This window comes from Vombatus ursinus, unplaced genomic scaffold, assembly GCF_900497805.2.
Source record: "Vombatus ursinus unplaced genomic scaffold, bare-nosed wombat genome assembly UNPS02014598.1, whole genome shotgun sequence".
In the NCBI taxonomy this organism is placed as follows: domain Eukaryota; kingdom Metazoa; phylum Chordata; class Mammalia; order Diprotodontia; family Vombatidae; genus Vombatus; species Vombatus ursinus.
The window spans coordinates 134,472-206,560 of NW_020954376.1; the positions used below are offsets into that span (position 1 = coordinate 134,472).

The 72,089-nt window shown below is 39.9% G+C and overlaps 2 protein-coding genes and 1 pseudogene across 2 annotated transcripts in view; 2 read left to right on the top strand and 1 right to left on the bottom strand.

Annotated features, from left to right (window-relative positions):
* Positions 1-2,056, top strand: part of LOC114042546 — a 13,990-nt pseudogene extending 11,934 nt beyond the window's left edge.
* A 36,155-nt stretch (positions 2,057-38,211) lies between these two features.
* LOC114042543 (zinc-alpha-2-glycoprotein-like) lies at positions 38,212-59,632 on the bottom strand. Its single transcript, XM_027861231.1, has 7 exons — positions 59,468-59,632; positions 49,370-49,630; positions 46,141-46,407; positions 41,340-41,618; positions 41,021-41,137; positions 38,666-38,698; positions 38,212-38,311 (listed from the first exon to the last, which is right to left on the bottom strand). Exons 1-7 carry the CDS (start codon positions 59,586-59,588, stop codon positions 38,280-38,282), a joined length of 1,110 nt encoding a protein of 369 aa, XP_027717032.1. The 5' UTR covers positions 59,589-59,632; the 3' UTR covers positions 38,212-38,279.
* A 10,916-nt stretch (positions 59,633-70,548) lies between these two features.
* Positions 70,549-72,089, top strand: part of LOC114042548 (zinc-alpha-2-glycoprotein-like) — a 4,449-nt gene continuing 2,908 nt past the window's right edge. The window contains exon 1 of the mRNA XM_027861235.1: positions 70,549-70,645. Within this exon, the coding sequence (XP_027717036.1) occupies positions 70,561-70,645 (85 nt within the window). The 5' untranslated portion in view covers positions 70,549-70,560. The remainder of the gene's footprint in view (positions 70,646-72,089) is intronic.

The following is a 72,089-nucleotide window of genomic DNA, read 5'->3' on the forward strand; positions in this document are numbered from 1 at the left end:
TCCTATCAGGGCAGTTAGGTGGTGCAGTGGGTAAAGCTCTGGCCTTGGAGTCAGGAGGACCTGAGTTCAAATCCGGCCTCAGACACTGGACACTTACTACCTGTGTGACCTTGGGCAAGTCACTTAACCCTGACTGCCTCACATAAAAAATAAATAAAAACAATTATTCCTGTTCAATTTGATTTTATTACAATCAGCATGGTTACAGTGGAAGGAAAGTTGTACATAGATTCAGAAGACACTTGAGTTTCAATCTTTCCCACCCTGTCTCAAATGCTTTTAAGCATTCTGACCACAAATAAGTAGATTAACCTATCTGAACTTTAGGTTCCTCATTTGCAAACTAAAAATGATAAAAATGACACACAAGGGTATGTCAGAAAATCATGAAACTTGAGTTGGAAAGGACCCCATTGGCCATGTAGCAAAACATGCATGTGAAAAGGATCCCCAGTAGAACATACCTGAGAAGTAGTTTCCAGACTCTATCTGAAGACCTGCAAAGAAGGAAAATCAACAATCTCTTGAAGCAAACCAGTTGACTTTCAGATAGACATCAGACATCAAGCTTAAATTTGCTTCTTTGTAATTTCCATACCCTGCCCTTGCTTCTGGGTCTCTTTGGGGTCACAGATCACATCAAATTGCTTCTCCAGTTCATAGTCCTTCAAACACTTGAGGATGGTTATCATGCCTCTTTTGTCCCCTAGAGTCTTCTGTTTTCTAAGCTTAACATTGTTACTTCTTTCAATGGATGCTCATATGACATTTACTCAATACTTTTCATCATTCTGGTCCTCCTTTTCTCAATGCTCTCCCCATGATCAATGTCCTTCTTAAAATTGTGATAATCAGAACTGAACACAATCCTCCATCAGAGATCTGAGGAAGTGGTGGGCCTATCATCTCTCTATTGCTAGAAGCCATGGCCCTCATAATGTAGTCCACGATTGGCTGCTACATCACTTTGCCAAATCAGATTGAACTTGTAACCCACTAAAGCCCCAGGATCTTTTATTCTCCCCAGAACAGCTGTTGTCTTGCTATGCTTCCCACATCTTGTACTTGGGAAGTTGGTGTTTTAGACCCAAGTATAAGACTTTATATTTATCTCTATTGAATTTCACCTTATATTCACCCAATATATTAGTCTATTGTATCCTGCCTCCATCATGCGGTTTATTAGCTAGCCTCCTTACATTGTGACCCCAAAATTGAAAAGTGTGCCTTTGTCCAGGTCACAAAATGCTAAACAGTATAGGAACAAGTATGGATTTCTGTTGGTATGAAGGTCCAAAAGGTTATATATGTAAGTACTTTGTAAAGTTTAAGATGATACTTCTCAGGTATTATGAAGTGAGGGGCAGAATGGAACACATCACTATGTTCTATTGAGTCCTTTTTGGTCCTGGGCTTTCCTTCCTACATATTAATGATCCTTCTGAGCTTTGTGGAACTTGCCAGTAGACATGACATCTATATCGCTGGATAATTAGATTTAATAGTACAGAGCTCATAGCATCATAAATTTAGAGCTTTTAGGGACCTTAAAGGTGCTTGAACCCTGTTTCACTATTTTACAGATTGGGAAACTGAAGGGAGGAAAGGGAAAGAAATAAGCATTTATTAAACATCTTCTGTGTGCCAAGCACTTGCTAAGCACTTTACAAATATTGTCTCATTTGATCTCATTTGACTTGGTTGGTTAGGTAACTTGCTCAGGGCCACAAACATAGTGTCTGAGGTGGTGTTTGAACCCCAGATCTTCCTAACTAACTGACAGATAACTCCAATGTACACAGGAGGATGAGTTTTTATCCTTGTAAACTCTCAGGTCTGATAGGAGACACAATCCTTACATTCTAATTGGGAAGATGCACAGCTGTCTTTGGGAAGCCCAGGTTAATATAAGATCTGCTGCCTGGAGATAGAAGGCTGAATGAGCTATAGATTCAAGTGCTTCCCTGTCTGTGGGCCTTCTAAATTTACCTCTATTTCTCTTTCAGGTCACAGGACCCCTGAGGAAGTCACAGTGGATGGTGAAGGGGCCCTATAAGGGGAGTTGAGATTTGCCCAATGAAGGAAGCCATCCATGGAGGACAGTACTGAAGAGGGTCCATGGGCATATACATAAATTCTAGCACCCTGATCTCTCTCTTAATCTGTAATCAGGATAGGTCTTCCAAAAGAAAGTGGAACATGGGCATGAAATCTGTTATTAGTCTTCCTCTGGGTGTAGATTTTTATGTCTATAGAGCAAGTAAAAATATTTTTAGATCTTCATCTGGGATAATAATATTTATAAAGTTCTTTGCACACCTTAAAGCACTATATAAAACCTTTTTTTGTTGTTGCTGCTGATGCCGCTGCAGTGGAAAAAAGAGCTGGGCTGGACATCAAGGTCAATGGGTTTTAATCCTAGATCTGACAGTTCTTATTCTAATGACTGCAAACAACCCATTTAACCTCTCTGAGCCTCAGTTTCCTCATGTATAAAATGTTGAAAATAATATGGCACTACCTATTTCACATGGTTCTGGTGAGGAAGATGCTTTGTAAACCTTAGAGCTTTACACAAATGTGATTTATGACTATATTTAGAGAGATGGCATGGTGATGTGGATAGAAATCTGGGCTCAAAGCTAAGAAGACCTCGGTTCAAATACCACCTCTGACACATCCTGGCTGTGTGACCTGGGGCAAGTCACTTCCCCTCAGTGACCTATGCAATCTTCTAATTCGATAAGCCACAGAGAAGATGCTGAGATTTATTGATAGAGAGAATGTTCATTCCCAGAGATTCCTATAATGTAATCACAGTAGCAATCCCAGTCCCTGTTCCTATTCCTATCAAGTCTTTGCTCAAATCCACCTTCTCTGTGGTTCTTTAATCCAGAGGATCCATGATGTCATGGGTGTAGGCAGTCTCTCCAAGTCACAAGATAGCTACATCCTCCTATTCTTGATCATTCTTGCCCATGTTTTTCCTTAAGTCTTCTACAGAGGTTCCACGCTAACATTTTCATTATGATAATAACAATTAATGTTTATATAAAGTCTTGCAGTTTACAAAGTACTTTCTTTCTAGAACCTTTTAATGTTGATAATGCAAGCTTTAACCCCATTTGGCAAATGAGGAAACTGAGGCTTGGTGTAGTGATGGGTCTTCTTAAAGATTGAATCACTAGTAAGAGGGCACGGATAGGAGGACTTCAGGCCAGGTCTTCTGATCTCTCCCTGCTGCCTTTCCCTGTACTCCAGGGGAATGTCAGTACTTTCTATTAACAGGATGCCCAGTATGGTTTAGTTAAAAGAGCCTTGTACTGGGAGATGAAGTTAACAATTACAGGAGGATAACATTGTCAATCTAGGAGTGGAGGGGAATTCAGAGGTATCTATATCAACCCCTTCACTTTACAGATGAAGAAAATGATGCACAGGGAGCTGAAATGACTTGTCCAAGGTCAATAAGTAGAATTTGAACCCAGTTTTCTAATTCAAACAGCAGTGCCCTTTCCCTTGGGCTATGTTGTTGATTATTAGTTAGGTGTGTAAATTTAACCTCCTTCCTTTGCTACTCAATTTCCTTATCTGTGAAATGATGGGAGTTCCCAAGACCAATGAAATCACAGGTTTGAACTTTGTTTTTAGCTCACTTGATATTCCTGCCAGACCTTGAGTGTATGTGCTATTGGTCTTATTAGCTTCATTCTACATAAAATGAACCTGAGACTCGAGAGGTTACTGTAACTGCCCAGGATCATATAGCATCATTAGGAGGTGGAGACCTCCACTATTTCAATCTCTAGCTTTGCTTGATGTTGTTTCACTTTTCTCTATCCCAAGATGTAAGAATAGTTGTCTTCCATAGATCATCATACCTGCTGTATTCAGTTTCACTTTGTAACTGAATTTCTTGGCCTGTTCTTTCATTGTTCTGTTTGTCTCAGTCTTGATTATCCTCCTCCCCTAAGGATTCTAAGTTCCATAAGGGCAAAGACTACACATTCTCTGGTGTCCCTGTACTCCAAGAACACGGTTAGGCACAAAATAAAGGTTTGATGAAGTTCAAAAGAAAAGAACTGAGAATGAAATCCACGTCTCCTAAGTCCAGCACTGCACAGTCTTTCCATTCAATAAGGGAGCTCAACCAGTTGCTTTTATTGACAGGGCCACTGGAGGTCACAGAGGTGATAAAAAACAGTGCTAGGGATAGGATCTCCCAAGGCCAGCTCAGTACTCTTTCCATTTTATTTTCATATCTCAAATTCCCAATAGAATGTAAATTTCTTGAGGACAGGGCTCTGTGTGTGTGTGTGTGTGTGTGTGTGTGTGTTTAATTTTTTATTTTTATATGCCTAATATCTGGCAGGACAGTTAGGTGGCACAGTGGATGGAGCTCTGGGCCTGGAGTCAGGAAAACTCATTTTCCTGAGTTCAAATCTGGCCTCAGACACTTACTGTGTGACCCTAGGCAAGTCTCTTAACCCTGTTTGCCTCAGTTTCCTCATCTGTAAAATGAGCTGCAGGAGGACTTGGCAAACCACTCCAGTATCTTTGCCAAGAAAACCCCAAATAGGTCACAAAAAGTCAGACATGATTGAAAAATGGCTGAACAACAGCAATATCTGGCAACTAGAAGTCAATAAATTATTGTTAAATTGAATTTCACTGAAAAGAACTGAAATGAATTGGGATGCCCTTAGTGCTGAAGAGAGGAAGAATTAGTCATCTCTATATTTTTCTTCTTTTTTTTTAGAGAGAACTAAGCACTTTCCTTCTTCAGATTCTGGTAGGAGTTTCAAAGTGATAATGCTTAGAAGTGAGGGTGATAAATGGAAGGGGAAAGACAAATGGAAGGGGAAGGGTAGGGAGTTACACAAGGACAGGACATCCACAATGAATCTGAGAAAATCTATATTCTTAAAGATAGAGGAAGACTCACTCCTCTCATCCTTGATGAAGGATGAAGAAAAAGGAAGCCCCGAATTTTGGGACAGAGGCAGGAGCCTCTGTCCCTGGGAATTCTGGAAATTCAGGAATTTTGGTTGGGGATGGCTTGGGTAGAAAGAACAGGGAGGCCTAGATGTGTGAAAAGAGATCCATGAAGAATATTTTCAGAATTGAAGACCTGTTGTCAACTTTTATCAACAGCAGAGAAGTGTTGCTTTGTGGGATTCCAATGAGGGGTGGGGCATTTGGATTAAAGTTTATTATTCCTTCTTCTTTCTTAGCACACTATTTTCCTTCTCTTTTTCTTCTATCTAAAACTATAACAGCCAATATGCTTCCACTTGAAGTGAATATTCACATCTGAATGCTTGAACAACTAGGCATGCCACTTGTTGCAAAATATAATCTTCAGTCATCATGTTCTTCCTCTCTCCTTCCACTGAGCACCTTCCTAGACTCTGGTATCTGGTAACTGAACCTGAAAACTTCTCCCCAGGGACCCATTGAGAGGATCAAAGTATCTAAAGAGTTCTTGAGAAGGACCTGAAAGGTCTCCTCTGGAAGATACCAGACCTCTTGTTGGCCAACTTGTAGCGAAGATGTCCTTTCAAGTATAAATTGAACTTGATGGTCCCTGTGGTCCAAAATTGAGATTCTGTGGTTCTGTGAGCAGAAATAACCAACATCCTTGACAAGTGCTTTCAGTCACTTTGTAAAGACCTCTAGAAAAATAAGCTACTGCCTCCCCAGGCAGCCCACTCAAATTTAGAGCAGCTCTGATAATAATTAGAAAGGCCTTCTTAACCACCACTTTACATTGCCCTCTCTCCAGCTTTCGCTCATTACTCTTAATTCTGCCCACTGGAATCAAGGAGAAGCAAGTTTAATTCCCCTTTGACATGAAAGACCTTCCCACACTTGAGCACAAGTATGTGCCCCTCATACCTCCAAGACCAATACTCCCACTTTCTATAATAAATACTCATATGGTATAGTGCTTATTTCTTAAACCATCCTGGTTGTCCTCTTTTGCAAACATTCTATCAGTGGGGTAACCAGAACTGAATATAGTATTGTTTTATTTTATTTGGGGATATACTTTTCTAATAATGCAGCCTAGAGTGACCTTGGATTTGCTGACCAACATGTTGCACTGTTGAATCATATAGAGCTTGTAGTCCACTGAAACCCTAAATCTCTTTCTTAAAATATTTTGTTTAATTGAGGCTCCCCTGTATTGTTCTCAAGTTGATTTTTTGAATCCAAACATAAACCCTCATATTCAGGGGTATGCTGAACTCAGCTTGTATGGGCTCCATAGATTGTGAAATTTTCAGTGTGAGCATTTACATCTCAGAAATAAGCAAGTACTATTAATTATCACTTGATTTATAGGTTGATTGATTTTCTAGACTTCAAAAACTGACAAAAATATTAATAATTCAGATTAAGCCTAAAAGCGGATCCCTTGCTTTCAGAGAGCTTGTTGTTAAGGATTTACCAGCACACTACAGTTTAAATTTATCACTATTAAATTCAATCTTATTTGATTCTGCTATTGTTCTAGCCTATGAAGATCCTGGTCTAAACATTATATGTTCCTTGAGGGCAGGGACTCTTTTTTGTTTCTTTTTCTATCCACAGTACTTTTCAAAGTGCCTGGTCCATAATAGGTGATTAGCAAAGGGTTATTGAGGGGATGAATGAATGAAGGCTTTCCAGCCTGTCAACATATTTTTCTCCTTCATATGTTCTTCAGGCCATTTTGATAGATGATGTTTGCTGCTGATAATCTGCAACAATCCAAACAGGGGACTTTTGGAAATTTTTAAAAACCAACTTTCTGGGGGAAAATATACAGGAGAAATCCTTCTGACTCTAGGTGTAGCACTCCATCTTTTGGGCCACCCAGCTGTCCTTAGATGTTAAAAGACTTGTCCCAGAACACACAACTAGTATGTGTCAGAGATAGGATCTATACATGTTGATATATTGCCTTCCCTTATAAAATATAAACCACTTAAGGGAATTATCACTTAACTTTTGTCTCAGTGTCCCCAAATTTTAATAGTCAATCAGTCAACAAGCATTTATTAAGGCCTTACTATGTGCCAGGCATTGTGCTAAGCACAAGGAATATTAAGAAAGGCAAAAACCCTGACTCTACCCTGAAGAAAGTCATATTATGGGATACACAGATGGTACTTAATGAATGCTAATTATTGACTGATTTGTGGATGCTGACTCATTCAAAGAGTTAGTTATCTCCCGCAGCTTTGCATCATCTACAAATTCCACCAGCATGATGTTGAAGAGCCCAGACCCAAGCACAGCTTCCCGGACCTCTTCACTGGACATGTCCTTTCAAGTTCACACTGAAATCTTTGGGTCTAATTATTTAGCCAGTTCCAAATCCCCCTACATTTATAATCATCTCACCCACACTTCTCCACTTTGTGCACAAGAATAACATGAGAACTTCTGATAAGTGATTTGTCTCATAAGTTACAAATATCATCTTTCCCTTCAGGAATGTAAACAGCTCAACCTTAATAAGTCTCTTATGATTTCTCTTGCCTGTTTATGTCTTCCATGTTTCACTTGAGTCTTGTATTTGAAAGTCAAATTTTCAAATTTTCTATTCAGCTCTGGTCTTTTCCTCAGGAATGCTTGAAAGTCCCCTATTTCATTGAATGATCATTTTTTACCCTGAAGGATTATGCTCAGTTTTGCTGGGTAGGTGATTCTTGGTTGTAGTCCTATCTCCTTTGCCCTCTGGAATGTCATACTCCATGCTCTCTGAACCTTTAATGTAGAAGCTGCTAAATCTTGTGTTTTCCTGATTGTGTTTCCATAATACTTGAATTGTTTCTTTCAGGCTGCCTGCAATATTTTCTCCTTGACCTGGGAACTCTGAAATTTGGCTACAATATTCCTAGGAGTTTTCCTTTGGGGATCTCTTTCAGGAGGTGATTGGTGGATTCTTTCAATTTCTATTTTGCCCTCTGGTTCTAAAATATCAGGGCAGTTTTCCTTGATAATTTCTTCAAAGATAATGTAAAGGCTCTTTTTTTGATCATGACTTTCAGATAGTCCAATAGTTTTTAAGTTCTCTCTCCTGGATCTATTTTCCAGGTCAGTTGTTTTTCCAATGAGATATTTCACATTCTCTTCTATTTTTTCAGTCTTTTGGATTAGTGTTACAGTGCCTTGATTTCTCAAATTGTCACTAGCTTCCAATTGCTCCATTCTAATTTTTGAGGAAGTATTTTCTTCAGTAAGCTTTTGGACTTCCTTTTCCATTTGGCCAATTTTGCTTTTTAGAGCATTCTTCTCCTCATTGGCTTTTTGGACCTCTTTTGCCATTTGGGTTAGGCTATTTTTTAAAGTGTTGTGTTCTTCAGTATTTTTCTTTTGGGTCTCCTTTAGCATCACTCTCAGTTTTTCCTCTACTTCTCTTACTTGCTTCTCAAAATCCTTTTTGAGCTCTTCCATTGCCTGGGACCAATTCATATTTTTCTTGGAGGCTTTGGATGTATAAGCTTCGGCTTCGTTGTCTTCTTCTGGTTGTGTGTTTGGATCTTCTTTGTCACCAAAGTAAGATAATAGTCTGATTCCTTTTGCTCTGCTTGCTCATGATCCGGCCAATTGCTTGAGTTATAAACTCTTTGTTAAGATAGGGGTCTGTTTCTAGTGTGGAGAATGTACTGTCCCAAGCTTCAGGGGTTTTGTGCAGCTGTTTTTAGACATACTTCTAGGGACCTGTAAATTTTCAGTTCTTCCAAGGTGCTATGATCAAGGGTGAGGTGTTTACTCCTTTCCCAGCCTGTACTATGGTCTATGAGTGACCACAAGTACTCTTTTCTGTCTTGGAACTTTGAGGATTTCCTTTCCACAGCCACTACAAGCTCCACCACACCAGTGCTCCTCTTCACCCCTGGACCACAACCCAGAACTGTGACCCAGATCCAAGCACGGGCAAAGCAAGAGAATCCTGCACCATTAGAGAGATCCCTGCAATCCCCCTCTGATAAGCCACTTGATTCCCCCTCAGTCTGTAGGACAGAAGCTCAGGAGGCAGCTGCCACCCTGGGGCCAAGCTCAGGGAATGGGGCTGGGACCCCACCATGCTTCTCTCTCACCACCGAAGAAACAGAGTTTTCCCACTGACTTTCTAAGGTGTCTTTGGAGTTCATGGGTTGAGAAGTCTGGAAACTGCCACAGCTGCCCACAATTTAGTCATCTGAGCCCTGCTCCCAGTTCACTATGGCCTGTGTGCCCACACCATACTGTGCTCCTCTCCCCACTCGGCACTGTATACCTTTCCAATCAACCATTCAGGCTGCCTTGGGTTGTAAATTTGTTTCACTCTGTCTTTTTGTGGGTTCTGCTGCTTTAGAACTTGTTTAGAGCCATTTTCATAGGTATTTAAAGGGGTTTAGGGGAGCTCAAGCAAGTCACTGCTTTTACTCTGCCATCTTGGCTCCCTAGAACACTTTTTTTTAGAAAAGATCAATGACATCATGATGAGTGATACCTTGCCTTGAGCATGAAATAGATTTTAGTGGGACAGAGTTGGGCAATATCAGCCTCACCTCTCTTCCAGAGTCATCTAAGTTCAGTGGTAAGACAAAAATAAGGAAGACTGATGACAGCCCAGGATGCAGTGGATGACCTTGGCATCTTTTGTGTCTTACTTTCTAAGTGTTTCACAACACTTGTTTTAGCTGCCTTCATGGCTGTTGGAACAAATTCTTATCTGAGCATTCCACTGGGAGAAATCTTCACATGCTTGGAGTAGCCATCTCCTTAGAGCACCAACAGGTTCTAAGCCTGTAGGCTGCCTTCAACCTGGTTTAGCCTAGCTGATGAGATGGTTTTAACAGGGTGTGGCCCTGGTACAGCTACAGCTTCTTCACAGGTGAGAGTTGGGTGATAGATGGATGTCAAAGGTGGATGGATGAGTAGCTCTGAAAATGGCTCAGTAGCCTTCACACCAGAGGTATTAGTCCTCCCTGAACACTCCACCTCCCCCAAAATAGGGGTAAGGATACAAAAAGATAATATTTGTGAGGTGCTTTGTAAAGACCTTAAAAGAACTATATGTGCTAACTATTCTTACATAAAGGTGAAAGATTGGAAGATGCAGAAATTCTTCTATCATTCAAGGAAAACTAAAAGGAAGAAAGAGATATGATGGAGACATGCTCTTAGGGAAGGAGTTCAAAATTTCATTCATCATTTAGTCAAGTAAATAGAGCGCAACTCCCTTGGAAGAGTGAAATATAATTTCCACCCAAAATATCAGGTCATACTTTCTTCTTGTCTCACAGTACTGAGCCAAAGATTTGAGTTTCAAGCAGATGCATTTGCCAAGAAACTTGAGAAGGCTAAAGACTTATACTCAGCCCTGATCAAACTAAACAAAAACAACTTGGGATAAATAAAAGTGGTATAAAAACAGTGACTGCATAAAACCTTCCAGAAGCAAAATGTGATTTGTCATCTACAAGAAAACTCACATATTAAAGGAATTGATGATCTCAGGGTCAGTAAGGGTGTTAGAATCTAGATATCTCTATATGCCCACAGTTTCTATGATATCAGCAAATGATCATCCATCCTTTGCTTGAAGACCTCCAATAAGGAGGAATCCACTACCTCTCAAGGGAGCCACTTCTGGACAACGTTCATGATTAAGAACCTTTTCTTTAATTGAAGACAAACCTACCTTTCTCTGATTTCCACCCAGCATTCTGGGATTGTTCCTCTGGAGCCAAGTAGAACAAGTCTAATCCCTTCTTCATGAAAACCTTTTAAATACTTCAAAGGAGTTCCTCCCAAGTCTGCTCTTCACAAGGATATGTATCCCCATTTGATTTCTGTGTACTACAAGCATGTAAATCAAACCTCCTCATTTCTCTCTGCATTGTGACATTACCCAACTGAACTAAGACTAGCAAGGCAGAGTAAGTTTCAGAGATGGCAGTTACCACTATAACTCACTCTCTCAGGGTTTTAAAGTAACTCTAATCTAGGTAAGCTACTCTTATTGTTACTATTATTCCTGAGCCCCCACTAGTGTGCTTCCCATTTAATAGATAAACTAATTGAGCTCAGCTCTTAATTTAAAATATTTACTAAGCAAGAGACAGATCAAGAATGTCAATAATTTAACATTCTATCAGTAAACTGGGGGTGTTCTGTACCACCAATGCACACTGTCCATGGGAGAGAGTGGGTACAGTGAACCATAGCAGAGAGACATGTGCCTAGGAAATATATATGCCCCAGTCAACTCACAGCTATATATTATAGGCCTTGATGTCTTTTGTCTGCTTCAGGGAGAGACTATTGACGGGCAGGGGTGTTTCTCTACTAGCTACTTCAGTTGAACTACTTTTCTGAGTCTCTCCATTTTTATTCTGGGCAGGGCCAATTCTCTGCTAGTTACTCTGCTCAGGCTCCTGCTCTGCTGGCATATAGAGGCACTGTTACCTATAGTTCAGGAAAAACAAAAACCACTAATCTGGGATCTAAAAACTTCAAGTAGCAAAATCTTGCTCCAGTTTGCTCTTCCAAGCTACAGATGTCAATGCAAGCAGGATTTCTTCATTGAGGCGAGTCACCTCTTTCTTATGATGATGAACCAAAATCTATAATTCTGCAAACTATATCATAAACATATATGTATTTGTCCCATAGTCATTAAGTAATTCTAGGAATCAGGGTTTTCTACCTATTACCTTAAAAGTCTTCAAGTCATTTTCAAGCAAGGATGTGCTGGAGCCAGTGCATGAGCTTACAAGAGCTAACTGCTAAATTTTTAGTTTGAACATCATGCCTCACAAATCAGGAAACACTAAAAATTAGGGCTTGATTTATTGTTTTGTTGATTTCTAGACCTTTAAAGGGGATGCAGAAAATAGTAGTAACACAGATTAAAATTAAAAATAAATTGTGTGATTTCAGAGTTGGTTCTTAAACTTTTACCCAGTCATGCCTGATTGTATGCAAATTAGATGGTGGGGCATAGAATGCTTCTGCCATCTTCACCTAGAACAAGTTGCTTTTCTCTTTGCAGCTGCTTTTTCAGTATTTCTCTCAAAATTGCTCTTCTTTCATCAGCCACTCTGCCCACATGTGAAAGGATTGCCTTCTTATTCTTGTATGACGCAATCTCCAAATGTATTACCATCATGAATGTTCTTGGCTAGATGACCTGCAGCTCATATAACTTGGTCAGACTAAGTCCTATGGGACTACTTTCTTTCTTTCTTTCTTTCTTTCTTTCTTTCTTTCTTTCTTTCTTTCTTTCTTTCTTTCTTCTTTCTTTCTTTCTTTCTTTCTATCTGTCTGTCTTTCCTTCTTTCTTTCCTTCTTCCTTCCCTCCTTCCTTCCTTCCTTCCTTCTTTTCTTCCAATAACTAGACAATGTAAGGTTGAAATATCGCCATGGTGTAGGAAGTGATGAGTTGGAGGACTTAAAAAAATATAGAAAGACTTGGACTTGTGAAGGAAGATGTTATCTACCCTCAGAGAAATAGAGGACAAACAAGTATAGTACAGTCTTACATAGATGTATATGAATGTACATGTCTATATATGAGTATTATTGTAGATATCTAAGTGTATATATGTATATGTAAGTATACATATGTATGTATATTATATATGTTTGTGTGTAAATATATAGAAATATAAATATATCTATGCTTAATTGTAGTCTTCTTAGGTGAAAGAAGGAGAGAAAGTGGGAAAAAAAGAACAAAGTAAAAAGTACACAGCAGAAAACAAAAGAAAACTTACAAGGAAGCAAAGAAAAATGGACAGCTCAGAACACAAAGTGTAGTATTTATTACAAAGGCTTTGTTGAAATGGAAATGTATTAATGTATATTTTGAAACCTCTCTTATATACTGCTGTGTACCTGGCAATGCTTTTTTTTTTCTCTTTTCTTATTTTGTATTTAAGTTTATAATGTTTCTTTTTTATTGTGCACTAAGGTTTAGTATTTGAATTTTAAAAAATAAAAAGGTAAAAAAAGATTTTGTATCTCTTTTTCCAGTTGGTTAATTTTCTTGGATTGCTTTTGTTTTTTTCCCCTAATTTTGCCTCAGTTTCTCTTATTTGATTTTTTTATTCTTTTTTAAGTTCTTCCAAGAGTTCCTTTGGGGCTTGTGACCTGTTGATATTACTCTTTGGGGTAGGAGTGTTTTTTTTTTAAACTCACTATCTTCCTCTGAATATGAACTCATATCTTCATAGTTATCTATGGTTGGGTTCTTTTTTCCTTTGCTTTCTCATTTTTATTTTTTATTTGTTTTATTTTATTTCTAGCAGCTTGTTATTATTATCAACTTTTAATCCCAAGGTGTGAGTAATGTTGCCCTAGGTCTCAGGTTCTCCTTGCTATTGTTTTCTAGATTCTGTCCAGGGGCTCAATATCAGGGAATCCTCTCCTCTCCAAAATCACAGTTAGGTCCCCTAGTCATTCTGTTGGGAAAATGTTCTTGCTCCTTGCCATACCACACTCACCGGGTAAGTGTTTGCCCCTTCTTGCCACAGTCACAGCTTAGATCACCTCTGGTCAGCACCACTAGGCCCAGCTTGCAGAAACAGCTGGGATCCTTCAATCTTCCCCATTTCAGCATTCCCCAGATGAAAGTTTGTGTGGTAAAAGTTCCTGAGGTGAAATTTCCTAAACCCCTAAGTGAGGTGAAAGTTGAAGTGAAATTTCTTGAGGCCTAACCCTCCTCTCTCAGGAGCTGCCCCAGGGCCTGCTGTTTGTTGATTCAATGGAGTTGGCCTGGAGGTGTTTGCATTTCATTCAGGCCGAATCTCAGCCCCTTCAAGCCCTGTCTTTTCTGAGATCCTTTCAAGTTGTCTTAGGAGGACAACTGCTTTACCCCTTTATTTTTCCTGCTCTACATTCATTCTGTGGTGGTTTTCTGTCTGTGGAGGAAATCTGGAGAGCCTGGAAATTTCTGACCTACTCCACCATCTTCCTAGAATACATCCACAATGATAACTTTTTGAAAATCCTCTGAGTGGATAAAGAACTGAACCTGGAGTCAAGAAGACCTGAATTCAAATCCAGCCTCAAACACTTACTAGTTGTGTTACCCTGGGCAAGTCACTTAACCTCTGTCTACCTTATTTTCCTCAACTGTGTGATAACAGCATTGCTCTTGCAGGGTTGTTATGAGGATCCAATTATTGTAATAATTGTAATAATATTTATCAAAGCACTTAACATAGTGCCTGGCGTATAGTAGGTGCCATCTAAATGCTTTGCCCTTTCATTCCTCTCTCTGTTCCCCAGTTAGGAGCCGATTGTAATAATACAAATGAGAAATAATCATGGCCCAAACTTTGACGCTTGTTGTATGAGTGGAAAGCATAGGACAAATCTGAATGCAACCTGGAGTTTCTAGCCAAGTTGGAGGCACTTGGCATGGGAATCTGCTTGTTGGTGGAGAGAATGCTGACTTGAACCTACAGGCCTAGATGGAAGCTGGAGTTGGTAGGAAAACTTTGGAGACAAAAGAGGTTCTTCTCATTTCTGTGTTGAAGAGGACATGTGTGAGACTAGATCCTCCTAGGGCCCACATTAGTCATATGGAGACAGAGACTTTGGATGTTGAAGATGTAAGAGGAGCCAGCTCCCCATGTTTTCTAGCTCTCCTCCCTACAAGCTTTAGGGATTTTCCCCTTGGGTGAGATTGGAGCTTTTCATCTGGTTTGAGCTATCCCTATCCTAGTGGAAACATGAATTCACTCTGTGTATTTTCTAATATATTCTGATCTGTATAACCTTCTATTTCTGTTTGCTATTTCCTCAGATAAATGGATTTATTCGGTAGCCACTATTTGTGATAGTCTAGTTCAAGGAGCAGTTGATGGAAAAGAACCAGCCTAGTAAGAGAACCTTAAAGGGATACTCCCTCTTCCCCCCTCCCTCCCTCTCCCTGCCTTTAATGTTGTTATCCAGGGAAATGGGGGAGGGGGGGAGTAGTTTGTTCTGAACCAATGGCGCTTTTAGACCAGCAATATTTAGGAAGGCAGATAGTTATAATTTTAGTTCAGAGAGGACAGTGTAGTCAATCTCATAGCCCCCTTTCCTGCTCATCTCAAGATTAGAATCACAAACTCCTTTGAAGAGAGTCAGGCAAGATGCTGAAGATACTTATCAAGGCATCCTCCCACCTGCTTGTCTATGAATTGAGACATCCCATGTAAATATACACAACTTACACAACTTGCAGGGACATGTTTCTATATTACAAGTGGAGGCCCATCCGTAGGCTTTATTTTTTAAATTTTTCTAATTTTTAAAAATAATGGAATTTGCCTCAAGGATAACCCATTGTTTTTTCTATTGCAAAATCTAAAGAGCTTTTAATCTAACTAGGCCTGGGCAAGGCAGACTTTTTATAAGGTTCGTTGGAGTTGGAATTGATAGAACTGGCCAGTGATTGGATATATGGGATAAGGGAGAGGGAAACATTGAGGATTACTCTAAGATGACAAAACTAGGTGACTGGAAGGCAGTGGGAAATTTCTACAGAAAAAGGGAAGTTTGGTGGAATTGTGGGTCTAGAGAGAAAGATAATGAGTTTTGTTTAGTCATGAGTTTGTTTGGAAAGATAATGAGTTTGATGTTGTTGAGTTCGAGATGCCCAAGGGCTACCCAAATGAAGATGTCCAGCAGGCATTTAGTGATGTTGAGACTATACCACAGGAGAGGTGAAAGCTCTAATGATTCTCCCGAGGCTGGAAGCAGCAGGCTCCCTTGTGAATGACAAAACAAATCAACCTATCACACAGGTAACCCTCACACTTTCTCAAAGAAAATACTTATTCCTTCTGGGACTTGTCCAAGGTCAAACAGATAGTGTCAGAGGTCAGACTTGAACTCAGATCTTCCTGACTCCAGGCTCAGTGCTTTCTCCACCGAGCCATCTAGTTGCCTCATTGCCTATTCCTGCAGTGATAGATTGCTATAAATAACTAGGTCTGCATCTGAGTAGGAAAGTAATGATGGTATCCAGCAAATACGAAATAAGATTGTTTATAGTCACAACCCACAGCTGCTGGCAGCCCACATGCCCACATCTATCATACTGCAGGGTACAACAAGCCAACTAAAGGTTGCCACATGGCATAGTGGATAAAGTGTTGGGCCTGGAGTCAGGAAGACTCATATTCCTGAGTTCAAATATGGCCTCAGACACTTACTACCTGTGAGACTCTGTGAAAGTCACTTGATCCCTATTTGCCACTGCTCCTTTTATCCCAGCAATAGTGGCCTGATTTGGGATGGGTAGAGATGAAACGAATTGACCATGGAATAAGAAGAGCTGCCTGCTTAGTCAACTTAAAGAGAAACAACTTCCCCTTTGCCCTCTGTCTCTGTCTCTCTCTGTCTCTGTCTCTGTCTCTCTCTCTCTCTTCTGTCTTTTCTCTCTTCTTTTTGGAGTGTGTCATATGGGAAAGAAGCAGCCTCCACTTCAGACTTCTTGTGATGGGAGAAGAAGATCTCTCCCCACTCTCTTCTCTGGAAGCAATGGTGACTGAAAGTACATAATAGTGTGAATATGTACTGCTTGCCTCATGGAGGCATCTTAAATCCAAGGCTGCCCTTTCTGCTCTGTGTTTTGCTACTGGCCTTTCAATAGGTCTTTGAATAGCAGTCAAAGAGGTAGGTGGCTCCAGCCTGGTGCCACCTTCTCATGAATTTGACAGTTCAGAGTGCCTGGGGGCTAACTCTGAGGTGCTTTATTCAATGATCACTTTCTCTGAGAGGAAGATAATACCTACCTAAAGGATGAGAGCTGCTTACTACCCTGACCACAGGACACAGAACTTGAATGTATCACTCAGATCAGAGGTCAAAGGACATGTCTGTTCATGAAGTATCTGATGTTTTGATTACCAACCTCTCAAAAAGTACATAATAAAAGTTAGGTGCTGCTTCATCTTTCAAGGATTTGTCAATCACATGCTTATAAGTCTTTTGTATTTTAAGCATTTCTTTGCAGTGGAGGAAATAAATAGCTGTCTCAATACCTGATCTACTTGGTACATTGAGCACTTTTCTAGATGGGACCCAGTTTATTCCTTCTAGAGACAACCTAAACATGAGCCCACCTCAACTTTAGTTTAGAGTTCCTGTGACTGTTTGGGCTCCTCAATATCACCCCACTTATGGGAGCTACTATTCTCCAAGCCCCATCTGCCTTACAGTGTGTTATAAAGATGACCCCAGACTCAGTTCCAAAGACTGGTGTCTCAAAGACTTTTTATTAAAGAGGTTGAAGTGCACCATTTTGATTCTCGTGAGAAGCGGGTGCACTTCCTTGGGAGGAGAGAAAATGCACCCAGTAAAAGAAGCCAGGGCAAGCTTTACAGTAAGTAATTGCCTAACTCCTCCCTTCTGGATCAGGATTGGTCCTAATCCTTCTGGGTTACAATCTTCCTTATATGCCTCACCCCTAACATACATTATATGCCCAGAATTGTGTTATCATTCCCCCCTGGACAGAGAAGTTAGCCTGTCTGTACTGATTTCTTATCCACTTATGTGGAAACTTAACTCTTTCATTTCTCACACAGTGCTTAAGTTAAAATAAAGCTTCTTTATACCCAAGGGCTTCCTCCTCCTGGTGCTGGATCCTCCAAGACCCAGCACTCCTATTATTTCCAGTGAAGATATCTGTCACCAGGCAGAACCTTACCTTTCCTGGCTTGAGCGGAAGTGAAACAGAATCTGTGGTGAGGACAGGAAACTCTTGAGTGTTATCATATTCAGGTGTCATTGGGGAGCTCCAGAATGGGGTATGGCACCGTGTCATGGGCACAGCTGGCATTTGTAACTGTTGGTTGAATTAAAGAAACCCTAGCTCTGATCAGGGAGATCCACCCTCAGGGAGGTAGTCCCCAGTCAAGTGGGAGAGATAGTCCTGTCCTTAGGGAGTCTGATCTAAGGAGGAAATGTAGGAGAACAAAACCCCTGCCTTTCTTGATCTCCTAATCTGATTAGTTAGACACTTACTGCCTTCAGGGAGTCCCCACTGAAAGTATAAATAATTCTGGATAACAATGTTGTAACTAAGTCAACTTTGATTCCTCCTTCTCCCTCAATCTACCACTCTATCAGTTGCTCAGTGGTGTTGACTTGACCTATCTTTTGATACCACACTGCCCACAGGATCTGGGGAGGAACACTGGGCATAAAGTGCTAGGGAACAATATTAAGTTTCACAACTGAAGAAGTGGTTGTCAAAGATCTCAGGGTTTGGATACTGTCATGTCCCATTACTCACCCTCTTCATCCCCATAAAAATGGGTGAAGTAGGGAAGGGGAATGAGACAGTAGTTCTCATATTTCTCAGACATACCCATTCAACTAAGTGACCTCTGGTCAGTATTCTTTTCCACACTCCTTGTATGGTCCCCACCCCCGTCCCTTTATTAGGACTGTTGTAGCTTTCCCTGCAATGTATTTGTGATCTATACATTCTCCCAAACCAATGTGAAAGTTTCAGGGTGTACTTCACAGATGTTGACAATTATAAAGGATCATCTCATTCAGCCTGGGGCCTCTGCTTAGGACCACTCCAACTCTTCAACCCTTCCTTCCCCATCAAGCCAATAATATGTTTCAGCCCCAGACTCACTTGCTCATTGTTTGGGTTTTGATGACTCAAAGTGACTGTAAATATCAATTGTTTCTGTTCTAGTCAGAAACTTTAAGGGCCTTCTGCTCCCATATTGATTCTATTGTGAAGGCAAACTGGTCCCTCTTTTGTTTCAATTCTTGCCTAACTTTTAATCACTGAATAGGTGTTGTCTCAGACAAACTGAGACCTGAGAAAGACCTTACCTTAAAAAGGCTAAGGCATCCCACTCCATCCGGGGCCATTACCAGTCATCCTGACCTGACTCTAGCCACTGGACTCCTGATGACTCTGAAGGACAGAGTGAGGCTGATGACTTTGTACAGCACTGCCTCACTTAAATCCAATTTAATTGCAAGTCAAGACATCACCTTCCTGACATCATTTGTCCTCTTAGAAAATAAAGAATCAACAACAACAACAATCCTCACTAGACTGAAAAATCCCTGAAGGCCATAACCTTGTTTCCCTATGTAATGCCCCTTCAAGGCTCATTCACCTACCTAACATTGCCATTGGTTACTTGGACGCCTCTAAGTGGTGGCATTAACAACTACCAGAGGTCTGGGGGCAATCTTATGGTTGACTACTCTCTCACATATTTTACGCTTCTCATTATCAATTGGCCAGTAGATTCAGTTAAATCTTGAGCAGAAACATTTATCCAAATAGCATAGTAAGAACTGGATTTTCCTGTTGTACAGCAGTCCTTTCAGATGGAGGATTACTGTTGAGGTCTAGGGTTGCTGGGAACCCTGAAATTCAAGGTCAGAAGATGCAGGTCCTGCCTGGAAGTAATTCAACTCAAGCCTTCCTTCAGTCAGAGACAAGGTTATTAAAACACCAATTGAGGTGGACAAGATTTAAGAATCCGAGCAATTGTGACACTTGTACTGACAGATGGGTCAGACTCTTAAGAAATCTGAGCCTTTGTGATGAGAATACAACCAGGCTAGTCTCTTAAGGGATCTGAGCAATTTAATGTGGGGCAAGATGGACCTTATACATAGAAAGACTGTGAGAAGGATCTAGGAGTGGTCAAGTAGTCTGGGGTAACTGCGAGGCAACAGAAAAGGACTGGAAAGGCTAGGTGTCCCAGTCAGGGACCTGAGCCATGTAGAAGGAGTCTAGATGGAATTCAGGGTGAGAAGTGGCCAGGGGTGATCCAGAGGTAACAGACCACGGAGGAGTGGGCTAGGTTAGAGGTAACAGTGAATTGGAGATTGGGGCAGGGTCAAAGCCACAATGCAAGGACAGTTGAAAGTATTATACTGAGATGAGCCTCAGGTGAATGCAAGGGGGAAAGTCCAAGGCCTTTTAGGGGTCCATCATGAGCACCCCATCATTACCATGCTGGATGGCTACAAAAGTTCTTTAAGCTAGACTAAAGATGCTTAGCTTAGGGAGATGCTTCTTCCTTTGACCCCATTCAGAGCCTCAGCTTTGAGGTTGTTTGTTATCTCCAAGAAGGAATTGAAAAATCTCTTTTTAAACAAATTCTTCCTGTTCAAAAGCCCCTACTCTCCACAAACAACTCCATATTCCCTTAGGGTCCAATCAATATTTTTCACCTCCCATACTCCTTTGGAACTCTTTTGTAGATAAGGAGCTAGAAAGACAACTGTGTGAATGGTCTATGATCCTGGAGGCAAAGTTCATTATGTTGCTGCCCTCTTCATATACAATTAAGTTATTCAAGCCATCCACCCTCACTGGTAGAGAATGATGGCTCAGTACTCTGTGCCTATGTCAGGACTGGAGTTGATGAGAGCTGGAAAGAAGAACCTGGGCTTCTGGCTTCTAGCTTTGAGAGAGAAGAGTCTCCATTTCTGGCTCTCTTTGAGTCCCTGGGGGGAGAAAGAATCTGGAAGGATGGCATTTAGGGAAGCCATTATTTCAATCATGTAGATAGTCTCAGTTTGCTACACTAGAAACTTCAGGGAATTTCCCTTCAGATGATATCTGATCTGAGTTATCTCATTCTCAATGAAAGAGTTCATTTACTCTTGGTATTGTCTAGTCTTTGTTCTCCTATGCATACTTGCTCTGATTTCTGTTTTCCTATTAACTTGGATAAATAGATTTACTCATTGTCTGCTACATGTGTTCATTATGGAACTGTCATTTGGTGAGAACGGCATCAAGCCATGTGTATATAGCTTGGGTTTCTCCCTTCCCAGTAAGGAAGAGCAAACAGGAGTGCAGCTTAAACTTAAAATTTATTTCCCCTAGACTAATAATATTTAAGGGAACAGATAGATATAATTCTAGCCCAGTTTCCCCAATCTCTGAGGAGAAGAGAGTGGCCAGCCTCTGGTTCCAGTCTCTGGGTGGCAATGAAAGGTTCCTTAGAAAACAGTGGAAGAGAAAAGATTCTAGAGATGTCTATTCTTGTCTCTGTACAAGCCACATCTAGACAGATCCATGAGCACACACATGACTTACGTGGGCAAAACAACACAGCACAAATCCACACCCACCACTTACATAAAGAAAAATTTTAGGAAGCATTTATAAAGATCTGGCAAATACAGAATATTCTGGAAAGACTTACCTGCAATGATTGAATAGAGGGTAGAAGGAAAGAACTTACCTAACATTTCTTGAGAGATTGAACTTGCAGTTTGGTAGAGTAGACAGAGAATAAACCTCAACACCAAGAAGACCTACATTAGAGTCCTGGCTTTGACACATACTGGCTCTGTGACCCTAGACAAGTCATTTAAATTCTCAGAGGTCTTGGCCTTCAAGACTAAAGTTTCAGAGAAGGTACAAATCTGAATTTGTAGAAGTTTCCCTACCTGGGAGTTCTACACATCAATTAGATCACAGTTTCAGGACACCTCCTATCAGATCAGTGCCTCAACTGAGCTAAAGAGTAGATTCAACTCAAACTGAAGAGAAATTTTTGGCATATTGAACATGTGAAATGACTTTGGCTGTGAACTATTTTGAACCAATATATTATGAATAAATATATATCTATACATATGAATATCTTTGTTTTATTATTAGTTTCATTGCATTTGAATAATTAATATTGGGAAAGGAGGCTTCTCCAGGTAATAAAATAAATAACATTTGATGAACTGAGGTTGAGGTTTGAGGATTGAGTCAATTCATTAATTAATGAAAAAGAGGATGAATTTTATTAATTAATAAGAAATTATACAATTATAACCCTCCTTTAGGGTTCTGAATGCTAAAAATTGCATATAATGCATAAAAAGGAGTCAAATTACAGATAGAAAAATGGTACAAGAGCCAGTGTGGTTAAAGAGACATATTAAGACATATACAGATATGTGTATATATATAGAGAGAGAGACATATACAAACATATGTATACACACATAGAGAGGTACACACATATTTATTTGTAAGTTATATACATGTTCCATAGTACTAATGCATCACACACATTATAAAAATAACATGAAAATTTAGAAGATGAAAAAATAAATATCTTAAATTTTTGTTTTATTAATAGTACAAAAACAGTTTGTACCATTATAATTAAGTATAATTAAATATGTTTCATTATTTTTAAAATTTTTGATTTAATACTTTGTAATACGGAAAGTCAAAGGTAGGTCTAGTTTTCAGTTCATTGCTGAGAAATCTAAGTTACATGGGAAGGGCCTCTAAGCCAGTGAGGAGTAGGTCCTTCTCTGTTAGGACATTGGTAACATTTCTTTTTCCCAACATTCAGGTATTTCTTTTTAAATTAAATTAAAATTTGTTTACACTTCAAGTTTCAAATGGTCTCCTTCCCTCTATAACCACCCCACACTAGAGAAGGCCACCATTTGACACAGATAAATTTTGTATTTACATATATATGTAAGTATGTATGTATATAATATATGTGTGTAAACACATATACACACATACATTGTGTATGTATGTAAAACCATACTACATATACTTCTATTTCTCAGTTCTTTCTCTAGAGGTAGATAGAATCTTCCTTCATAGGTCCTTTGCAGTTGATTTGAGTATTTATAATATTCAGAATAACTTAGTTGTTCAAAATTGTTCTTTAAACAATTTTTTACTATATACAATGCTCTGTTGTTTCTTCTCCTTTCATTCTTCATTATTTCATGCAAGCCTTTCCATGTTTTTTCTAAAATTAACCAGCTCATCATTTCTTACAGTTCAGTAGTACTCCATCACAATCATATACCACAACTCGTTCAGCCATTCCCCAATTGATGGGCATCTCCTCAATTTCAGTTCTTTGCCACCACAAAGAGAGCCACTACAAGTATTGTAGAACATGTATGTTCTTTTCCTTTTTCCTTGATGACCTTGGGAAAGAGACCTAATAATGATATCGATGGGTCAAAGGGTATACACTTTTATAACTCTTTAGATATAATTCCAAAATGGTTGGATCAGTTCACACTTTCACTAAGAGTGTATTAGTGTCCCAACCTATTTTTCTCATTGTCTGTCTTTGACTTATATTCATACTTTTTTTTAATTCCTCACTCTGACTAATTGGCTCACAATTGAAACATAAGTCAACCAGGATAGATTCCTTCCCTGACTTCTTTTCTGAATATATTGCAAGAGGGCATGGACTGAGCAATTCCAACAATCATTTGCATTGAACCAATCCAATTGCTGTAGGTATCCCTTCCTTCTTGGCCTCCACTACTAGAAGAGCATGGCACACAAGTAGAGCAGGCTAGCTATTTCGTGGAGTATGTGGAGGGGAGTGAGTTATAACAAGGCTCAAAAGGTAGGAAAAGGCCAATTTGTGAAGAGCTTCAAATGCCAGCATACTTTATATTTAATTCTGGAAGTAAAAGGGAACTATTGGAGCTTGCTGAATGGAAAAGTAAAATGGTCAGACCTGCACTTTAGAAAAACCACTTTGACAGCTGAGTGGGGGATGGGAAGACACTTGAGGCAAGGAGACCAAAAAGGAGGCTATAATGGTCCAATAGATTAGATTAGCAGCTTTAAGTAGAGAGAAGGTGCTCTCTGTGAAAGATGTCCTGAAGGTAGAAGGTTTAGCAGTGGATTTAGATGGAGGCGGGGTTAAGTGAGTGTGATAAATCAAGGATGGCTTTAGATTCATTTGGGACATACATGACTTAAAAGTCTGAAGAGTTAGAGAGAGTTAACTTGCCCTGTGACAGCATTAAGTTCTCACCTCTTTTTGTCTAAATGACTTGTTCCTCCTTTGGAGTCCTAGTTTCATATTGATTCCCAACCTGTGGTCTGGATCTCCCCCAGAAATCCCCAGATAAGTGGTTTTCTTTTTTCCCCTGACTGTGGCTGGCAGTTGACAGATCACAGGCAGTGGAACATTGGGGAATCCCACAGCTCAGTCTCCAGCTATCTTTCTAGCCAAAGAGGTGAGCAAGGTTCCAGAGACCATAGAGACCACTGTGCTATAAATGGAAGACAAGACCACAAATGTCTGGAGATAGTCTTCTGTTCTTTTTGCTAGTTTTCAGGGATTTTCTATTGGAGAAACTTTCATGTTCCCTGTTCTCCTCATATCTTGGGAAAACTTTGCCTTGTTATACATTGAGTTCTCCAGGCTTCTGGCATTTGCTATCTCATCTCAGTCTCTGATACCATGAGCTGTCCACGTTTCAAACTGTAGCTGCCAACAAGGAACTGCCTTGTCTATGGACTGCAACAGTCACTAACAGGAGAACACCTGGGGTAGCTTCTCTAGGAGAGCTCACTCTTGCTAGTTCACATTGTCCAGGGTAGGTGATCATATGGGGATCTAATGTCTAAAAATGCAAAGGACAGCATGGGATGTAACCCTGAGGGAGACAATCCAGGACTCCACTGAAAGACATTAAAGTGGGCCATGCTAGTCAAAGAGCTAATCTTCTGAAAAGGGAAGTGTAGGCTAAAATGCATGAAATGTCCATTCTGTGGGAGCTCCATGGCCTGTACATCTGTCTGACATGACCCAGATTAGGAGAACATAGGCTGAATAGGAGCCCCAAAGCAGGAGCTTGGTGGTCTAAAGATCTCCATAGATTTATCATTGGAAGTTTTGTCTCATTTCTTGTTTCCATTTGTTTATGATCCCTCTGAGTCTTAGACCAACTTTGAAGTTTCCTGAATGATAATTTCTACTTTACTCTTCTTGTCAACCCCTTCTCTATTGTAGAAGCTGTCTAAGTGGTCTCCTTAGCATCTGGCTTTTCCTCTGCACAGTCCATTCTTCACAATTGCCAAAGTAATAGCTCTAAAATCCAGCTCTAACTATTTCACTCCACTACTCAAGAGTTTTATGAGTTCTGTCTTGTCTCTAGGATAACATACCACTCTGGCATTCAAATTCCTCCCAACTCTTACTCCAGTCTACTTTTCTAGGCTTATAACAGATCTAGTCTCTAACAAGTTTAGAGAAAACAAAATCAAAGCCAGAGACAATGTCAGGGCCGGGGGTGGGGGTGAAGTTTGAAATCCAGAATCAATTCTGGCCAGTGATAAAAGCCAAGGACTAGAAAGCTTCTCAGCCAGAGTCAAGTAATAGGGAACAAGCAATAGGCAGCTGGAGTAATTGTTTCATCAAGGTCCACACAGTCTCTTTCCAGTATGGGAGGGATCACTTATGGGTATCAATTATATTTAAAGGAACTTCACAAGGAGAGCTGCCCATGTCCTAAGAGTGAGGTCAGTATGACCCCATATCCTCAGAGAGAAGTAGGGGCATGAAGAACATAGAGGGTTTAGATAGAAGTCAATTTCTGCAGCTTTGTCCCTATTCTAAGATCCCATCTTCACTTCAGAGATGAAAGAGCAGCTGGACACAGTCTTCCCCTCTCAGTGTTGTCCTGGGCTCTTTAGTTCTTCAGTTATCAGTCCCACCCACCATTGTCACCTAGGGGCTCCAAGGGCCCATTCTGGAGCTAGGAGTGATTGTAGTGGCTCCTAATTCTTTATCACTTTTCAGCTTATAAAAGATAGAGTGAGGAATAGTGGATAAAGTCCTGGAGGTATCTGCATTTGAATCTTAGCTCCCATACTTACTAGCTACATTATCATTGGCAAGTCCCTTACCTTTTCTGTCTCCCAGCTTCTTCATCTGTTAAATGGAGATAAAGTGAAGGAAGGAGTTCCCCTCTCCACTTCAACTGTTATAGTCACAGAAGACCCAGAGTGCAGTCACAGAGTATTAATGGTTTTTAAACTGACCACAGAGATCTATCTACGTCCTGATGCTTTTATCTAGTGCCAACATTTCTTTGATTGAGTTGAGAAGGAAATAATTAATTTGGCTGCTCAAACAGGTTAGCCATACCTCTAGGAGCATTTTAAAATGTCTAAACCCTTGAGGACTTTTAGATTTCAAGAGAATGGGACATTGAAAATCACACACTGCCAATAGTAACAAATTCAGAGAGATTGTTATGTAAGGGAGGAAGAAATTTCAAGAAGGATTCATTTCAGTCAAGAGTCAACCAGAGCAAAGGCAGACACTGAAGTCAGCATGAGAACTCAACAAAGAGACATGGGACTTCCAACAGTTGTGAGTTGACTTCCAACACATGAATCGTACTTTCATCCTTCCCATTGAACTTTAGGTTGGTGCCCACTCTTCTCTTTTTATTTGTATTCTCTGTGTCTATTTGTAGGAGAATATATTCCAGGTTTATGGGAGGAATGTTTTGTAGCAAGTGTTCTTATGACTCCAGCTTAGTAAATGCCTCGGCTAAGATCTAGTTGCATCAAATGGATAACTGTTAATGGAAAGCACACTGGTAGGGGCTCAAAAAATATACTACAACCTGAAGTATCAGCCACTGTCTGGGGACCCAATCTTTGAGTGTGAGTGAAAGTTGGAGGAAAATTCCAGTTAGCTTGTTACAATAATATTATCTCTACTACCCATTTCACAAGGTTGTGAGATTTGAATGAGAGAACATGTAAGCACTTTGAAAAACTTAAACTTATATATTGAAGGCAGCAATTGTTATAATTACTATATGTTTTTCTTATAACTATCCCCCAGCAGTTAGATAGTGTGCTATATACTTTTTTTAACCAACAAATAAGTAATACATTTAATGATGTTATAAATCTCAATATATGCGTGTCTATTACTACCACATTATTATTGTACCACTGTCTGGTATAAATCCTGCTTCTAGCTGTGTTAACGTGTTTCTTTTCAGATCACATGAATCCTTTGCTCAAGATGCACCATGCCTTACTATTGCCTTTCAACTAAGTTCAAAGTCCTTTGCCTAGAATTTAAGGTCCCACACAATCTTTCACCACCCTGTTTCTAGCCTTAGCTTGTACTATTGCCTCCACATAATCTACACTCAAATTTAATCAATCAGTTAATCTAGATAGACAAATGGTGCAGAATTCAAAAAGGCAAAGAATGTAGATTTCTCTACCTAAAGATAGTTCTAGAAGCTTAACTTTGCTTTCTTGAAAATGTCTAGAATGAATTACTAAAGGGTAAGTACTGATCATGCTAATGCAGCATATATTTTTTTAAAATAAATCATTCCAGGGGTGTGGAGCCACGATGGTGGAGTAAAAGCAGTGACTTGTTTGAGTTCTCCCCCAAACCCCTCCAAATACCTGTTAAAAATGGCTCTAAACAAATTCTAAAGCAGCAGAACCCACAAAAAGACAGAGTGAAACAAATTTCCAGCCCAAGACAACCTGAATCACTGATCAGAAAGGTATGTCGCCCCAGGCTGGGAGAGGAGCACAGTTTGGCGTTGGTACACAGGCTGCTGCAAACCTGGAGCAGGCCTCAGAGGACTGAATCACAGGCAGCTGTGGCAGTTTCCAGACTTCTCAACCCACAAACACCAAAGACAACTTAGAAGATCAGTGGGAAAAGTCTGTTTCTGTGGTAAGAGAGAAGATAGGTCTCAGCCCCAGTTCCCAAGCACAGCCCTGGGGTGGCAGCTGCCTCCTGAGCTTCCAGCCCACAGACTGAGGGGGAATTGGGTGAATGATTGGGGGGGATTGCAGGGATCTCTTTACCAGTGCTGAGGCAAGAATCTCTTGCTTTGCTCATGCTTGGATCTGGGTCACAGTTCTGAGGGGCGGTCCTGGGGCCAGGAGGAGTGCTGGCCTGGTGGAGCTTGTAGTGGCAGCAGAAAGGAAATCCTCCTCACAGTTTCAAGACAGAAAAGAGTGCTTGTGGTCACTCATAGACCAGAGCATAGGCCAGGAAAGGAGCAAACACCTCACCCCTTATCATACCACCTCCAAAGAACTGAAAATTTACAGGTCCTTAGAAGTATCTCTGAAAACAGCTGTACAAACCCCTGAAGCTTGGGACAGTACATTCTTCACATTGGAGAATCTACCTTAATAAAGATTTTATAACTCAAGTAATTGACTGGGATCATGAGCAAACCTCGCAAGAAGTGTCAGACCATAGAATCTTTTTTTGGTAACAAAGGAGAATAAAACATACAAACAGAAGAAGACAACAAAGTCAAAGCTCCTATGTCCAAAGCCTCCAAGAAAAATATGAATCAGTCCCAGGCCTTGGAAGAGCTCAAAAAGGATTTTGAGAAGCAAGTGAGAGAAGTAGAGGAAAAACTGGGAAGAGAAATGAGAATGATGCAAGAAAATCATGAAAAACAAGTCAACAATTTGCTAAAGGAGACCCAAAAAAATACTGAAGAAAATAACACTTTAAAAATAGCTTAACCCAAATGGCAAAAGAGGTCCAAAAAGCCAATGAGGAGAAGAATGCCCTAAAAAGCAAAATTGGCCAAATGGAAAAGGAAGTCCAAAAGCTTACTGAAGAAAATACTTCCTTAAAAATGAGAGTAGAGCAATTGCAAGTTAGTGAATTTATGAGAAATCAAGACACTGTAAAACAAATTCAAAAGAATGAAAAATTAGAAAACAATGTGAAATATCCCATTGGAAAAACAACTGACCTGGAAAATAGATCCAGGAGAGAGAACTTAAAAATTATTAGACTATCTGAAAGCCATGATAAAAAAAAGAGCCTAGACATCATCTTTCAAGAAATTATTAAGGAAAACTGCCCTGATATTTTAGAACCAGAGGGCAAAATAGAAATTGAAAGAATCCACCAATCTCCTACTGAAAGAGATCTCCAAAGGAAAACTCCTAGAAATATTTTAGCCAAATCCAGAGTTCCCAGGTCAAGGAGAAAATATTGCAGGCAGCCTGAAAGAAACAATTCAAGTATTGTGGAAACACAATCAGGATAACACAAGATTTAGCAGCTTCTACATTAAGGGACCAGAGGGCATGGAATATAATATTCCAGAGGGCAAAGGAGATAGGATTACAACCAAGAGTCACCTACCCAGCAAAACTGAGTATAATCCTTCAGGGTAAAAAATGGTCATTCAATGAAATAGGGGACTTTCAAGCATTCCTGAGGAAAAGATCAGAGCTGAATAGAAAATTTGACTTTCAAATACAAGACTCAAGTGAAACATGGAAGAGATAAACAAGAAAGAGAAATCTTAAGAGACTTATTAAGGTTGAACTGTTTACATTCCTGCATGGAAGGATGATATTTGTAACTCATGAGGGCTTTGTCAGTATTAGGGTAGTTGGAGGAAAAAATTATATGTATGTATATAGATAGATAGAGGGCACAGGGTGAGTTGAAGATGAAGGGTTGATATCTGGAGAATAAAATTAAGGGGTGAGAGAGGATTATATTGGGAGAAGGAGAAAGGGAGAGGTAGAATGGAGTAAATTATCTCACAAAAACACAGAAAATAAAAGATTCTTACAGTGGTGGGGAAATGAGGGAAAGTAACAGGGAATGAGTGAATCTTATTCTCATCAGATTTGGCTTAAGGAGGGAATAACATACACACTCAATTGGGTATGGAAATCTATCTTACTCTACAGGAAAATGGGGGGAAAGGGAACAAGAGAGCAAGGAGATGGTAGAGGGGAGGGCAGATTGGGAGAGGGGGTAATCAGAAGCAAACATTTCTGAGCAGGGGCAGGGTCAAAAGAAAGAATAGAATAAGTGGGGGGTGGAATAGGGCTAAGGGAAGTATACTTAGTTTTTCACAGCATGACTACTATGGAAATGTTTTGCATAACAGCACACGTATAACCTGTATTGAATTGCTTGCCTTTTCAAGAAGGGTGGGTAGGGAGGGAGGAAGGGAGAAAATTTGGAACCCAAAGTTTTAAAAACACATTTTTAAAAAAATGTTTTCACATGCAACTGGAAAATAAGAAATACAGAAAATGGGGTACAGAGATCTATCCTGCCCTACAGGAAAATATAAGAGGAAGGGGATAAGAGAAGGGGGGGAGAGATAGAAAAGAGGGCAGACTAGAGGAAGGGGTATTCAGAATGCATGCCATCTTGAGGTGGGGGAGGGGCGAGATGGGGTGAAAATTTGGAACTCAAAATCTTATGGAAGTGAATGTTGAAAACTAAAAATAAATAATTTTTTTGAAAAATTTTAAAAAAAAGAATAAATCATTCCAAAATAATCTCATTTATTTTATCCATAGGCTTACTAGCCTGGTAGATCAGAAGGATGCCATGATACATCTATTTTTCAGTGAGGCTTTTGACAAAGACTCTAATGCTGTGCGAGTCTACAAGATGGGCGATGTCAGCTGGATTATAGTCAAGTGGATTTAGAAGGTGTCTAATTATCAAACCCAAAGAATTAATGATAGTGAAAATATGCAGAAACTTGTGTAGTAAAAAGGCCTAAGATTTTGATATTAGACCTATTCTATTCAGTGTTTTTTTTTAATCAATGTCTTTGAAAGAGATGTAGAGGGCATGCTTACCAAGTCTTCAAATAAAACTCAAAGGGTTAGCAAATATGCTGAATGAAATGAGTAAGATTCAAAGTGATCTTAACAAGCTCTGACAGTAAAATGATAATAATAAGATGAAATTTTGTGAGAATAAACAGAAACTCATGTGTTTTAATTTTAAAAAATGTACAAAACAGGATGTGGGAGTCATAGGCACACTCCAGGTGGTATGTGAAAGATTAGGGGTTTTAAGCATAATCCTGAATGAAAAAAGGGACATGTAATGAACTGTCAGAACTTTCAGGATTTTGGTTTTTTTTTTAAGTGAACTTAATAGAAGATTTTACATATAAGAGCCAAGAGAAATATAAGATACATACCAAAGACTAATTACAAAGGATTCACCAAGTACAAACTGTTTATCTTTTATGTATATAAAATGTAAAATGTATGTCTAAGATTGTTATTAGTAAATGGGTAGTTCATAAGAAAGATTGGGATAGATTTGAGAATGATATGACTTTAAAAAGTAAAATTATTTGGAGTAAGAACCAACACAGAAGAATTAGATGGAAGTGGAGAGCTATTAGTTCTGGAAACCTACTTTCATCAGGAATGGGCTCAAAAGGGAACAACATATATGTTATCTAGAAGAGTATAAAAGTTCTCTAAATTCAGAAAGAAATAAAATGCCAAGGGGATAGGGAAGGAGGAGAGGATAAGGTAGAGACCTCTAGAGGGAATGGTGAGTGAATGTCTTAAAGGGGGGTATAGAAGGGTGTTTAGATAAATAGGAATGGCAGGATAAGGGAGGGGGCTAGGTTAAGTAATAGGAGGAAAAGGTAGTGGGTAAAAGTAAAGTAGAGGAGTCAGGAGGGATAGGAAATAAAGGATATGCACAAACATAAAAACAAAGACCAGGAGTAGAATTTGTTAGGAAAAGTGTATGTCTATGTATGTATGTATGTATGTGTGTGTGTGTGTGTGTGTATATATGTATGAATATATCTATCTATATATAAATATATCTGTGCTTAATTGTAGCCTTCTGGGGTGGAGGGGAGGAAGGGGGGAAAAGAACAAAGTAAAAAGTGCGCAGCAGAGAACAAAAGAAAACTTACAAGGAAGCAAAGAAAAGATTGACAGTTCTCAACACAATGCATAGTATTTATAAGATAAGCTTTCTTGAAATGGAAATTTATTGCTATATATTTTGAACCTTCTCTTATGTTCTGCTGTGCACATAACATGCTTTTCCCCCTTTTCTTATTTTGCATTTAAGTTTCAATATTTAAGTTTATAATTTGTTTCTTTTTCTTTTCTCTATTGTGTATTTAACTTTTAGTATTTAAGTCTGAAATAAAATTTATAAAAAGAAAGATCAGGACTTTTTAGAAGATGATAAACTCAAGGTGAGTCATCGGTGTGCTGTGACAGCCAAAAGAGTTGATGCCACCTTGTACAGCATTGAGGGAAGCTTAATGTACAGCAAGAGATAGGTGCCAGGCCTTCTACATTTGTTTTGTTAAGGCTGCATTCAGAGTCATGATCAGCCTATGGCGCCCTATATTGAGAAGGCCACTGAACAGTTGACCCTTGTTTTAGAGGATGGAATTATGCCCAAAGAGCTATTAAACTGCTTTTACCCTTTGACCCAACAATACCATTAGTAGGTCTATTTCCAAAGATGATTAGGAAAAAGGGAAAAGAACTTATCTGTTTTAAAATGTTTATGGCAGCTCGCTTTGTGATGGTAAAGAACTGGAAATTTCAGAGATACCCATCAATTGTGGAATGGCTGAATAAGTTGTAGTATATGATTGTGATGGAATACTACTGTGCTATAAAAATGGTGACCTCAGGGCAGCTAGGTGGTGCAGTGGATAGAGCACCCACCCTGGAGTCAGGAGGACCTAAGTTCAAATCTGGCCTCAGACACATAACACTTACTAGCTTTCTGCCCCTGGGCAAGTCACTTAACCCCATTGCCTAGCCAAAAAAAAAAAAAAAGAAAAAGAAAAAAAAAAGGAAAGGTGATCTCAATGATCTTAGAAAAACATGGAAAGACTTGCATGAAATGAAGAGTAAAATGAGCAGAACCAAGAAAACATTGTATACACTAACAGTAATATTGTTTGAAGAATGACTTTGAGAGAATAACTCATTTTGACCATTATAAATTCTCAAATTAACTATAAAGGACATATGAAGAAATATGTTATCTGCATCCAAAGAAAGAACTCATAAATAGAAGTATGTAGAGAATAATTTTATATATATATACGTCTATTTGTGTCTAATGCTGACCATCTCTAGGATATGGCAGGGGAGAGGAAAAAAAGAAATTTACATAATAACTTTGTTGTATATTTAAAAGTAATAGCAAGTTATAGATAGTGAATTTGTGGTTTCATGCACAATCATCTTTTTATTTATTTATTTTTATTCATACTGTTACAGAAATGCTTGTTTTATTCTACATTTTAAAAATAAAAAAATTTAAAAAAACAATGTGACTAATGTGGAAATACATTTTGCATCACTTCAATGTATAACATATCAAATTGCTTGCCACCTCAGGGAAGGGATAGGGGAAAGATGGAGGGAGAAAATTTGGATCTCAAAATTTTAAAAATGAATGCTTAAAAAATGTACATATAATTGGAGGAAATGAAATATTAAATAAGAATATTAAAGTATATTTTAAAAGAATCATTGGGCTACCTAAAAGTCATGACCCAACTAAGTGCTTAGATATCATATTTTAAGAAATCATGAAATAAAACTGCTCAGACACATTAGTCAATCAATAAACATTTATTAATCACCTGTTAATGTCAAGTACTGTGCTAAGCTGTGGGGGATGTAAACAAAGGTCAAAGATCATCCTTGCTCTCAGAGCTCACAGTCTAATGGAGGAGACAAGATGTAAATGACTTTGTACAAACTATATACAAAGTAAATTGGAGATAATCACCAGAAACGATTAAGAGGGAGGAGGAAAGGCCTTCTTTAGAAGGTAGGATTTTAGCTAGGATTTGAAGGAAGTGGGTAATGGGGGGAGGAGGCAGAGATGAGGAGAGCAATTAAGACAAGAGCACAAAGTGAAAACAGAAAATATCCAAAGGACTGAGATTCAGTGTTATTTCCCACTATGCCATCCTCCCTGCCTAGGGTGGTACTGTGTAAAAGTAGCTGAATTTAGAATTGGAGCAACTGGGTTCAAAACTCAGTTTTGCCACTTACTACCTGTATGACCTTGGGCAATTCTCCAGGCTTCAATTTCTTCATCTATAAAATAAAAAAGTAGGACTAGGCTTTTAGAATCCCTTCTAGCTTTAAATCTAAATCTTATTTTTAAAACCAAATGATCTATGTGATTATAAACCACCAGTGTCTACTTAATCAAAGCCAGGTGTTTGGATGATTTGCAATGGACAGAACACTAGACCTGTAGTCATAGAATATGGGTTTGAATCATTCAGTCTTCTACCTCATAGATCCTAGGATCCTAGGATCCTAGATTTTGAGCTGGAAAGAACCTGAGCTGCCATTTAGCCCAACTTCTTCATTTTACTTGAGAGGAACTGAAACCCATGGAGGTTACATCACTTGCTCAGGATCACAGAGCTAGTAAGTATCTCAGGCAGAATTTAAATGCATATCTTGCTAACTCTAAGTCCAGCACTCTAGAAATACATTATATGGAGTTGTATTTTTTTTAATTAGGTGAGAGAGAGGGAGAAGAAGCAACTAAATTGCATTAATAATTTTTTTTTGCTTAGCGTTCTATAACATTAGCCTTCATTCCTCATGAAATGAGGTGCTTGGGGCATATTCTAGGACTCTGTCATACAACAGAAGGAAACAGACCTCAAAGCTGGTTATCACTAATTTATAAAGTCAATTAACCATAAACATATGATGGACAGTTGATTACATGCATTACTTTTAAAATGTTTCACTTTATATCTCTCCTGTCTGAAGCTGCCCTATACCTCTGGGCCAAGTCACTTAATCTCTCTCTGGGTCTCAGATTCTTCAACTAAATATAAGGTACTACCCCTTTCTTACATGAACAATTTGGTTACTAACAGAAGCAGAAAAATAACAATGGTGAAAAGAAGACTAATGAAATCCACTTGTGAAGACACCAATCTCACAAATCAAATGTAAGGGTGACAAGGACTGCTCTGAAGCCCAAAAAGAGACCTTCCTCTCAGATAAAAGTACTGTGAGAACTTGTTTGAAATCATGCAATGACTGTGGTAAGGATGGCTTCAAGGCATCATGGTCTATCAGCTCATTTGCAAGGGACTAATTTTTAGAGTTTGAAAGGCTGACCCTGACAAAATTATAAATCAAATATCTGGGAATTGTGGGGGGATTATTTAAGGACTATTGGGTTCATATATGACCCTAAAGTGGGTTTCTTGAGTTTTATATCATGAGGTAGAGTTGAATCACTGAACTCCAAGAAGCATTAATTGGAGGGTATAAGAATCCAGCAGGAGAAGAAGCCATAGAAAGAGAGAGACAAAAGAAACAGGAAAGTAAGCTGAGCTCTGGAGAAGTCATAAGAATCCTGGGACTGAGTTTTAGAAACTGACAAGAACCAAATGGACTGGAAGGCTTTGTAGTTGCATCTTGAGGAACTTGTTGATCACAAGAGGGGCATTGCTTTGTGATTAGCTGGAGAAAAGTTGGATCAGCTGAGAGAGTTCTTCAACTCTTGATATTGTATTGTTATTGATGATGGGGAGAAGAGCTGAATCCTGCAGCTATTAGAGGGTTGGGTTTATAGCTCTCTAATGGCATCCACAGCCTGAGAGAAGGGAAACTTCTCAGGGGTGTCTGGTTACTCTTTATTACCTTCTTTGGTTTGAGAAGTAAAAACAGAAAGGGAAGCACAGGCTTTTGGTCTGTTTTGCTGTGAGAAGAGGACTGGCTTTGCTGAGAGCCCACTAGATAAAGCAAAATTCCCTTGCCATTTGTAGATCTCTGGATCTCTGGATTATGGAAACTGCCTTTCACTGAAAAAAAGCATAACACTTTTTTTCAGCTTCCTGTTAAGTGGTGGCTGTGAGGTAAAAGAACGTGACACTGCTTCATAAGCTCCAGAGTAGAAGAGGAGTAAGCTTTATCCAGCACAAAAGCAGTGAAGACCAGAAGGGTCTGTACTTGAGAGAAGTAGCTTCATGTAGTATAAATTATTCTGAGGGGACCAAAGACATTAAAGCCTATATTTCAGAGATATGAGTTGCCCCTAGGCACATGGGTTTCCCTATTCATGTGACTCCTTGCTAGGATTCCATAAATGTATGCTCCCAGTTTCCCATAGACACCATATACATTAGTAGAAGAATGTGACTGAGGTTTATGGGTCAACTGTGATGCATCAAATATTGTTGCTCTGGGAGTAAAGTTTATAATTGTTGTGTGAGTAAAATTTATAATTATTATTGATATTTTCTTCTGAATAAATATTATGACTATTAAAAAAGAAAGTATCTACCAATTACGTCTTACAAGAAACCTCAAACAAACTCTCAGGAATGTCTTTCAGGTCAAAGGAAAAAATTCTATAAGCAGCAGGAAAGAAAGAGTGACAAAGAACACAGGATCAAAAAAGAGTGAACAGGTGTGAAGGAGGAAAGAGCATAGAATAAGATATTCTAAAAGGCAAAAAATGCAGGCTTAGCACCAAGAACAACTTACCCAGTAAAATTGACTATAATCCTACGGGATGGGGGAAATTGGCTTAATAAAATAGAGAACTTCCAAGAATTACTGATGAAATAACTGGAGCTGAGTAGAAACTTGAAACATAAGCAAGGGACTAAAGAGAAACATAAGGTAAATAGAAGCAAACCAATGGAAAATAATTTATGTAAGATGAAGTTTAGCATTCTAATGAGGAGGAGTGAGATTATACAAGCATCACCAAAAAACCATAATGTCATGGGGGGTCATAGAGGGTGCCAAATAAGTTGGAGGGCCTGGGGTGATTTTTGTTATGTTTTTATTATCTTAAAAGAAGAAAGGAAAATGAGGGAATATGTGAGAGCATACGATCTTCATATTGGTTTTGTCTCTCAATCTGATGTTCTTTCCAATCTGTATACCCCTTGGACACCTAAAGTCCTGAAAGAACTGTCATTGATCAGGGAAGGGAGATATTAGGGTGTAGTGGCAAAGTCAATAGACTCATAGAAGAAATCTGCCTCTTCTCTGTAACTGGTTACATAATCTTCTACAAGAACCTTCATCTTTCTGTGCGTCATAATCTTCCTCTTAATAATCCATAGATAGCACAGTGGATAGAATGCTGAACTTGGAGTTAAAAAGATTTCCTTCCAAATTCTGCCTTAGTTTCTTACTGGTCATGTGATCCTGGGCAAGCTATTTATCCTCTCTCAGCCTCAGTTTCCTTAAATATAAAATGAAGATAATTAAAACTCCTACCTAACAGAGTTGTGGAAATCAAATGAAATTTGTAAATCACTTTGCCAACTTTTAAAGGGCTATATAAATGCTATCCATAATTATTATTGCTTTAATATATGCATCTATGCAAATATATGAGAGGGAGCATGGCATGATAAATATAAAGTTAGTCTCAAAGCTAGGAGACCTGGTTTCACATCTCACCTCTGACACCTACTTGCCACATGACACTAGGCAAATGAATTATCTTCTTAGTGCCCTAAACAACTCTCTAGAACTAAAATGCAGGAAAGGTGCCAATGCACATTGGAAAAGGGAGTCCCTTACCAGAAGCTCCAAATACTGATGAAATCATAGGCTCAGGTGAAATATATGCATATATACATATGTATATACCTACATATATCATGCACATACTCATATGTGTACCTGTTGTTTCCTCCAATAGAATGTAGTCTCCTTAAAGACAAGTATTGTCTCATTCTTTGTCTTCATGTCCCCAGTGCCATGCATGGTGCCTGGTACATAGAGGGGCTTAATAGTTGTTTTTTTTCTTTGATTTATTAAACATGCAAACAAGCATCAATACCCAAACTTAACCAGGGACTTGAAGAGAGATGTCGGAATCATCAGTGCTAGTATATAGAGGGCTTACTATGTGACAAGCACTTTATAATTATCTCATTTTATCCTCACAACAATCTTGGGAAATCAGTGCTATTATTATCACTATTTTACAGGTGAGGAAATTGAGGCAAACAGAGGTTAAGTAGCTTCCCAGAGTCAAACAGCTAGCAACTGTCTAAGACTGGATTTGTACTCAGGTCTTCCAGACTCCAGACCCAATACTGTATCCACTATACCACTTAGGTGCCTCAAGAAGGCATGCATGACAGGAACCACACAGGATGGATGAAAGGATTTGGGCAGGTTGTGATCTGCCCCTGTGGAGGGTTCTTTCACACTGAAGAAGCCAAAGAACCTTTGACATCTTCAAATACGATTCTCACATATCGGTATACACAAGGCTCTATGATTCTGTTGGTGAGAGAAGGCCTGTGGGGTACCCTGACCCAGGCAGATCTCAACTTAATTTAAAATTTGGTAGGCAATCTTGGAGAGCTGCCTGAGCTCAAAGGAGTTGTGACTTTTCCACAGCCATTGAGCTATTAGGTGTCAGAGGCCAGATTAAACCCATATCTCCTGACTCAAAGTTCAGAGTCTTCTACTATAGGATAATGCCTCTATGACTTAGAGAAAGGAAGAACCAAGGCAAGGGAATTAGCAGAAGCCAAGGCTCAGAATTGAGTGGGAGAAGAGAAGGCATGAAGAAATGGTCTGGCTGGCATCAAGACAGCTCCTCATGTCTGGATAGAGCTTCTTCATATTCAGGAGGAATGAGCCAATAGCAGTTGCAGCTTCTCTGATGCAAGCACCACGGAATATTCTAGGAATATCCTTGAAGATCCAATTGAATGTCTGGGGACAAAAAGTGATTTCTTGTCTATTTGCATGCATATAGTTTTCTTCACAGCCTGGCTCTAGGGAAACAGATAACAAGGCAAGCTTCCTCTGTCCATTTCCCCACTTCCTTTTGGGATTCCCATTCTGGGTGGGTAAGGGCAAGGTGATGTGGGATCTAGGATTTACACACACACACACACACACACACAAACACACACACATACCATTTCCCTCTGAACTGCATTTTCCCCATTCAATAGCATCCCTCCCTGACCTGCCCCAAGAGTCACAAAATATTTTAGTATGGACATGTTTTATGGTTCTTGGTAACACTGCATTCTCCTCCTACCCCATTCCCCAGTTTCTCACCTTCCAATGTAACACAATCATGGATGCTGTAGTCTGTGAAAAAATTAGAGAGAATCACAAAAAAATGTACAAGTGAGAGTGCACCTAGAGATATGGCTCTCATATCCCCCTTTCTCTAGGCAAGAACACACTTGATCTCTGCCTACACCCTCCCCTGAGGCAAGGACTGTGCATTTCACAAACCAGACTAGGAGCTGCCTGTACACAAAGACTGTCTCCCAATCAGATCAATCATTCTCCAAGGATGGTGCCCAGTTCTCTTCTTTCTCCTCAAGTAAAGCCTCTAGGAACTTTCCTGGGGTCACTAATCTTCAGTATTTATAAATGTTGAAATGAATGAACAAAAATAAATTAATAAAAACATAACTAGCATCCATATCAATTAGTAGGTGGCACAAAACTAGATGGGAGTACTACCGTGTTGGAAATATTAAGACAAGCTAGGAACATGGGCCAAAACTAATATGATGAAATGCAACTTTAAAGCTTCTAACAGCAGGATATGGTAGGCATGACTATCTAATGGTTTGTTTGAAAAAAGATCTGGGGGATTTTTACCACATTGCAAACTCAGTTTGAGTTAATGGAATGACATGGCAATTGAAAAAGGAAGCATGGTTTTTAGGCTGTATTAAGAGAAAAGCCCAGTGGGGAACTGATATCCCCCTTGTCCTCTGCCCTGGTCAGTCCCAATTGGGAAAACTATATTGTAGTCAAGACCACTTTCAGGAAGGACACTGGCAACATGTAGAATATCTAGAAATCTACTGTTATAGGATAGGAAGAGAATGAGAAATGATGTCATACAATAGCTGAAGGAAAGGGGGAAGTTTGGCCTGGGGAAGAGAAGACTGGGGGTAGCCATGGTAGAGCTGTCACATGGAAGAGGAATTACATTTGTTCCACATGGAGGGAAGGTAGATGTAGAGCAAATTTTGTTTGTATGCTAGAAAAAATTTTAATAGAGTACTTCAAAAGTAGAGTGGGATAATACAGGAGGTGATTAGGTCCCTATTCCTTTTGAACTAATTTGAGGTAGGTTGACCATCAGAGTTATTGAAAAACTGCTGTTCAGTCAGATACACTTTGGACAAGAAGACCATGGTGGTCCCTCTGAATTCTAAGATTATGAGATTCTGACAATGCTCTTTTTGACCATTCAAGGAGCAAGTTCAGAAGCAAAGAGCAGCTGTGTGGCTTATACCTCAGGAGCAGAGAGTGTTCTCAGTTCTAGCTTTCAGCCCAGAGTGAAACCTGCTGAGGAATAACCAGGTCAGACCTCTCAGCTCAAAGGGAAGTCTGCAATTTTGCCACTCTAAACCAGAAGAGCTTTCCATCTCATCAATAGCAACTAAGTCCAGCAGAAATCTACTGAAACTCCAAGTGGGCAAGTCTGCTGCTCAGACCCAAATTCAGGTCTATAACTTGTAGAACTCAGACAAGGAGGGCAGAAATCAGACTTCACTCTAGATCAGACAATTTCAAGGCACTGAAAATTTACAGTTCCCCAATTGGAGCTGTCTTTGAGATCCTGGAAGAACAAAACACTCAATACCCCAACAAAGCAGCAGGACCAGACCATACAATCCCTCCTTATGTGTTCAGTACCCAACAGTAACATGAAGGGCTTAGGAAGTGGGCTTAAAGAATGAGTAAACCCAAAAAGCATCCTAACACAAAAATCACTATGGTGATAGGGACACTCAAGACACACACCCAGAAGAAGACATCCACAAGGAGAGAGAGAGAGTCAGAGAGACAAAGAAAAAGAGAGAGAGAGAGAGAGAGAGAGAGAGAGAGAGAGAGAGAGAGAGAGCTTGGGAACAGATTAAACTAGAATTTCTAAGAGATGAAGCACAAGTTTATTAAAAGAGAGTTGAAAGAGGTTTTTGGAAAAGAAATGAGATCTATGGAATAAAGAATCAGAAATAAAATTAACAGCTTGGCACAAGAGGTACAAAACCTTGCCCAAGCAATAAACTCCTTGAAAATTAGAATGGACCAAATAAAAGTTAATGACTGAATGAAATAACAAGAAATATTAAAACAAAATCAAAAGTCTGAAAAAATAGAAGGAAATGTAAGGTATCATAGCAAAACAGATTGAGGAGAGAGAATTTAAGAATGATTAGACTACCTGAAAATCATGGCCAAAAAGAAAGAACCGAGACATCAAATCACAAAAAATCTTAAGAGACAAGTCTCCAGATCCCCTAGATCTAGAGGGTAAGGTGGAAATAGAAATCAAAGATTCAAAGATCTTTTTGTTTCCCACACCTTCATAAGCTGATCAAACATCAATGTCTCCTATCCCTTACTAGTCTTGTCCTTTCCCCTCTCTCTCCATATACACACCTGTCTTCATTTTCTTCCATATAATGAAGGATGCAGCACAGCTCAACACCAGAATGACAACACCCAGGATGGTCAGGGTCACAGTCCAAGACCTCTTTTCAGGATACTTTACATGGACTGTGGCAGCAAGAGAAAGAGTATAAAGGGAAGACAGTTAATATGAATAGAAATCATCCCGGTGACAATGGGGAGTATACCCATTTGGAAGCCTCACCTGTTGGTATATTCTGGAGAAGTTAGAAGAAGGGGAAGGGATCAACAGCATTTCATGGCCAATCCTCCTGGGACTCAGCCCAACCAACACAGACTAAGCACTCACCAGGATATGCTTTCGGTGTCCCCAGTTCAATATGGTCCACTACACAGTCATAATTGGTCCCCATGTCCTCTGGTGGGAGCTCAATAGTGATTTGTTGGTAGAAGGTAGAATCAGCATTGGGCAAAGTGCCACTGGAGCTCTCCTTCCCAGCCACAATTATCTCCTTCCCCTTCTTCCAGTGCAACAGGATAGAACTGGGGTAGAAGCCAGTAGCAGAGCAGGTGAGGGTGGTAATGCCATCCATGGCTTCATAGTGGGATACAGTCACCTCGGGGGGCACTAAAGGTAGAGATCAGGAGAGAAGGCATCATATGCAGATCTCAGTAGCATTTTCTGTTCCCCTTGTCACTCTCTTTCTTCATTTCTCTTATTGTCCAAGGCCCTAGGACTTAGTGGTCATAAGGTCCCAGAGGGCAAGGTACTACATGATTCATAACATACTTTCTCAGTGTCCATCTTATACCTCTCCAGTGTCCTCTGCACACAGTTGATCCTCAACAAATGGTTGTTGAATTGTGGCCTCAGACACTTTCTAACTTTGTGACCCTGGGCAGGACAATTAACCTAGTTTGCCTCAGTTTCCTCACCTGTAAAATGAGCTGGAGAAGGAAATGGCAAACCACTTTAGTGATAGCAGTAATATCATCAGATTTCCAACCCAATTAAGAAGACAACCGAGTCTTGTTTATTACAATAGGATAAAAATCAGAATCTTCTTCAATGTGCCCTAGTGTCCTAGTACCCATGATTTCATCTATGTGTTTATTCCCTTCAATAATGAGGATCACAAATCCTCAAGATCACAAGTCTGGGAAACAGATTCATAACCTGGCCAAGAGGCCTGCTATAGCAGTGGTGTAGAACTTTAGTTATTCAGACACCCACTGGACCTCTGTATCTATGAAATCAGAGCAGCTAGTAATGGTGACTTGCCTTCATGATAATTTTTTCCTTCAAAAGATCGGAAAACCAACAAGGGAAAATATTTCTAGTTATAATTCTCACTTAAAATGAAGGACTAGCTGCTGATGTGGAAATGATAGAAACTCTGAGAGGAAGTGACCACTCCCTCCTTGATTTTGTGATAGAAAAGTCTAGGAACCTGGGCTGGTCTGATATGCCCTCAGCATTCTGGAAGAGTAAATTTCAAAGGGTTCAGAAAAAAACTAATCTTGTGTGCTAAAATTCTATAGAAGAAGCCAGACCAGGAGGAAAGAGAGTAATTCTAAAATGAAAATTTGAAGATATCAATGGAGACCATTCAGATGAAGGGGAAAAGGGGGATTTGTTCAAAAAAGACTGATGTGGATGCAGAGGTAACTCACCAAGCAATAGATTTTTAAAAAGAAATACACAGAAGATGGAATCTGGGGCAAGTAATAGAGGATGATAGTACTATCCTAGAAATAGTGTCAGGGCTAAGATGCAGAATGAGGAAGGCAATGTACAACAATAAAAAGGAGTATTTTTAAGCAATGTTGGGGAAAAGAAGATCCTCAAATGAAGCAACTGCTTGAGAGTAAATGGGATGATGATCAGTCACAGCAGAAAGGAGGCAAAGATATTTATTTTATTGCTGTTTTCTCTGTCAAGGAGATTTGCATTGGAGCTCAGAAAACAAATGACTAGTGGGGAGTTGGAGCAGAAGATGAGAATGGATAGATTAAGAGAATACTTGACTTCTTTGCAGTTGTAGTAGTAGTAGTAGTAGTAGTAGTGGTAGTGGTGGTGGTAGTGGTGGTGATGGTGGTGGTGGTGGTGGTGGTGATGGTGGTGGTGGTGGTGGTGGTGGTGGTAGAAGTAGTAGTGGCAATAGTGGTGGTAATAGTAGTAATTATATTTATGTAGCACTTCAAGGTTTGCAAAGCGCTTAACAAATATTCTCTCATTTGATCCTTACCTGGCCCACAAGAACCACATTCTTGTGTCCTGAAAGTGCTAACAGAGGGAATTGCTAATTTACTGACAGTGAAGCCTATCAGATCATGGAGAATGGATCAAGTGCCAAAGGACTAGAGAAAAGTCAGGTTGCCCTGATTTTTTTAAAAAGAGGATTTTTTTTAAAAGAGTCTGAAAACTCAAGCCAGAAAGCTTGACTCCCTGAGAAGATTCTAAAATGGTTCATTAAAGAAATGATTGGTAACTATCTAAAAAGGAAGCTGTGATTATAAGGAGCCAGCTTGTTTTCATCAGGAGCAGATAATGCCAGACCAACCTCCTTTTCTTTATTGGCAAGATTGCTAAGCTAGTAGATAAGAGGATTTCTTCAATATTGTTTACCCAGATTTAAGCATTTAAGAAAGTAGCATACCATACTTGGGGAAAAGATGGAATTAAGGTGGGCTAGATAACAATAGATAGATTAAGAATTGACTGAGTCAATTCAACAAGTATTTATTAAACTGTGGGTTGTAAACTGCACTAAGCACTGGGGATAAAGGAGAGGCAATAGATGTAAAGGCTGATACTATAAGCAAACTGAGAGAGCAAGGAATAGTTTACCTGTCAGATCTATGGAGAACAGAAGAATTCATGCCCAAACAGGAGATAGAGAACATTACAAAAAGCAAAATAGATAATTTTGATTACATTAAATTGAAAAGTTTTTGCACAAACAAAGCCAATGCAACTAAGATTAGAAGGAAGGTAGAAAATTGGGAAAGAATTTTTACAACCAGTCTCTCTGATAAGGGCCTCATTTATAAAATATATAGAGAATTAAGTCAAATTTATAAGAATACAAGCCATTCCCCAATTGGTAAGTGGTCAAAGGATATGAACAGACAGTTCTCAGATGAAGAAATTAAAGCTATCTGTAGTCATATGAAAAAATGCTCTAAATCACTATTGATTAGAGAAATGCAAATCAAAACAACTCTGAGGTACCACATCACACCTATCAGAATGGCCAACATGACAAAACAGGAAAATGATAGATGTTGGAGAAGATGTGGGAAAACTGGAACACTAATGCATTGTTGGTGGAGTTGTGAAATGATCCAACCATTTTGGAGAGCAATTTGGAACTATGCCCAAAGGGCTATCAAACTGTGCATACACTTTGACCCAACAATAGCACTTCTAGGGCTGTATCCCAGAGAAATCACACAAATTAGAAAAGAACCTACATGTACCAAAATATTCACAGCAGCTCTTTTTGTGGTGGCAAAGAATTGGAAATTGAGAGGATGCCCATCAATTGGGGAATGGCTGAACAAGTTGTGGTATATGAATGTGATGGAATACTATTATGCTATGAGAAATGATGAACAGGCTGACTTCAGAAAAACCTGGAAAGACTTGTATGGTCTGATGCTGAGTGAAGTGAGCAGAACCAAGAGAACGTTGTACACAATAACAGCGATGTTGTGAGATGACTAATGTTGATAAACTTAACCCTTCCTGGCAGTACAAGGATCTAAGACATCTGCAGAGGCCTTGTGATGGAAAATGCTATCCACACCCAAATAAAGAGCTATGGAAGCCGAATTGTTATTTTTTTTCTCTTCTATTGAGTTTTGTTTCCTCTTTCTTATGGTTCCTCCTATTGGTTTTAATTTCTACTTACAACATCACTAATGTGAAAATATGTTTAATATGAATGTAAATGTATAGCCTATATCAGATTGTGTGCTGTCTTGGGGAGGGTGGTGGGGAGGAAGGGGGAGAAAAATTTTAAACTCAAAAGCATATGGAAGTGATTATTGATAAATCAAAATAAATAAATAAATAAATGAAAGATGAAAAAAAAAAAGGAGAGGCAAAAGGACAATACCTGAACTAAATGAGCTTACATTCTACTGGGGAAGACAACATGGAAGGCACTTGGGGTAGGGCATTAGGCAGAATTTGTATAAATAGTTCAATGTTGACTTGGCGAGAGGTCTCCAGTGTAGTACCCCAGGGATCTATACTGGAGCCTTTATTGTTTAACATTTTCATCAATGATTTGGAAGAAAGCAGAGATGCCATGATCATCACATTTGAGTGTGACACAAAGCTCGGGGTGGGGGAATAATCAACACATAGGATGACAAAGTTAAAATCCAAAAAGATCTGGAAAGGCTAAAACATTGGGCTGAATATTACAAGGCAAAATTCAATATGGATTGATGTAAATGACTTTATATGATCAAATTCACTAGAGAAGATGGAAAAGGCATGTTTAAAAAGTAATTCCTCAGGAGCAGCTAGGTGGGTCAGTGGCTAGAGCACCAGCCCTGAAGTCAGGAGGAACTGAGTTCAAATCTGGCCTCAGACCAAACACTTGACACTTACTATCTGTGTGACCCTGGGCAAGTTACTTAACCCCAATTACCTAAAAAAAAAAAAAGTAATTTCTCTACTTTAGAAGATGTGTCTTCATGAGTTGTGGTTACAAGAGAGTATTGTCATCATCAAAACAGGGTGTTCCCTTCCCTTTTTATGATAGACATCTCTACCTTTAGCTGGATTAGTTATTGAGAAAGAGACAGAGACATGGAGATATTCTGTCTCTGGGCCTTCATTTCCCTAATGTGATGAGATTAAGCAGAGCTGATGTTTAGTAAGCATAGGCCTAGAGACCTCAGGGTCACCTCAGGTCATCAGGGTCATCTCCACATAAGAGAATGACCACAGTCACATAGAATAATAATTCTCCTTTCTCCACTGCTGATTTTTCCCGTAGTGATCGGAGCTGAAGCCAGTACCCAGTTCTTTGACTTCTCACACACACCAGGGCATCAGCCATTATCAGGAAGGTAGGAAAGAGTGACTTGGATGTCCTGATGGGAAGTGGGTTGGAAGACCAAATACTCACTGTTCTTCTTTATATGCGAGTGCTGAAGAATTTTTTTCATGGTGTCAATACAATATTCTTGCATGTATCGTTCCCTCTGAATGGTCCTGAGGGTCCTTGTCAGAATGGATTTGAAGGACTGAGCCTCAGGCATCAAGGCAATCCAATTTCCCATCTCCTCATCCAGGAGGCAAAACTCCTGACCATCCACAGCAATCTGGATTTCATTTCCTATACGGTTGTTTCTCTCAATCTCACAGTTTACAGAGACCTGCACCGTGCGGTTCACTGTGGGAGGAGGTTGAAACGTGATGTAATATGACTACTGGATCTGGAGTCAGTAGAACCTAAATATGAATCCTAGCCCAGACACTTACTATCCATACATCCTTGGAAAATGACTTCACCTCTATTCCTCAGTATTCTCATTCATCAAATAGGGGTAATGGTTACTTCTCTTCTTGTGGTAAAATAAATGTATATTAAACAAACCCAGGAACTATGTGAACAAAATTACAAAACACTTCTCACACAAATAAAGTCAGATCTAATTAATTGGAAAAACAGTTGCTCATGGGTAGGCCGAGCTAATATAACAAAAATGACAATTCTACCCAAGCTAATTTACTTATTCAGTGACATACCAATCAAACTACCAAAAAATTATTTATAGATTTTTTAAAAATAATAACAAGATTTATTTGGAAGAACAAAAGGTCCAGAATATCAACGGAACTAATGAAAAGAAATGTAGGGGAAGGTGGCCTAGCCATTCCAGATCTTAAATTGTATTATAAAGCAACAATCATCAAAACTGCTTGGTACTGGCTAAGAAATAGAGTGGTGGATCAGTGGGATAGGTTAAGTATGCAAGACACAGTAGTCAATGACTATAGTAATCTATTATTTGATAAACCCAAAGACCCCAGCTTTGGGATAAGAACCCACTCTTTGACAAAAACTGCTGGAAAAACTGGAAAAGAGTATGGCAGAAACTAGGCATAGATCAAAATCTCACACCATATACCAAAATAAAGTCAAAATTGGTCCATGATTTAGATATAAAGGCTGATATTGTAAGCAAATTGGGAGAGCAAGGAATGGGTTACCTATCAGATTTATGGAGAACAGAAGAATTCATGACCAAACAGGAGATAGAGAACATTACGAAAAGCAAAATGGATAACTTTGATTAAATTAAACTGAAAAGTGTTTGCACAAACAAAGCCAATGCAACCAAGATTAGAAGGAAAGTAGAAAATTGGGAAAGAATTTTTACAACCAGTCTCTCTGATAAGAGCCTCATTTCTAAAATATATAGAGATTAAATCAAATTTATAACAATACAACTCTATTCCCCAATTGATAAATGGTCAAAAGAATATGAATAGGTAGTTCTCAGATGAAGAAATTATAGCCATCTACAGTCATACAAAAAAATTCTCTAGATCACTATTGACTGGAGAAATGCAAATCAAAACAACGCTAAGGTACCACGTCACACCTATCAAATTGGCCAAGATGACAAAATAAGAAAATGATAGATGTTAGAGAAGATGTGGGAAACTTGGAACCCTAATGCATTGTTGGTGGAGTTGTGAAATGATCCAACCATTTGGGAGAGCAATTTGGAACTATGCCCAAAGGGATATAAAAGTGTGCATACCCCTTGACCCAGCAACAGCACTTTTAGAGCTATATCCCAAAGAGATCATACAAATGGGAAAAGGACCTGCATGCGCAAAACTATTTATAGCAGCTCTTCCTATGGTGGTAAAGAGTTGGAAATTGAGGAAATGCCCATCAACTGGGGAATGGCTGAACAAGTAGTGATATATTAATGTAATGGAATACTATTGTGATATAAGAAATGATGAACAGGCTAACTTTAGAAAAACCTGGAAAGACTTGTATAGTCTGATGCTGAATGAAGTGAGCAGAACCAGGAGAACATTGTACACAATACAGCTATGTTGTGTGATGACTAATATTGATAAACTTAACCCTTCCCAGCAATACAAGGATCTATGACATCTCCAAAGACCTCGTGATGGAAAATGTTGTCCACATCCAAAGAAAGAACTATAGAGTTTGAATGCAGATTGAAGCATACTATTTGCTATTTCTTTTCTTCTGTTGAGTTTTGTTTCCTCTTTCTGGTGGTTCCTTCTATTGGTTCTAATTCTTACTTACAAAATCACTAATGTGAAAATATGTTTAATAGGAATGTATATGTGTAGCCTATATCAGATTGTACACTGTCTTAGGAAGGGTGGTGGGGAGGGAGAGGGAGAAAAATTTTAAACTCAAAACCATATGGAAGTGATTGTTGATAAATCAAAATAAATTAATTAAAAAAGAAATATATATACATTAAAAGCAAGATAGAAATGTGAGCTACTATACTGATGTCACAGGAAGGCAGAGAACTTTGGGGTACCCAATATTGTCAAAGGTTATCTTTCGGGGTCTCTAAGGATTACCTGTTTACATCAATTTCTTGAGCTCCTAAGGGAGGCAGATATTCTCTACCTATGAATAATCTTGATCAAAGTAAGCTGGGAAACTGTATTCTTAAGAAAGAATAGCTTAAGACCTTGATCATGTCTGTATGGGCCTGACCAGTTTCCTATTATGTGAGCTTCCAGTCACCTTATCTTGGTGTATTACTTGTGAATTTGTACATGCCCTTTTTTCTTGTGAGTAATCCCTAGAAAAACAAATTGGTGGTTTAGAATGTGTGAGGGCAGGCTAGGGAAGGAGCAGATGGAAGTTACTGCTGTAATTAGACATTGAAATACAGTGGCCATGGCAAAAGAGGAGGTTAGGTAATGATTAGCTGGTTAGTTTATACAGCAGATCTCTGAACTCATAAATCATGGCAGAACAGGGGGTTAATTGCTTCAAAGTGAAGTTCAACTATAGGGACAATACAGAGGGCAGAGGAAAACGGTAAACTTCCGGATGAAGACAAAAGTCTCCCTGGAGTGTCTGGTACATAGCGGGCCCTTAACAAATGTTTATTGATTGAATGATTGATCAGTTCCAAGATAAGGAGCCAATGTCCTGGGAAGCCGATGTAGTTCAATATAAGTCAAGTCCTTCTCTTCTCCCTAAAGTGCCCTGAGAACCTGAACACTCAGCCCAATAGCATGGCTTCTTAGAAAAGGAGCCATTGGGCTTGATGGAAGCAGAGTGAAAGAAGGGAGAGGAAAGGATGCATGGGAGAAAGGAAGAGGGGCTGCCTTACCATCATGCTTGGTCTCATTCTGCATCAACTTCTTCAGGAACCAGAGGAAACTCTTCTCATGATCCACTAACTTCTGCTGAGTCTTTGCTATGAACTTGGCCCCCAAGGCCTGGGAGATCCAGTCCTCCTTGGCCATGAGCTGCTGGTTATGTTTGTCATAGGAGAACACCTGAACATCATCCAGAAAGTCCACCATAAAGTGGTCCAGGAGGGAGCTTCCTGTGCCCACTGTTGTGAACTGTATCTCATGCTTGTGGTGAGCTGCAGGACAGCAAGGGATGGGGAGAGAAGAGAAGAGGAGATCAGGTGTGGGGGAGGTCAAGAACCCATGTGCCTTCTCTCACTCATCCCTTTGTTCTCCTGCTACTCGGGAGACAACTAGGCTTCCTTGGGCCACCTTGTGAAGAGACTACCCACAGTGGATAGAATGCTGGATTTAGAGTCAGAGAGACCCCAGTTCAAAACCTACATCAGATACTAACTGTCTAGTCACCTTGGACAAATCAGTTAACCTCTTTGTGCCTCAGTTTACTTGTCTATAAAATGAAGGGGTCAGACCTGAAAGATTCCAAGGCCCCTTCAGGCTATGATCTCCAACCATCAGGAGTAAAACTGTACTGAGTGAGCAAGGTAATTCAAAAGGGGCAAAACATCTTTCCAATCAGTGCCTAGTATAGCCCTGAATATAGTGAAGGGCTCAGGGTTTGGCTAGTTTCTTTAGCAGTTAATCATTCATGCTATAAGCACTGTGCTGAACTCTCTCTGTTTCCATATTGAGACAGTTTAGGAAGCACCAAGGATACTGTGAAGATTAGGAGTGTTAGTATGGAGGGAGGAGGAGACACAGCTAAACTGAGAAAGTGGAAACAGAGGCTGTGCAATCATGTTGGTGTATTAGAGTTTATCACAGTTTTTTAGACACAGGGCAATGCAGCATAAGGAAACAGGGGAGGGGTCAGTCAAATGCAATCAGTAATATTGGTTGCATTGGCATTGAGTCCTTAGGTTTTTTCCCCTATGTGTGTGTTCTTGTGCTCTTCTCCTCTGCTGAGGGAAACCAACAACGCAACTCCCACAGATGCTTCCTCAGTACGTTGAATGCAACTGCCACTGTTTTGCAAAACTGTGAAGTTGCATGCATAGGCAGCTCCCCAAGACCTCCTCTGAAGAGTTTTGATGGCAGGGTCAATAAAAGCTGATTAGACCAAGATGGTTTGAAGCCAAAATAGATTCAGAGCAAGAGAAATGGTGTGTGAATTCTGGCGCAGTTACTACCTAAGAAAATCACTTTCCTTCCCTGGAACTCAGTGTCCCTTTTCTGTAAAATGAGAGTCTAGTGTAGATAATATCTAAGGTCACTAGGTGTAGTAGGTATAGTACTAGAAGACCTGAGTTTAAATCATATCTCAGACACTTACTAGCTGTGAGACCTTGGGTAAATAATGTAACCTCTCTTAGCCTCTGATTTCTCATCTGGACAACAAGGATAAGAGCAACTGCTTCTAAGTGTTGTCATGAGGAATAAATGAAATGATGTATTGAAATCATTTTGCAAACTGTTGTTATTATTCTTGGCTCGAGTTCCCTCCAGTTATAAGCCCTATTATTTTGTGATCTTACATGAACACATTCACAAAGTGGTGGCAGATATTCCATTTAAGAAGACTAATATATATATATATAATATATAATAGATATATATATATACGCACACGTATGCATGTACTTATACGTGTGTGTACAAAATACACATGTACACATATATTTGTACAAATGGCCGGCACTTAATAAATGTCTATTGAATTGAATATATATAGATGTATAGATGTATATAGGTATATATGTGTGTATGTATTTATGTGTATATATACGTGTGTATACACACACACACACACACACATACACACACAATGTTACACTTTAACTCATCCTCAGTTGCCTCATTTCAACTTCAAGTTCTGTGCCTGTCTTTTTAAAACCTGAATTGATTCAGTAATTACTAGAGTCTCTTTAGACCACCCTCAACTCCTTTTCTTCTTCATTGGAATAATTGTATTTGGGTCATCAGAGTTTCATTTCTGAAAACAATCCATTCCTTTTAAACCAACTTCCTTCATGGAATTATCAGCCTAGTTATTTTTGCTCTGAACTCTGAAATCCACTCTTCCAAGGTGTAAGACACACATCATACTATGTCAGAAGTTTCTGCCTTAGCCATCCTAGTAAGGGTCAACATTTATATAGTGTTTAAAGTCTGAAAAGCATTTGGCATCTGTTCTCTCATTTCACCCTCACAACAACCCTTGGAGGTGGATACTACAGGTGTAATTATACTGTTGTAGTTTTTCAGTTGTTTTCAGTTGATGGAATCCTAATAAAGCTGCCTCCAGCCCCAATATTCTAACTGCCTTATGGGCCTCACTGGAACAACAGGCATGTCAAGATTTAACCTCACAATCTGACTTTAACCACACTACAAGACCCTAGACTCAGTATAGCCATCGCCCCTACCTAGCCACTGCCCACTCCATCCCAACTCAATTTCCTAACTTCCTCATATATGCCTCATTGTTGAACAACAGGTGTGTCCATGAACTTATGCTTCTCACAGAAACAGCAGGCATGTCCATGTGATGGGATCCCAGCCACTGCATTTAGCTAGCCACCGCTCCCAGACCCATTCCTCATATTTCCCACAGAAACAGCAGGTGTGTCCATGTACTCAACCACAACCACATCCATCTAGTCTCAGACAGGACCACAATACTCAACCAATAAAAAAGCAGCACCACCAGGATAACCGATGTGGACCCCAAAACAATAGAAGGGACTTTCCCTAAAACAACTACACAGTAATAGCAAAAACTGTCCTTTAGTTGAACTTATGACATAAAGAGGCTTATTATAACATCATTATCATACATACAAGCCCACCCAAAAAACAGGCTTTTCTATATGCATTATGGATAATCACATGTGTAGTTCTACCAAGTCTGGGACCCCTTGCCCATTACCTAATCCCTTAACAAATCCCTCCTGATTATTTAATATTCATAATTTCTTTTGTGTAATAAGCATCATTACACTATATAATTGTCTTGTTTTGCTGGTTCTTCTTGAAACTAAACCCATTGGAGGCATCATTCACAATAAATGCCTATACTTGAATTAGAGGTGATTTGACTCTGTGAATTCATTCCAGATGACCCCTAAAGCACACCATGATACCACAACGCAGTCATGTCCAACTCTTCATGACCTCATCTGGAGTTTTCTTGGCAAAGATACTGGAGTGGTTTGCCATTTCCTTTTCCAGACGAGGAAACTGAAGCAAACTGAGTTAAGTGACTTGCCCAGGGTCACACTGTAATAAGTGTCTCAGGCCAGATTTGAACTCAGAAAAGTGAGTCTTCCTGACTCCAAGTCCAGCACTCTATCCACTGTACCACCCAGCTGCCTCAGTTATACCATATATACTTAAATATATAATAGACCATATATACAATATAATAGAATTATACCATATATACATATATACCATATATACACATATAAACATACACATATATTATTAAGCACCAGACCCTGAAGATACAAAAAAAGGCAAAAGATAGTTCTTGCCTTAAAAAAAAACTCAAAATTGAATGGGGAGACAACAAGCAAACAAATACGTACAAACAAGCTACATACAGGAGAAATAGAAAATAATTAAGACAGAGAAGGCACTAGAATTAATGGGAGTTGAGAAAGGTTTTGTGTAGAAGATTAGATTTTAGTTTGGACTTAAAGAAGCCAAGGAAGCCAGTAGATGGAGCTGAGGAGGGAGAGTATTCCAGACATGGGAGATAGCCAGAGAAAATGCCCAGAACCAGGAGTTTCTGGAACTTGTTCCTCGTTCCTTGTTCCTGGAAAAGCCAAGAGGTCAATGTCACTGGATCAAAGAGTAGGTGGTGGGGAATAAGGTGTAAGGAGACTGCAAAGGTAGGAGGGGGCAAGGTTATAAAGGGCTTTGAATGCCAAACAGAGCATTTGGTATTTGATCCATAAGGCAATAGGGAGTCACTGGAGTTTATTGATGAGAAGGTGACATGATTAGGCCTGCGTTTTAAGAAAATCACTTTGGGGTGGTGCAGTGGATAGAGCACTGGCCCTGGATTCAGGAGGACCTGAGTTCAAAGCTGACCTCAGACACATAACACTTAGTAGCTGTGTGACCCTGGGCAATTCACTTAACCCCATTGCCTAGCTAAAAAGAAAAAAAAAAGAAAATCACTTTGGTGGCTGAATGGAGGATGGATGAGAGTGGGTAGAGACTTAAAGTAGGTAGATCTACCCATTGCTATTGCAATAATCCAAATGTGAGGTGATGGGATCCTGCACCACGATGGTAGCAGTGTCAAAGGAAAGAAGAGAGTATATTTGAGAGCTGTTGCAAAGGTGAATCCAACAGGTCTTGGCAACATATTAGATCTGGGGAGTGAGAGATAGCGAGAAATCCAGGATGACTCATAGGTTGAGAACCTGGGAGATGGGGAGGACGTTGTTGCCCTCTGCAGTAATAGAGTAAGAGGGGGAAGGGCTTAGGAGGAAAGAGGATGATCCAGCAGAAGAGACCAAGAAGGAGAGTAGTGTGATGAAAGCACAGAGAAAAGTGGGAGATCAATAGTGTCAGATGCTGCAGATGTCAGGAAAGATGAGGATTGAGAAGAAGCCAAATTTGGGTTCCTAAGGAAACCACTGGGGTATGCACCGGCAATTGAGGCTGCCATTTGTTTTTCATCCTTCCCCTTTCTCCCCAATTATTTTAGTACCAATTAAAAGAAAAGGGATGATGTTACCCCAGACCTCCAATGGCAGACCTACACTGACTCTTGTGGGTGCTAACTATTTTTGGTCAGTCACTTGGTAACTCTGGAGTCTGCCAGGGTCCAACAACCTTACATCAACTCTACTTCTCCTCTCACTATTCTTAGGCTATAGCTATGGGAACTAGGTAGAAGCAACTTGTAGGAAAATTTTATTTCAAAATAAAATTTTTCTAACTAGAGATAAACAAAATTCTAACGAATTGCCTTATAGTATTACAGAATTTAGAGTTGGAAGGGGTCTCAGAGACCATTTATCATGCCTGAAAAGAATTCAGACCCTAATGTGTGGTCATAAGCCTATGCTTAAAGTCCTAGAATGAAGGGGAATCCATCTCTGGCAGTAGCCCAAGTCTTTTGGACAAAGTTCATTGTTAGGAAGGTTTTTCCTGACATCAAGCCTAAATGTACCTCTTTGAAACTTCTACCCATTGTTCCTGGTTCTGCTCTCTGGGAACCAAGCAGAAAGAGTCTAATCCCTTTTCCACTGGACAGCTTTTCAAATATTTGAAGATAGTTACATGTGACACCACTTCGTGCTCTATCCCCAAGTATCCTATTCTCTCTTCTGAATATCCCCAGATCTTTTAAGAATGTAGTGGGCTCCTCACCACTGGGCAGGTGTTCAAGCAGAGGCTGAAAGAGCACTTGGTAGGAGATATTGAGGGGAGTGGAAATTCTTGCTCTGATATGGATCTGATTTTCCAGAATTAGGTTAAAATGTTATTGGGAAATGTTTAACAAATAAATAAAATACAATACAATCTAGATAACGTGAATGTTCTAAGTCTAAAGTTCTTGTGCTGCCACAAAGACACATCTCTGTCCTTCAGGAACTCATATAAATTCTGGGTCTCTAAGGTCATTTCCAGGGGCAGTGAGGTAGCGCAGTGAATAGAGTGCCAAATCTGGGAAACAAGAAAATGTAAATTCAAATCCAACCTTGGACACTTACTAACTATGTGAACCTGGACTAGTCATTTAACCCTGTTTGCCTCAGTTCCTCATTTGCAAAATGAATCCTGGAAAAGGAAATGGCAAATCACTCTAATATCTTTGTCAAGAAAATCCCAAATGGGGTCACGAAAGAGTTGGACGCAACTGACGATAACAAAACAACAACAAAGTCATTCCCTTCCATTGAAAGGTGCCAGTAGGAGTGGATATAATAGCAATCAATGGTCATGAAGTTGAAGGAACATGCTCTTTACCTTTCACCAAGGTAAGAGGAAGCACCTTGGTAGAGAAAAATCCAGCTCTTCACTTCCTAGTTTTAATTAGCTTTGGAATCCTAATAAACACTTGACTAAGAAATAGTCTATTGTCATACATGGCTGGATGTTGGAATTCCCATTCCATTCACTCCCTGGAGAAGAGAGGTGAAAGAAAGAAATGGGAAGGAGAAATTCTAGGAGACTGAAAAAAAAAAGGACTTTGATGTTCATTGCCCAGTCAAGGTCAAAGGAGAGGAAAAAGAATCAGGTAAGAGGCCCCATCAACTGTACCAACCCATCCATTCAACTTCTAGACATTAATGAAATTAAGGAAAAAAAGCTTTTCTTCTGTCAGTTTATTTGTCATGAGACTTGTCTTTTATTTGTTTGCCTCCACGTGAAGTGTCTTGAAAAATTCCAAACCTGCCTCTACTAACTTCAAGAGGAAAGGGGATATGTGGAATGTTTCTCACAGTAAAGGAAGAATCAGCCTGCCCCCTGTTGGCCAGCCACGGTCATGAGGGCAGAAAGCCTCCTCTGAGCTCCAGGGTGAATTGGTAGTACCAGGGATTAATTAAAAGCTAAAAAGAAGTTCTAGTGAGTCATTTTTCTGGCCCAGGACAGCTTATGAAGAGAGATAAAGAAGTCTATGGACCTTAGGGTAGGGGCTGGCCAGAAGCCCAGCAGCAGCAGGCTGTGGTAGTGGCAACCATATCAAGAAGCAGCCACTCAGTGCTCAAGGACAATGAGGGAACTGAAAACCTAAGCAGAAAGATGTCTCAAGGAAATCTTATACCAAAACTAGGAGTAGGAGTGGGTTCCATCTGGCACTTCTGTCCATCATTACTCCCCTGCAGGTCACAGTTCCAGGTGGAGAGGAGCAATCATGGTCACAAGGAAGCAAGGAGTTTATCTGTGTACAGAGTAAGAAACAAGTTCCACAACCATAGCTGTGTGATTCTAAGCCCAAGAGCACAGTAGCGACTCAGTTCTAACCTTTAGCCCCACACATAAGCCTACGATGGAACAACCTAGGACAGGAGACTGAAACTAAGGGAAAATCATCTGTTCAGTGGCTCTGAACCTATAGAACCTCCCAGCAGACTACAACAGGGTCCAATAGCTGACTATGGAAACCCAATCACACATAAGCCAAGAAACCCAAACTGAGTCAGGAATTTGTGAAGCACAGACCAGGAGGGCAGGAAATAGATCTCTTCCCAGATCACACCGTTTTGGAAGCAACAAAGACTTACAGAACAAGTTGTGAAATCAGCTGAAGTACATAAAAGACAGAAGCTCAGGCCAGTCATCTTCCCCCAGAAATGAACAGAGCCCAACTCTGACACAAAGTTCAAAGTCAAGAATAGGCTGGGAAAATGAGCAAACACATACACACACACACATGACCTGATCACAAAAAGCTATTATGGTGACAGAGAAGCTCAGAACACAAACTCAGAAGACAATGACTTGAAAATATCTACAAACAAAGCCTCAAAGAAAAAGTGCAGATTGGACACAAGCCCAACAAGAATTCCTGGGAGAGTTAAAAAGTTTTTTTAAGAAGCAAGAAAATTATTTTTTAAATCAACTAACAGTGGTAGAGGATAAATTGAGAGAAAAGTAAATTAATACCTTGGTAAAAGGGGTACAAAAAATAGTGGAAAAATAACTTCTTAAATATCAGAATTGGCCAAATGGCAGAAGAATCCAATACAATACTGAAGAAAGTAACTCTTTGAGATTCAGTCTTGGGCAAATAGTAAAAGAGGTACAAAACCTCATTGAAGAAAACAACTCCTTAAAAATTAGAATTGGGCAAATGGAAACTAATGACTCCATGAGACACTAAGAAACCATAAAACAAAGTCAAAAGACTGAAAAAGTGGAAGAAAATATGAAATGTCTCATAGAAAAAAATAATTGTCCTAGAAAATAGATCTAGGAGAGATCTTTTAACCATCATTGAACTACCCAAAAGCCATAAACAAAAAACAAGCCTATACACATTTAAAGAAATTACAAAGGAAAGCTACCCAGATATCTTAGAACCAGAGGACAAAGAAGAAGCTTAAAGAATCCACTAGTCACCTCCTGAAATAAATTCCAAAATGAAAATTCCAGGGAATACTATAGACAAAATCTAGAGCTCCCAGGTGAAGGAAAAAATAATTAAAGCAATAGAAAGACATAATTCAAATACCATGGAACCATAGCCAGGATTATACAAGATTTAGCAGCTACTACTATAATGAAACAGAGTGCTTGGGATATGATCTTAAACAAATCATTTTACCTCTTGGGGCCTCAGTTTCCTTATCTTCAAAATAAGGAAGCTAAAACCAGATAACCTTGAGTCCTTTCAAGCTCCAAATATAAGTCCAGGATCCTAGAACCCTAGGTGATGTGGTCTACCTGCAGCAAACATAAAAACCTGAGTTTCTCCTTTCACATGGGAAACTCAAAGTTCTCTAATTGTGGGGACTGCTCCACCAGCTGCCTCTGCATCCTGAAGATGAATGGGGACATCTTGTCATTGTCTCTAAAAAAATAATTCCTATGCTTTGGTCTGCAGGGACCAGCCTCTGAGAGTTAAGAGACCTTAGACCTGCCCCAATTAGTATCATCTTTCCTGGTAGGATCCCAATCTCCCTTTATGCAGCCACCAATTTGTCACTGACTTATTCAAGGCCTAGGGGAAGCATTTTCTTCTCACTCACTGTCATCATCATCATTATCCCAATCTTTTCAACTTTTTCAATGAGATTCAGATAGAAATCGTCCTAGAACAAGTCCCTAGCTGGCTCATATTCCTCTGTATTTAACATGCTGGGGACTATTACACACATGGACAAAATAATTGTTTTGTGCATGAATAAAATTATTACAATGTAAACTCATTCAATGTAGGCTTACTGAAGGCAGCTTCAGCACAGGCCCAGTAGTAGATGAAACCACACAGGTGCTGTGCATCTCATCCTGTTGGTGGTAGCATGAGCTGGAGCAAAAGTGGCAATAGTCATAATAATACTAATAGAAGCAGAATGGTATAGTAGAAAGTAGAACTTGGAGTCAGGAGGATTTGGGTTCAAGTTCTGTCTCTGACACATACTGGCTGTGTGAAACTATTGAAGTCATTTGGCCGTTCGGTGGCCAAGGCAACAATTTCCTGAGACTAAGCTTCAGAACAGGTGCTGATCTGAATTGCCAGTGGGAGATCCCTCCTCAGAAGTTCTAGATCAATGAAACCACATGTCTATAACAACAGTTACAACAGTCACTGACATTTCTATGGTGCTTTGAAGATTGAAAAATGCTTTACTTGAATTATCTCCTTTGACCCTCTCCCACAACCCTGAGGAGTAGGTGCTAGTTGAACACTGGAGATGCCTTTGGTTCCAAAAGGGATAAAATAAAATGACTTTCCATAGAAATCCAAGTGGGCATCCAATGAAGTATGATCCCTACCTATGAGATATCACTCCTGCCTTCTCTTGTTTTTCCCTCTCCCTCTTTTTAAATCCCCTCTAAGTTGATTAATTTTTCCTTCTTCATCCCCCAATTTGGCAGCCTTCTCACTCTATTGTCTAGCTAATGGATTAAGACTGACTCTTTGGGTCCTTGAGATTTCAATACCTTAAACAAAGACTGTTAGCTCCCATCCTTCCTTCTTTACATTGCCCTTGTAGCCTAGGTCCCCACCTAGCCCTAAATCCTTTCAATTCTTACTTAGAAACTGAACATAAAGTGGAGCCATGTTCAGTCTCTGAAGTCAAATCTTATTGTCTCCTAGAAGATTTCCCTGAACCACTACTTGGTTAGATAGAAGGGAAATATCCCATCAGGATCATCCTCTGCCTTTATGGTTCTGGTCATAAGACCCTTGTTAGTTTGCCTACTTGAGTGTCTTCTGTCAATATCAGGACTCTTCCACTAGGGCAGGGAGTGAGGGAGACCCCATCAGATCAAGACCACAATGCCTTCCATCCTTCCTCCCAATGCTCCCCTAGACTCACCTGCCTGGATCCCCATTAGAGAAAGTACCCCCAGAATGAGCAGCAAGGATGAGAAAGACCCTCTCCCCTTCTTCTTTCTCCTTTGATTGGCCATTCCTTTCCACAGGTGATTGCCTGGCATCTGCAACCACAGTGTAGTTGGAGGAGGATTCACTCTCCAAGCTCTGTACCCCAGTAGTATCCAAAAGAGAAATAAGACTTCTATATAAACATTCACATCCCACCCTATCTTGGATTGGCCCTGTCCAAGACTAGCCCTCCTATCGTTGCTGGCTGGGATATCTGTTGCTAGGCAGAACCCGAGATGTCTGGCAACCTTGAACGTAGAAATGAAATGTAGTCTGTGGTGAGAACAGGAAACTCTAGAGCAGGGTCGCCATCAGGCATTACTGAGAAGTATGGGGAGAGGATGTGGTGCCACAGAGCCATGGAGACATAGCGTTTGCGACTGTTGTTTGAACTTAAAAAGTGCTAGGTCTCATGATGGATACAAAGATCCATCCTAGAGGACCGAAAGCATGTGCTCCTTTAGGGGATGTGTGTGTGTGTGTGTTTGTGTGTGTTTCTTCCTTTACAATGACAAGGCTTACTTGTTCACATTTTTCCTGCAGACAAAAAAGTTCAGCAGGGAAAAATGGTCTCTGACATTCTTTCCAATTCAGTAAATCCATGATTCAGTAAAGTTTTCTCTTCCTCTAAATGCCTTATTATCTTGGTCTCTGTGGTCACTTTAATCTTTTCCACCTTCTCCATGAAAGAGAGCCCCAGTGCTTGGGGATTCCCCCATAACTCAACAGTATGAAGTCTAGTGACCTCAGTAAGGGAAATGAGCAGAATCAAATGTCAAGGTGATATCTGGGGGAGAGCCAAGCCACAGACTGTGGTACAGATTGAAAACCAGGACATCCAAGAAGAGCAGTTCATTCAAGAATTACGGGATCACAGATGTCTGGAAGGGACCTTGATAATTGAGGTAAAGGAAGCCTAAAGAGGTAAATTCATGGAGATAACTTACCTTTATCAAAGGGCAATACAGAGGCAGCTAAGTGGTGCAGTGGATAGTGCACTGACCCTGGAGTCAGGAGGACTTGAGTTCAAATCAAGAGCAGACACTTGACACTAGCTGTGTGACCCCGTGTAAGTCATTTAATTCCAATTGCCTTGACAAAAAAAATAATAAAAAGGGTAATACAGTGTTACCCTAACTTATATGCCAGACTTTAAGGTCATGTGAAGTTTCAGTACAGCTATGATTTAAGATAGGTCAGACTCTGTCAATGATACAATACATTTGGGGAGAGGGTTCCGTTGAATCTCTTGACTTTCCATGAATACCACCAGAGGATTTGAACTGGCCGCTGGCCATATCTTGTTCTTTTTGAGTGACTGGTCATTTGGTAACATCATCAGTGCTTCAGACAGTCTAATTCCATGGTTCAAGGCCACACAACATCACCAAAATAATATTGGTGCTAAAGGAGGAGAAGCTTTTTTCAAGGAGAAATTTGGGGTCAAAGAACTTTTGCAATTGCTCAAAAGTCAACTGATCTGGTCTTCGCCTATTGAACTTCGGGCCCAGACACATTTGGTCAATCTCAAATATATGTCACCAATCTTCCCAGAGGCTGGGGAATGTAAGATCAGAGAAGAATGTGTTAAGCTTCTCCAATTGGTGAGGTCTTTCCAAAACCTTCATTTAGGGGAAGGGCCTAAACCAGGTCTTTTGCTTTTGTGGCCCCATCCCTCAACCCTGGACCCTTTTCAGCTCCTTTTGTGTTGTCTTTCCACATTACAATGTAATGCAATCCATTATGACAGGGACTGTTTCTTTTTGCTTATATTTGTATCCCTAGTGTTTAACACAGGTGCTTGATGTGTAGCAAGCACCTAACTAATGTTTGTTGAGTGATGGACTTATGACATTTAAAAAGTTCAAGAGACATAGTGTTTGGGTAACTTAATCATTTTATTAATAATTCCAGTATGTTTATTAATAAAAAGGATGATCATTTGGCCATCTATCTTAGACTAAAGACCCCTCCTGACAATAGGCTCACAGTTTATATGCCCTTGGAAGAGCAGGTGTTCTTGAAGGTGCAATCAACTCTGATAGGTTAACAATTAATGAGAGAATAAATATTACAATGAGAGGCTGGGCTATATTACAATGAGAGTCTTGGGGTACATGGCTTGAACCACACAAATCTTGGTAAAAGAGGCTTATTAATTTCTGTATCACCTGTCCAACAAAAGGGAGGATCCACATTTTCCCAGCCCTATCTGAGCAAACACAATGAGCAGGAATGCACCCATTAGCCTAAACTTGGAATTTCTTCTACTGTCTTTAATTAGATCTCAGCCATTCTGGCTGGGTCTTTCAGAAAGATTTCCCACACTGGTTGATTTTTGGATGAGGAAGTAGAAAAGGAGAAAAACCTTGGTCTCAGTACAATAATTAGTTATTAATACAAAAGAGAAATAATCATTTCTCTCAGACTAATTGTGTTCAGCCCCTAAACTAAAGTTGTGAGGGATACAAGAGAAGTAAAAGACCTGTTCAGTCCAAATCCTTAAGAGACCTTCTCCCTCCCCATCTCGCACCTTTTAGCTTCCTTTTCTGTATTGTCTTCCCCCATTAGATTGTAAATTCCTTGAGGGCAGAGATTGGCTTTCTTTTTCATATTTGTATCCCCAGCAGAGAGCCTGGCACATAGTAGACATTTAATAAATATTTGTTATCATTCCCATCAATCAGACTCCACTCCCTATCCCTAACACTCCTCATATCAAAGCCTCCTCTTCTAGCCACCATTCTCCTATGTGTATTGTTTTCTCCCACTGAAATATAAACTCTTTTAGTGGAAGAAATTATATTCTTTTGGTATTTGTATCCCTAGTGGTTAGTAATGCCTGACTCATAATAAAAATTTTTAAAAGCATTTCATTCATTCATTCATTCATTCATTCATTTATTGATTGATTTTGATTGATTGATTCAGAATCATCCATCATTGGAGTGTATGTGTCTGAAGCTGGAGTTTTCTTGGGGAGAATGAGGACAGTGCCACCTCATACCCAAGTGTCTGTCACCTATTTGCCAACATGCTTGGAAAAATCATTTACCCTCCATGTGCCCGGTCTCCTCACCTGTAAAATGAGGGGATTTGACTAGATGATCTGTAAGTTGTCTTCCAGCTCTCTAGTGATGATCCTAAAGTCTATAATGTCAATGTTGAATGTTGAAATCTCAAGGGAAATAATTTCAAATTAATCCTCTGGGAAGAGCAAGGCAGAGAGCTGATCTGAGCCAACAGCTCAGCTCTCTGTCTTAAGAGGTCAGAATGGAGAGACAGAATCTGAGCTGGGCCTACCCAGAAAACCAAGGGGTCTGGAGCTCTTGGCCCAAGGACTGCTAGCCCTCCCTCTCTTAATCAGTTGCTGAGGTCAGAAGCAACTGAGTATTGGGAGCTAGGGGAAGTGAGGAGGGCATGGGATGGGGAGTGAGGGGAATTCCATAACCTGCAGCTTTCTCCAGAATTAATAGGTTTTTATTCAGAAAGCCAACCATGACAGAAGCAGAGAAGCTCATCCTCTCTCCCCAACCCTCCCTCATAACCCTCAAAACTTCTCCTCTCTCAACCTGAGAGAACCTAAATTCTCTCCCTCCTCCTGACCTACAACCAGTCTTTTAACTGTAAACTCCCTCCTCCACAACCTCCCCCATTCTCCACATTTCTCAGGAAGCCTGAGTTGCCTCATTCCTTGGAACCTACAAGCTTCCTCCTTCAAAATCACCAGTTGCTTCTCCCATTGCTCCCAAACTCACAAAGAACCTTCCTTTCTAAATTTTCATTAAATTGAATTGAAGACCTGAGCCCTCTCTATTGTTCTTGTCCTGTTAATACACAGCTACCTAAGCATCCCTCAGCAGAGAGGCACCACCTACAGGACTCCATTCCTCCTCCTCTGATCCTCACCAGTTGAATTCAGATCATTCCTTGGAATACATGCTCCCTTCTCTGAGGATCTGGCTCTACCCTCTATGAAACTTGTCAAACCTATTACTTTATTCTCAAATGCTTTGTGGTCCTTCTACTTTCCTTCCCCCTCTATGTCACGTTTTTCCAGACTCCAAACTCCTGAAAAAGGTCAAAATTGTCTTCTCTTTTTTATGATTTTTTAAAATTTTTTTATTTTTTTGTTTGTTTTTTATAGGCAATTGGGGTTAAGTGACTTGCCCAGGGTCATACAGCTAGTAAGTGTCAAGTGTTTGGTCTGAGGCTGGATTTGAACTCAGGTCCATCCTGACTTCAGGGCCAGTGCTCTATCCACTATGCCACCTAGCTGCCCATTTTTTTTCTTTTTTTTTATATCCCAAGTCTCAATAACCCCATATTCTGTATTTAACTTTAACTGAGTTCAATCTTGATTTTGATGGAATATTACTATGCTGTTAAAATGGTGAGCTCAATGATTTTAGAAAATCATGGAAAGACTTGCATGAAATAATGAATAGTGAAATGAGCAAAACCAAGAGAACACTGTATACAATATTGTTTTAAGAACAACTTTGAGTGAATAAGCTATTTTGTCTGTTATAAATACTCAAACTATAAAGGACATATGAAGAAAGATGCTCTCTGCATCCAGAGAAAGAACTCATAACTAGAAGTATGTGTAGAATAATTTTAAATATATTTAAAATATATATATATACATGCATGCACACACACACACCTATCTGTGTCTAATGGTAGCCATCTCTAGGGTAGGAGAGAGAGGAAAGAAAAAAAAGAAATATGCGTGATAATTTTGTTGTATATTTGAAAGGAATAGTAAGTTGTGCATAGTAGCAGTTTCATGTATAAGCATCTTTTTTTTATTGTACTATGTTATGGAAATGCTTATTTTACTCCATAATTAAAAAGAAAATTTAAAAAAAAAGAAGCATTAGATGCTAATTCTGCCTAATGATGTGAAGAAAACAAGGAGGAAAGGAGGGCAAGCTAAAAACATGTTGCTTTTTGACTGAGACTAAGCCCTAAGGTCAGGACTCCAATAGCTACAGTGACTCACTTGGACGCATCTACGTACGCCTCCCCATCTTTGCTTTGGTGTCTTTGAAAATGTGAAGATATAGCTATCCAAGACAAGCATGACATTCAGTTGGAAGATCATTTGAAGAAGACCTATCACTTATTCATGACATTATCTCAGAGGAATGCAGAGAGAAGCAAGAAATGGCTTAAACAGCTTAGCTATTGAAAACTATACTGGGGATAAGGTCTTGCTATGAAATTTTGATGTGCTGGGAAAATTCAAGATAGCACATTGCTAGAGAACCACCCCATACCAAGTAGCGGGAAGAATAGGTATTCTACCAAGCTACAGAATTACTCCAGAAAATGATCAGAGCCTTTCAAATATTATGTGTTTCATTATCTGTTGTCCATGGGAGAATGTCACCCCTACCCTTAATAAGCTGGTAGAGGGACAAGAATATAGGAGAAACATGAGTTATATAATGCTATTACTACACAATTGCCTTGTACTCATTCTGAACATAAGCTCCTTGAGGGCACAGACTGTTTCATTTTTATCTTTGTATCCTCAGTACCTAGCACAGAACCCAGTATATAATTAGTATTTAATAAATGTTTATTGATTGTATAATTTTGTAGGCTTTCATTCACCAAAGCATATCATATGATGAATGCGGTGAGTAGAATCAGAACACTGTACACAGTAACAGCAACATTGCGCAATGATCAACTATGATTGACTTAGATCTTCTCAACAATACAATGATACAAGACAAGCCCAAAAGAATCATGGTGGAAAATTCTATCCGCATCCAGAGAAAGAGCTGATGTAGTCAGAATGCAGATCAAAGCAGACTATTTTCACATTTTGGGGTGTTTGAGGTTTTTTTCCCTTTTGTTCTGCTTCTTCTTTCTCAACATGACTAATACGGAAATATATTTTACATAATTGCACATGTATAACATCAGATTGCTTGCTGTTTTAGGAAGTGGGGAGAGAAGAGAGAGAGAGATGGAAATTTTGGAATTTAAAATCTTCCAAAAATGAATGCTAAAAATTGTCTTCACATGTAATTGAAAAAGATAAGATACTATTTTAAAAAAAAGACTTTCTATACATTATCATTTTTGATCCTCACAACAATATAGCGGGTTAGGTAAGTACAATTTTTTTTTACTTGGACTTGTGATTTCATCAGTATAAGGAACTCCTTCTCCCAATGTAGATGTCAATTGTCCTGCCATTTAGAGAGATCCCTGGGGCTCTGAGCACTTCAGCGACTTGGCCAGGATGACACAGCCACACAGCTTCAGAATTTGAGCCCAGGTCTTCCTGATTACTAGGTAGTTTTCTTATCTTCAATATATTAAGTGACTTGACAAAATGTCACATGCGAAATTTGACCCCATGTCTCCCTGACTCCAAGTCCAGCACTCGATTCACTATGTCATGTTGCTCTTCTATCCAATTCTCATGGCACGCTCCTATGACAGATTGGCTGTCTGGCCTTTTAAGCTCACTGGAAGCTCTTATGGTAGTTTTCCTGCTTTCTCCCAAGACGACGAAACAGCAAAGTGTGGTGGAAAGACTGTGAGGTTTTTAGTCAGAGCACCTCGCCTTGAATTCCCACATCTCAACTTACCATGCGTCCTTAGGCTAGTCACTTGACTTCTCTTAAGCCTCATTTGTATAATGAGGGATATATTCCAGCTCTAAATCAATGGTCCTGTGCTTTAGGAACAATATTTTGGATTTCCTAGCAGCATTCATTGCAATTTGTGTTGAGATTTCAAGAGCAGGGAAAACAGTAAATCAACAAGTATTTATTAAGCACTTACTGTTTTGGGCTACACACCAAGAATACAAATACAAGCAGAAAGAAAGACAATCCCTCTCTCCACAAAAGCTTCCATTTCAGTGGGGGCAGAGGACACACGTGTCCACACATATGCATCTCAGTGGAAACCTTCCATTATTTATTCATCACTTGTCCTAAAGTGATGTAGACCAGAGATATCTGGTGAGGTCAAGGTTGCTGGTTAGGCTGGCCTTTAGAATCTCTGAGGGTAAGGGAGATTTAGAGCCCACAATCAATGTGTTGCTTCATTGAAAGACTAGTTGGGGCCCACCTGTCTCCAATCCAGGCAAAACAGGACTTAGAGGAACAAATAAGAGTCTAATATCTGAGGTTTCTGTAGGAACTCCAGATAGGGCTTGGGATCCTACAATGAGACCTTGGTGTCTTGGGAAAACTCAAGCTGTTGGACCCATGGAACCACTATATACCAAGAAGATTCATCTTCCTGAGTTCAAATACAGCCTCAGACACTCATCAGTTTTGTGATCCTGGGCAAGTCACAGTTCTGTTTGCTTCAGTTTCCTCATCTGTAAAAATGAGCTGGAGAAAGAAATGGCAAACCACTCCAGTACCTCTGCCAAAGAAATCCCAGATAGGGTCATGAAGAGTTGTAAAAAGACCGAACAACAACTATACAGATATATGTTGTATTATAAGACTATATTAAAATCCACTAAATTTTCATTTTATGTGTTTATTTTATGCTTTTAAAACATTATTCTAGAGAGGATTCTGCCTCGTCAAAGGTCTCACCAAGCTGCCAAAGGTTAAGAACTCCTTCCTAGAGGATGTTTGGACTCTAAAAAGAGGACATACCCTAACTATTTTCTTCCCATAGGGAAACTAGTTGGAGTCTGGTGAAAAGAGGTCAGAAGCATAGGAAAGCCAAAGAATCGGGCCCCCAAAGCATTGCTTTTCAGTTGTAGCTTGACAATTAGCACTACGGAAGAAGAGCTAGATTGAATGACAGAAAGAAGGAATTGAGTTTGGGGATACAATTTTCAATGGGAAAGGCTGCCTCCAATGAATGGAGACCCCGGCCTAGATGGTGGAAAGGCACTAAATCTTGGTCATTTCCCTCAGTCAGGAAACCCAAGCCTCCTCAAGCTTCCTACTTCTCTGCCCCTTCTGTCCCTGTGGCCATTCATTAGGAACAAGGTTTCTTGAGGCATCTTCCAAAGTAGGCCTGGTGCTTGTAACCACGGCAGGGCCCATTTCTCTTTCTGGAGAAGCCAGAGTGATTGTGAATTAGACAGAGTCTGGAGCACTGATAATAGGATTCCTTTTTTCTCTCTCCTGGAGTGAGTAGCTGTTCTCCGTGCTTTTCTGTTGTAGAGCTTAAAGCAGAGAGGTGGAGCCTGTGCACTGGGGTTGGAGAGCAGAGGTTATGGGGGCAGAATCTGAAGGGTTTCTTGTTTTTATTGCTTTCCCAAGTGACTCAGGATGTGGCCTGGCCTTTTCAGGTCACTGGGAGAAGCAAGCACCCTGTGAGATGAAACAGTCTCTGTCTCTGTTAATGCAAACCAAGTACCTGCTTGAAAATTTCTTTTCTATAATAGGCAGCATTTAAGGTGGAATTGTAGATAGTGACCTACAACATGCTGTGAACACTCAAAAAGCCTTTTGAAAACTACCAACCCCAATAGTCCTCTCTTTCATATGCCTAGAACCAGTTCAGACCATCTGATTGTTAAATTTTAGTGTGAGATTTACACCTCAAAAATCACTACAAATCAGGACTTGATTTCTCCTTTTGTTGATTGCCCAGACTTATGAAAATGAAGAAGAAAATAGTAATAATTCAGATTAAACTTAAAAGGGTATCTTGTTTATATTTTGTGTTTTATTTTTCAGAGAGCCAGTTGTTAAACATTAGCCAGCACACCCCTGCTTAGGACCCATGGGGCCTGATGTCCAGCTGACTAGTCAAGTTATCATTGTTCTCTATTCAAGCTGCACACTAAGGAATGTACCCAAGGACCCAAGAACTAAAGTTTAAAGGGGCTCTCGAGGTCATTAAGTCCCTGGAACACTCTCTTTCTTCTGCTCTACCCACTGACTTTCTTGCCTTCCTTTAAGTCCCAACTAAAATCCTACCTTCTACAGAAAACCTTCTGCAAGCCCTCTTAATTCCAGTGCTTTCATTTCCTATATATCCTATATATATAGCTTGTTTGTATATACTTGTATGCATGTTGTCTCCCCCATTTGATTGTAAGCTCCTTCAGGGCAAGAACTGTCTTTTGCCTCTTTGTGTATCCCCAACTCTTAGCACAGTGCCTGACACATAGTAGGCACTTAATAAATGCTAATTAAATTGAAGTAAACCCCCTCATTTAACAAATAAGAAAAGTGAGGCACAGAGAGGTGAAATTACTTCCCTAAGTCTACTCAGGCAATAAACATCAGAAGTGGGATTTGAACCTAGACCCTCTGATGCCAGAGCATGTGCTCTTTTCATCTGACAACCTAAATGGGTGATGCTTCTGTTTGACTGTTCTGCTCACAATCTCCCTATGGATGGACAGGCACAGAACGCAATCCTGCCTCACCTACATGTTACTATATGGATGGATGGATGGATGGATGGATAGATGGATGGATGGATGGATGGATGGATGGATGGATAGATGGATGGATGGATGGATGGATGGATGGATGAATAGGTAGATAGACAGAGAGAATAAGACAGATGGATCGATGGATGAATGGCTAGATCGATCATATAGGAAGGATGATAAATGAGAGATGGATAGATGATAGGCAGATAGATGGATAAATAGATGGATGGATGGATGGAAAGATAGATGATAGGTAAGGAATAGATTGATGGCTAATAAGATAATAGATGGGGGATAGATAGATAGATAGATTGTTGTCTTTGTCCTCAAAAAGGACCAAAATAACATCACTATATTGGAGTTAAGTTACAGTGTGTCCGACTGTGACTGATCAGACCAACATGAGTTCGGAAGGCTCTATGACAGATTGGGCACAAATAGTCCACATGAACACTAGGAGTGGAGATATCTAAATTTACACATCTCACAATTCTTTTGAGTTACTGCGCCTTTTTTGATGCAATGAACCCACAGATTTTACACTGTACATGTTCACTCAATCAAATTTAATAAGCACATGCTATGTGACAAGTGACGTGCTGTGTGCTGGTGATGCACAGAATCAGAGTCAAGGATGAGCCAGGGTGGCACACCCCACAGTCACGATGGAGGAAGCCAGACACTCACATGGTGAGTCTACAAACACTAGGAGGTGCCAGCTAAGATTCATTGCCCGAATCCTGGAAAAGAACCCAGCATTCTGCAGGCCACATGGAGAGGAGATATCACTAATCTGCATTGAAAGGCAGTGTAGAGCACTGTCAGGAATGGCGACAAAGGCACGGTGACCTCTCTGTCAATTCCTTAGACTGTCACTAGTGGTGTCACCCTGGGAGAGTTACTTAATCCCTCTCAGCCTCAGTTTCCTTATCTGAAAAACAAGGATAACAATAATTCATACATCATACCATTGTTATGAGGACCAAATGGGATAATAATATGTATGAAGTTCTTTGCCAGCCTTAAAGGTCAATATTCACTACTATTACAGTTAATAGCACACTTTTAAACTGGTAGCTCCATTAAAATCTGCCCCATAAAGTCAGGGGCTCCCTGAGGACAGGGATCCTACCTTCCCATTAGCCCGGGGGCTCCCTGAGGGCAGTGTGAGGAAAGGGGGAACAGGATCTCTTCCCTACATCTCTCCTCCAGAATGAAGTCTCCCTGGTGATCCTTTCAGATCTAAGAATTTCTAGGTTCAATGAAAATTAGGAAGGCAACTGGGTGGTCGTTGTTGAGCCAGCCCATCTCTGGGCCTCTGAGACAGTACTTGGTGATGACTGTGCTCTGAGGTGCCCTGACCTCACTACAGACTTTGTTTCACTTCCTCTCTCATATCTGCTAGGCAGGGAAAGCTTCAGCCTCATAACAGACACAGCTGGTGATGACAAGAGGGGGGCAGGGCCTCAGAAGAGCCAACTCTGGCCTTGGTGGGATTAGAGGATAGGGAACTATGATATATACATAGGAGGCCTCAATTCCCATGTAGGCAGTGCCTGGGACACAGGACGTGGGGCCAAAGCCTCCCCCAGTGGGAGTGTGGTTGACAAGGAAGCCACCTTCTGAAGATTATGGAGTGTCAGAGAAGGTGGATATGGTTCTCCTCAGCCTGGCTTCTCATTCTGGGGGTATTTGCTTTGAGAGAGACCCAGGCAGGTAAGTCTAGAGGGGAAGAGGTCAGGTAGAGAGAGACCATGGGGATTTGTGTCTGATGGGAGAAATTCAGTCACTTTGCTCAAGGGGCTTCAGGTAACCCAGGCAGTCAGTCAACAAGCCTTTATTGAACAATTTATATGCTGCAGCCAATTAGTGCTCTAAGTGGTAGGGATACCAAAAGATAAATCAAATAAAACCTGGTCCCTGCCTCCAAGGAGCTTGCACTCTAATGGGGGAGACAGCAACTCAGCTAAAAGATACCTACAAGACACATACAGAGTAGGCGAAAGGGAGCTTTGGAGAGGAAAGCTCTGGCAATTGTGGGCACCAGCAAAGGCTTCCTGAAGATGGCATTTTTTCTGAGACTTGAAGGAGTCCAGGGAGGCCAGGAGGTGGAAGTAAGGATGGAGAACATTAAAGGCACAGGGAACAGTGAGGACAAAGGTGGGGGGTGGGTGGTAAAGTGCAAGTGTGGGGAACAGCCAGTAAGCGGCTATTGGGTAGTTGGATGAGTGGAGGGGAGTAAAGTATAATACTCTCAATTAGAATGACTGGAAGTATTCATCCTCTGAAAGGTTTTACATGCTGAGCAAAGAACCTTACCATGGAGAAAAAAGAGAGATGTTAGAGTTTATTAACTAGGAGAGTGAGATAGTACGAGCAGTGCCTTAGAAAAATCATGTTGGCAACTGAGGGAAGGATGGATGGAAGAGGGAAGAGGCTTGAGGTAGGGAGATCAGTGAGGAGGCTGTTGTAGGTGAGAGGTAAGAGGGCCCAAGCAAGGGTCAGGGCTGTGTGAGTGAAGAGGTTGGCATGTATGGGAGACCAATAAGAGACCTGAAAGGTCATATGGTCCAACATTGTCATCTTACATATATGGAAACTGAAGCCCAGGGAGGTTATGCGACTTTCCCAAACTCACATGATTAGTATTAGAAGTGGGATTCAAACCTAGTTCTTCTGATTTCAAAGTCAATGCTCTTTCCACTACTCAACATAAATTCTCTACTATGTGGGAGGCATTATAGTAAGCACTCCCTTCTCCTAAGGAACTTGCATGATTGGACATAAATAATCATTACATGTATAATCAAATACAAATTAATTTTTGACTGGGGCAAGGCACTAGCAGCTGTAGGAATTAGGGAAAACTTTGTAGAAGGTGGACCTGGAACTGTAGTTTAGAGAAAGTTGGGGATTCTCAAAGCTGGAAGTGATGAGGGATCACATTCCAGGCTGGGTAGACAGTCTCAGCAAAAACCTGCAGGATGGAATGATGAGTGTGAAGAACGGTAAGTGAGCCAGTTTGACTGAAATATTGAATGCATGAATGGGAGGGCTATGAGATGAGCCTCCAAAGGCAAGCTGGACCCAGTCAATGCCATCAGCTGGAAAAATTTGTATTTTATCCTAAGGCCTCAGGGGGTCACTAGATCTATTTAGA

Coding starts and splice junctions, on each gene's coding strand:
- LOC114042543 (XM_027861231.1), bottom strand. CDS start 59,588: ATGCCAGGCAATCACCTGTGGAAAGGAATGGCCAATCAAAGGAGAAAG. Junction 49,631..59,467: donor TCTAATGGGGATCCAGGCAG/GTGAGTCTAGGG, acceptor GCTGTCCTGCAG/CTCACCACAAGCATGAGATA. Junction 46,408..49,369: donor GAATGAGACCAAGCATGATG/GTAAGGCAGCCC, acceptor CTCCTCCCACAG/TGAACCGCACGGTGCAGGTC.